Source organism: Apodemus sylvaticus, chromosome 9, assembly GCF_947179515.1.
Source record: "Apodemus sylvaticus chromosome 9, mApoSyl1.1, whole genome shotgun sequence".
Classification (NCBI taxonomy): domain Eukaryota; kingdom Metazoa; phylum Chordata; class Mammalia; order Rodentia; family Muridae; genus Apodemus; species Apodemus sylvaticus.
The window spans coordinates 65,770,917-65,843,005 of NC_067480.1; the positions used below are offsets into that span (position 1 = coordinate 65,770,917).

General features: G+C 41.3%; 1 protein-coding gene across 3 annotated transcripts; it reads right to left on the minus strand.

Annotated features, from left to right (window-relative positions):
• Window positions 1–3,189: 3,189 nt before the first annotated feature.
• Nab1 (NGFI-A binding protein 1) lies at window positions 3,190–41,225 on the minus strand. Of its 3 annotated transcripts, none has more exons than XM_052192378.1 (8): window positions 40,985–41,225; window positions 30,535–31,366; window positions 23,294–23,427; window positions 22,011–22,062; window positions 12,690–12,779; window positions 10,691–10,847; window positions 8,152–8,268; window positions 3,190–5,143 (listed from the first exon to the last, which is right to left on the minus strand). In XM_052192378.1, exons 2-8 carry the CDS (start codon window positions 31,345–31,347, stop codon window positions 5,055–5,057), a joined length of 1,452 nt encoding a protein of 483 aa, XP_052048338.1. In that variant the 5' UTR covers window positions 31,348–31,366; window positions 40,985–41,225; the 3' UTR covers window positions 3,190–5,054. The 3 variants fall into 3 exon arrangements, with proteins under 3 accessions (XP_052048338.1, XP_052048339.1, XP_052048337.1); XM_052192379.1 differs by having other exon boundaries at window positions 10,691–10,844; window positions 40,989–41,056; XM_052192377.1 differs by having other exon boundaries at window positions 40,989–41,056.
• Window positions 41,226–72,089: the final 30,864 nt, after the last annotated feature.

The following is a 72,089-nucleotide window of genomic DNA, read 5'->3' on the forward strand; positions in this document are numbered from 1 at the left end:
TGTGCCTCATGAAACAGAACTAGTCTTGTCTTTTAATAAGGAGCCAAAGAGAAAAGTGACCTTTTCCCACATAAACAAACTATCATACACAAACTTAGTCTCGGCAAAAGAAACCCTTTGTCCCTCCCATTTAAAACCTTGCAATATCATAGCTTTTCTTTGAAAAATTAGGTGGCCCCCATTCATTTCACCCTCAGTATTCATTCTCACTGGAAACTGTCGTTGACTACTCTAAGACCTTCAGTTTCAGTATCAGCTGTAGCTGCGACAGCCCAATCTCATCAAACACACTGCCTTGTGCCTTATCAATAAAGTCAAAGAACCTGTGCTAGCTGATTTATGTAAGATGGATTCATACCATGAACACACAGGCGCATTTTGATGACTGAAGACTGCCCGAAGGGGCAAGGATAGCCTTGTCAGCACCAGTTGTGGATGGGAAACTGCTCTGTTTGAGTCAGGACCTGAGAGTAGGAGGCATGCATGTCAGAGGGAGAGAAAACTCAGATGGTGAAATCCAGCAGAGCCTGTGTGTGAGAACATCTTTACAAAGAAATCTGGGTTTTTTTTTTTCTTTTCTTTTTTTTGGGGGGGGGGAGGGGGGCTGGGAAGGACCAGTACAGGTTCAGTGCTAGACCACAGGTGACATTTGATGATAGCATTTACCCTCAGAAAGTTACCAAGCTTATGCTGAGCCAGTTACTGGCAGGACTCCACCCACACACACTGCTTAAGTGGCTTCCTATGTACTTAGCCCAAGTGGCCTGCCAAGATAGGTGTCTGCAACAGTTAGAAGAGAAGCGCTTTTCTTGCTTGGATTACGTGCTAAACAAGGCACTTGAAACCTATATTTATGAGGTGCAAACTTTTAATACAAAGATGACTCACAAGGTTTCAGAATGTGTAAATATCAAGCAATGTCTAATTTATAATGTCATGGGTTCTTACCACAGCAATGCTTATGAAGTTGATTAGCAAATTTTTGGACTAGCGGGTAACTTGGAATTTGACACTCCTCGGTTAACAGAGTCCTGGGCCTCTTTTTAGCCTTTGTTGTTGCATTTCCATCTTGAACCAACGTTACATGCATAACCTACATTTTGAAGCATCTGGTTTTGATGGCAGCATCCACCATGACATTTCTTTGGAGTTGTGAAAAAAACAAGTTGATTCTTTGGAGAAGGCACAATGAGAAACTTAAATAGCAATTATAAAGATTTAAAAAGTAGGGACTGAAAACATAGCTTGGTGGTGGTGTTCAACTTGCTCGCACGAGGTGCTGGGTTCAACTCTAGAACCATAAAAGGTGGATTAAAGTTCTGGAACCTAGAGTAATATTTATGTTTTTCCCAGTAACAATGTATATCTTTGTCTTGTGATGCTGTGTAGAATTTAAAACACTCTACTGAGAGCTTAGCAAAGCAAACTGGAGAATGGTCAGTGCAGGCCAAGCACAGCCAGGGTCCACTTTCCCAGTGAGGTGTCTTAATTCGTCTGTGGCAATCAGGATGCATTGTGTATAGAAATGAAATAATCAGGGCTGTCAAGATGGCATGCAAGTCTAGTGGTTTGTTTCAATCCTGAGCCAGCTCTACCAAGCTATCCTCTGCTCCACCTGTATGCCACAGCACGTGTTACACACATGTCATGCACACTCAATAAACACATTTTCAAAACAGGTGGGTGATCCATGTTACACACTTGAATATATACAATTTTTATTTACCAATTAATGTTTTTCCTTTTGCAACTGATTCTTTCTGTGTAGGCCAAATTCAAATTCACAGGAGCCCCAACTCAACCTTCAAGGCCTATTTAAAAGTGGGCGTCATCATACTGGCCCAATTAACTGCTTTAAAAATAAAAAAAATAATATTTTAAAAATGAAATGAGAAAGCGAATGCTAAATAGCATTTCATGTGAATGCTAAGGAAAAAATAAGATTAGTGCTTGGTGAGTTATTTTAAATGCTTCTGTTCTAAACATCATATTGAATCACTACAAAAATATTAAACTTTTCTTTTGGATGAGGATGAACTGGCAAAAATGAGTCCTTTTACGTCTTACAAGTGAAATCTGGACATAAATGGAACTGTCAGAAAAACAATCTTAGAAATTATGACCAAAGAATCAGGCACTGCCAGGAGACCAGAATTCATAAAGAGATTGTTGTAATGCTCATGAATTTTGTGGCCTATCAGTAGCCTACTGGGATTTGAAAATATGAAAGAAGGAAGGAGTTTAAGAATTTATAACAAAACCAGCTATTATTTATCACTCTTTCTAAAGCTATGGTAAAAAACAGACAGAAAAATATATGTAAGTAGAACATAAAATCAATTTTAAAAAATTAAGAACTTAAATTCTGGTTCGTATTTTCTGCACAAGAACCAAATGATTGTTTTCTTCATTTCCATAAGTCAGTCAAAGCAGAATCCAGGAATGATCTGGAAGATTTAGCACACACATTCAGAAATGAAAACATTAGCACAGTGTCAGCTTCTGATCACTTAGGTGTCAGGAACATTTGTCTTGATGGTCACTATGAAAACAGTTATCAAAATTTTTGAGATTAATGTGTGTTTTCAATAACAGAGTCAGGACACTGAGTTATCCTTTGTTAACTTGAAGCCCACTGGAGAATGTCCTTCATGAGAATGACCAAAGAGAACAGCCGACACACCATCTTGGACTCCCAGAACCAACCCTCACGCAGACAGTGCTAGGTCAGAAGTGGGCTTTCATTAAATATTTGCTGTTGTATTTTCTTGAATTTATAAGAAACAGACTAGGGCTCCTGCTCTCCTTGGGTTGACAACCTGGTTGGTTTTCTTTTGAAGATTCAGAGCAGCATCAAAGCCACAAACAGTGTGGTTCTGTACTAGAAGTGCTCTGCCATTTCAAAAGTGAAATGTATGGACCACACACTAGGAGAAGTCTCCCCAGGTAACCACCACCTGTCTGGTCCACAGAGTGAGTTCAAGGCCAGCTGGGGGCAAGTTAGTAAACCTGTCTCAGAAGAAAAAAGTAATGTGAGTGCTGGGCCTCTGACTTAGTGGGAGAGTCTCTGGATTCAACCCTCAGTGCCACAGAAAGAAAAAAGGTAGAAGCTCATACCATCCCCTGACATGCTGTAAGGAAGCAGTATAGACAAACATCATGTGCTATGCAAAGGACTCTTAGTAAGAATTTTTGAGGCAGAGAAATCCTTTATTGCCACAGGAAGCAAGTGCACTCATGTCTTCAACAGTTTTAAGAATCACAGAAATGCAGAATCCACACAATAAAGACTAACACAGACTTAGGGAGAAATGGTCCCTTGGGTTATATTGGCTGTAATACTGAGGTAACCAATTGACCTTGTTCAGTGGAAATATCTTAAAAGAAATGAAAAAAAAAACCACTAGTTATAACATCTAATTTATATATCATTCAAATAAAAATATATTATTTGTTTAATGTATAGCAAGTTTAATACATTAGTGTTCACAAGATAAAAATTGTATTCTATTGAAAATTTGTGGTGTGTGTGTGTGTGTGTGCTTCTTTATCTCTAAGCTTGGAAGTCAGAAAAGTATGCTACTTAAGGAGACTTTCTTCTGGATTTAAAAATGCAGGTTCTAGGTCCAGGAGAGACAATTATCAGCTGGAAGACTACTGCATCTTTTAAGACTTGCACGTTAAAATCTACAAACTTGAACTGTAAGACATAGTTTCTTTTTCTTTTTCATTTTTTTTTTGTAAAAAAAAAAAAAGGACCACAAAATTTCTCAAAATAGATTGTGGAACACAGGAAATGGTTCATGAAAGTACAGGGATACTATCCAGTGCTGTGGCTAATAGTAAACAGAACATTCTATTTAAATGGTAATCGCACTAGCTCTACACACAGTGGACAGTGAGACCACAATAATCAACCTCACAGTAGCAACAGGGGCACATGGTCTCTAAGATACTCTTTAGTGGGCAAGATACTATGGTCCAGTAGAAACATTTAGGAAGGAAAAAGCCTTGTAATAGTAGAAAAGCTGTTTACTGGTGTTTCTACTGTAAAACTCTTCTACAGATCAAATTGAAAAGTGATTATCTATGTGACAGTGCTTAGAGCCTATGGTGCAGACATCTCACCTAACATCTGGCCAATAGATTTCAGTATAACAGATTAGGAACTCATATCTCCGACAGCATGACCTAAAGCAGAACTACACACAAGACATGCACTCTATGCCCGTTCACCCACATCATCATCTTTATCACATTTAGGGCTAAATTACTATGCCTTAATTTGTTTAACATATTCTGAAATATCAGTGTTGAAGTCAAGGCTTTTACACAATAACCCATTTATTCCAAGTCCTCTGTCCAACCTTTGTTACATCTTGAGCAGCTGCCATAAATGAGGCCTACCTCAACGTGGGAATGTTACTCCAATTTTTAATTTGTGCATTGATTAAACCAATGAAAGTGACATTATTTAGTGACAGCTACATATTTCCTATTAATCAAAATCAATGTTATCAAGTATTAAACACACAGTCTTCTCCTTGGTGTAATTGTGCATACATCTTCCATCTTTCTCCAGTCACCCTGCCAATAACTACATTGCCCAGGCTTTCTTTCTATGACTGCAAAAGTTCTAAATGCTGACGAGTAACATTTATGGTAAATACACCTAGAGTAGACAACAAAATTTCAAGTAAAATGAATGGTATCCACATCTATTAGACTGCAAGGTATCAACACCTAGACTTGTTTCTATAAATTACAAGGACACGTTGTACATTCTTAAATAGTGAATGCCTACGATATTTCCACACAAGCAACTTACACAGGAAGGTCACTGGCCAGTGCCTGTTACACTGCAATGCTCCCTTGATTCCCTCTTCTGTGGTTGTTGCTTTGTCCTGCTGTCCACAGACTACTGTGTGAGTTCTTAGGCTTTGGCTATGGTCTGTGAGCTGAATGAGGCAACACTGGTTATTAAGGCTTAATCTATGATGGAGCATTATCCTTGAATCTGGTGCCATTTCCAGAGAACAGTAGGAGAATTTCAGCTATCTTGAGTCTTCGGGTTCTGTTTTAATAACTTTCTTTTCCAAGGTGAATGCAGAGTGAGGATAGTCTTTTAAAATCCCAAGGTTCTCTGCATAAAACAAAACCAGAAAGAGTTTGGAATTTGAAATCAGTGGACTACAAACTCAAGTTATTAAACTCCAAATGTCCTAGCAAACATTAACTATTCACAATTATGAAGTTCCAGATGGAATTTTATAGTTGCTAAAAGTCTGGGTTCAGCCAGGTGGTGGTGACACATGCCTGTAATCCCAGCACTCTGGAAGGCAGAGGCAGGCAGATTTCTGAGTTCGAGGCCAGCCTGGTCTACAGAGAGAGTTCCAGGATAGCCAGAGCCATACAGAGAAAACCTGTCTTGAAAAAACCAAATCCAAAAAAACCAAAAAAAAAAAAAAGTCTGGATTCTGGCTGAACATGGTAGTGATGTGTTTCCAGGACTCAGGGAGGCTGAGGGAGGAGGACTGCTTCAAGTTTCTGGTCAATGTGGGCTATCTGCAGAGTACCCAGCCATCCAGGGTCACACAGCAAGAGCCCGTGTCATGAAAAACAAACAAAAATAAAGACAAACACAAACAAAAACAAAACAAAACCCAGTTTTATTTAGACTCCAACTGCACCAACTTCTAGGTAAGAACTAATTGGGTTAACTACACAGCTGAGCTTTGTGTCCCTACCTGTAAAATGAGGAGAGTATAGACATAGAATAGGATGAGTGACAAGGGCAAGACACACAGATATCGACAGACCTTTCTTAATTTATTTTATGTGAATTGGTATTTTGCCTGCATGAAGGTGTTGGAACCCTGGGGGCAGAATAACAAAGTGGTGAGCTGCCAGGCGGATATTGGGAATTGAACCCACATACTCTGGACCCTGAGTCAGTGCTCTTAATTACTGAGTCATCTCTCCAGCCTCCAGAGAGACCTTTCCAAAAATGCTTAGTTCACTGTGTTAAGCACATCGAATCAAACTGGTCACTTACATACAAACGTTAATAGCTAAAATATTTATCATTAAAATGAGACAGAAATACAACTTCAATTTAATTATAAAACCATTTCTAAAAGTTCCTCTAGCCATGGGATTAAAAATTAGGGTAAGTGGGAATGAATAATAGTTCCATGGAGTCTTATGGATAGTTCTTTCAACACTATACTTTAGATACATGCAAACATAGGGACATTACAACACACTCACACATAACACACAACCCACCCACAATACACACACAACCTTGAAAGGACTTTAGAAAGGGAACCAATGCTCCTACCTTGAATGTAGGTTGTTCAATATATGCAAGAACTCTCTCTATACAATAAGGGATTTAAAATTGCACTGAGGAGTAAGAAAACGGCCACAGTACTTTCTTACCAGTCATACAACGCATACCCTCTTGTTTACATAAGCCCTGTGAGGTATTCACTTTACAGGTGTATCTGTGAAAAGCAGGGATTTCTTGGTCAAGTGACCTGGCTCATGCTGCGTGGGAACTGTGTTATTTCTACTCATTTTTTAAAAAGAAAGCATTTCTCAGTGGACGGATACTGGGTACTTATCAACAGTGTCCAGGACAATGGTCTGGAGGCACTGACTAACTCGAATGGATTCCATGCAGTTTTTTGTTCTGTAGGTGGGGTCTGGGGGAATGCTTTCATTTTGCTTTCTTCTTCGTTTTTATTTTAAAGATGTACTTATTTTATATATGTAATCCCGCTGTTGCTATTAGTCGTGGGTCACCATGTGCTTGCTGAGAATTGAACTCAGGACCTCTGAAAGGGCATTTAGTGCTCTTAACTGCTGAGCCATCTCTCCAGACCTATTTATTCTTTTTTTTTTTTTTAAGAGAAGTTGGGTGAGTGAGTAATGAGGTTGGGGGAGCATCTGGGGGAGGCTGTGGGAGGAGAGAAATATGATCAAAGTATATTGTGTAAAACTCTCAAAAAAAACTAACTAAAATTAAATCTTAAAAAAAAAAAAAGTCAAGGGGCTGGAGAGATGGCTCAGTGGTTAAGAGCACTGACTGCTCTCCCAGTGGTCCTGAGTTCAAATCCCAGCAACCATGTGGTGGCTCACAACCATCTGCAATAGGATCTGATGCCCTCTTCTGGTGTGTCTGAAGATAGCAACAATGTACTCAGATATATAAAATACATAATTCTTTAAAAAAAAAAAAGCTGGGCGGTGAGTGGTGGTGCACACCTTTAATCCCAGCACCTGGGAGGCAGAGGCAGGTGGATTTCTGAGTTCGAGGCCAGCCTGGTCTACAGAGTGAGTTCCAGGACAGCCAGGGCTATAAAGAGAAACCCTGTCTCAGAAAACAAACAAACAAAAAAGTAAAAACTCTTCCTTAGGAATTATTTTGTTCTGTTCTATGTAAAATCTCAGCTTACAAATATGACCAATGTAATTGCACTATTTCTTTTACATAAGGTCTTCAAAGCAATCTGGGTTTGTAGGGAACATGTGAATTTGCTAAGAGCTTTTAGGAAGAGGCTGCCTTTTCATTTAATCCTCAATTGACCATCAGCTGTAAATACAGGTTCCTCCCAACTTAACATGCAAACCCAGTGAACTGTCCTATCTCAGCTTCCCCAGCTATAAAATCAGCAGCTGTGACTAAGTGATTCCTAAGTCACTATTCAAAGACTGAATGATACCAGATTCTCCTCACTGGTGTGGGCATCCACTATCTAATGCTATTTGATTCATTTAAAAAGAGTACACAAATGTGCTTATCATTTGAGATACCTGTCAACCTCACCCTAAAATGCATCTGCACAAAAAGTCAGGTGCTGGTACTCAAGGCTCTCTCAGACAAGGACCAATGCAGCTCATGCCTGCAACAGACCACAGCATGTTTACAAAGCAAAGCCAGTCAAATTGTCTTAACCTTTACAGCCCTTCCACATCATTCCTTATAATATTATAATTCTCAAAGAGGCTGGCTAGTATTTTGGCGATCTATAATTTCCAAAGGGAACCGACAAGTAACCCAGTTCAGTGGGGACAGAAGCAGGAGAGATCGAAGGGGAAGGGAATGCTGTTCAGGTTTTCTCTGGTGGCAGATTCCATTCTCACCTGATGAGTGGGACTTCGCCTCACTGGAGTAAAGCCTACTCAGCTCCCCATCCACCACAAAATGATGGGGCTGTCTGTTCTGCACACTAGGAATTCGGAGATTCAAAGGTCTTTCTCCTGATACAAGGAAAGAAAGAAAAAGAAAAAAACATGAAGTAACATTTTAAACAGTCACTGTGTTTTGTGTTGTTTGGTTTCTGTTTGATTTTTATAGATAAGCATTCACAAGTTGCCAGAACACACCTTACTGAAACCAAGAAGACTCAAGAGGCTCTGCAGCATTGGTAATAGCCAGGAAATTTAAAATAATAATTTAGGAGGAAAATGGCAAGTCATTAATTTTAGTGCCTGGTGCATACAAACTGTTGGGGTTTATAAGAGCTAAGATGAACCAAACAAGAGTGGACATTTCTAGAAATGTCCTCTAAGACTGAGTTAATCAGCTCCTCTGTAGGACATTTTCCTTAATAACCATATACCAGGGCATGCCATTAACTAACCACACATTTAATAGCAGAAAGGCAGAGAATGCTTTGGGCCAATTATAGTTTTGTTTTGTTTTGCTTTTTTTTTTTTTAAAAAACATAATCCATGAAAAAGTAATTAGTAAAAATACTGTAAAATGCTTTATACATTATATTATCTGTTGCAGCAAATTACACTCCCACAGTAAGTTATCCTAGTGTTATGAATTAATCACCATCAAATCGTTCATAATTGTCTTTGCTTATATGTCAATTCTTAGCTACTAAGAAGGGTCAGAGAAGCTAAAGAAGATCTTAGCTAAAACATTTCTGTCAAGTGTTAGAAAGGAAATCTTTGTTTTACTCTGGTGTTGTGGTGGAAGGTGACATTTCATTTCATGGCTAGAGAATGCTTACTAACAAGGTATTCTTATTTAGATTGGAAAAAAAATCTTTGCCAATACACGTCAGACGGGGTTAATATCCATGACATATAAAGGAGTGCAGAAATCAGTCACAAAAAACTAACCTTCCAATTGATAACTGAACTTATGAAATGGCAAGGTAATTCTGCAAAGAAGAAATATATACCACCCATGAATATCCAGAAAACGACTCAACATAATCAGCTATCATGTAAATGCAAATTAAAATTAAATTCTGCATCACTTGAGTTGGAGTGGCTAACACTGAGCAAGCATGTGTCAGAGAGGACAGAGGGCAAGGAATCCCTACTCACTGCTGGTGGCAGTGAATGCTGGTGCTGCGACCTTGGAAAGCAGTATGGAGGGGTCTCAAAAACCTAAAAACAACCTCCCTGTAGCCCAGCCCAGCCCTACCACACCTGAATACACGCCTGCAGTGTTCTGGAAACCCTACAACACAGATGTGCACACATCTGCTTATCACTGTACTCCTCAACAGCCAAGATCATCAGGCCCAGATGTCCCCCAGCAGAAGAATGGATAAGGAACTTGAGGCATAGCTGCACAGGGGAGTTTTATTCAGCCAGGGAGAAAAGTGAAATGATAAAGCTCACTGGGAAGCGCGTGAAGCAAGGGAAAATGGCCTGGGGATCAATTACATTAGGGGAAGTAAGCCAAACTGAGAGACAAACTCCATAGTTTCTTTGGTGTGTGTGTGTGTGTGTGTGTGTGTGTGTGTGTGATGAAACCAGAAATGGGATGATAGGCAGAAGGGGTTTTGGGGAGGGTGAAGGGAGAGAGGGTAGTATGGTATGTGTTACAAGAAAGGTGCTGTGAGAGGGAGGAAATACCACATCAAAGCCTGCTACTTTGTATGAACTTAAATCGTTTGAAAAAAGATGGTCTCTTACTTGGTAAAAGAAGTTATTAACACTACTAAGCACTTGCTAGAAAGTAAATAATATATAAAATAAGACAATATGAAACTACTGTTTTTCCTTCAGTATGCTATTTACTGCTATTTGAAGCTGCAGGTCCAAATTACAGGTTTACACACCATTTCTCTCTACCTGAAACTAAGCTGTGTGTAAGCAAGGTCATCTTTTGTACTGCTATGCCTTCTGGGCTTAGAGTCATGCTTGGTATACAGAAAACACTTCAAAAACAATCTTTTCAATGAGTGGATAACAAAGGCATGGGATTTTCTTCATGCTAAAGACATGAGAAAAGCCAAAAAATTTCAGAGTAGTAAAACACTCATGACTTGGCTTTCTAACACAGACTTGGAAGGCCAGAGGTTCAGTCCCAGCACTACAAGGAAACAGGTGCTATCAGCAAAGAAACAACTTCGATGGTATCTGTTTCTTTGGGGAAATGGGCTCTATACCCACATCCCTGTCCTGACCGACCCTCTACAAGACACATTTGCAAACTACAGAACAGGAATAATGACATTTAAGGATTTTTAGAAATTAAAATGTACAGGATGCAGGATGAATACTTCCCTTTGAAGATGGACTAGTGAAAATGGAGTTTCACAGATACAATCCTTTCAAAACATCAAGCTTTTAGCCCCTCCCACTCTCCCCCTTTCTCTTTGAAAGGCGCTCGCTCGCGTGGCTCTGAAGGCCAGTCCCCGCAGAGGCGCACCTTGTCCATCAGAGCTGTCAGAAGGCAGGCCGCCATCAGGGCTCTGCTCTCCAGAGCTCTGCCTGTAGAGCCCAGCCGTGAGTCTCCGCTCCTGCTGCAGCCTCTCGTAGCCGGCTTGGGCACACAGGAGCTCCATCTGCTTCGCCTTTTCAGCCTGCTAGTAAGTGAAGCAAAAATAAAGGCAGTGACTACAGCATTCTAGATTCCTTAACGGCCTAAAGGTGCCAATCTGAGACACCAGCAAATGCACTTAGTTTTATTAAACTGAGTTCACACTTCCTGTGGTATGATCGCCTCCATGAATATGAAGACATGTTTATTTATGTCATGTAAGATATCAGCTTTGTTCGAAAGGCTTCTTTTCAGTCCCATAAAGAGAAGTCTATGTAAACTCAAAGCCAATGTGACCTTCACTTTGTTTCCCAAGGTTCCGAGTCCTTTAAAGGATTTCCCCTTCTTTCTAAAAAACAAAAAGTAAGATCGTAGGAGCACCAGCAACATCTGCTGTCAACTGCTTTGAGCACGGGGTGAAATCCTGGCATCTTATTTTAGGATTTGGCATTACCCAGATTCTGCTAAGATGACAGCCTGCTTGGAGGAGAAAAGGTGTAAAATGCTTGTCTAGAAGAACAAGACAAACACACCTCCCACCAAAATTAAACAATGCAAATTATGCAGAGCTGCATCCCTGCCAGCAAGGATCTCTGCCTCCATCCCAGAGCGAAGCGGCAGTTGCCAAGCATAGACGGCTATGTTTAAAACAGAAGGCTGGTGTGTGACATGCGAAGTCACCTCTGCGTGTTTCAGAAGCTCCCTTCCTATGTTCTGCTCTAAATTACTTGCATGTGATATTCAAAGCAGTGTATCTATGACATTTGCCAATGAAGTAATAGTCAAAATGCAGATATGATTCATTATCATGTTATATAAAAGTACTATAAGAATGCCACTATATCAAATTGGTTACAAAAGTCATGATTCACAATTTTAAAAATCAATAGATGGAACACATAATGGATTAAAAAATAGAGAAAAGCCCTTACTACTTTTCTAAACATGTACAAACCAGGTCAAAGGTAACAATAACTTCATTTCAGCCAGTTAACTGAGGACATTTCAACAGGCCATTCTGGGAGGGAAAAACAGTAGCAAGGTTTGGCAATACTAGAAAGGCCCTGCAAACAGGTCTGCAGTTCTGTCTAAAAGAGACACTCACACACGGACTTTGGAAATGTCCATTTCTGAGCACATATAGTTAAAAATTTACTAAAATGTTGGGGTAGGAGGATGGCTATTGCAGCACACAGTACTGGCTGCATAAGCCTGAGAAACCAAGTTCAAACTCCTTCACCCACATGAAGAACTGAGCTGGGAGGTGTGTGCCGGGACCCCAGCAGCGGGGAGGCACATCCAGTCGGGTCCTGGGGGGCTCTGCAGCCAGCTAAGCAGAAGAAACAGGAACAAGGCCAATGAGAGCCCTGTCTCAAAACACCAAGGTGGGTGGATCTTCCACCTGGCCTCCACAAACAGGTGCACACAGGTGCACTCAGATCATTACCCTTGTGCACCCACACAAGCATCCACCCCCTCACATATACACAGAAATTAATAAAATTATCCAAACCTACACGATAATTGAACAAGTCTTCAGTAATGATTTAAATGGAGTAAGCGTTGCAATGTTGACAATGTTATTGAGATCTTGTGCTATTTTACCTAAGAGCTGTACCAAAATGGCTGTTTTCCCTGATACTCAAAGAACGTGTCACTTCCTACAGAATTACAGAGAATAAGTAGCATCTTATCAGATTTTGCTCATGAACCAAAAGGAACCAAGATGTCCCTGCTATCATGCAGATGAAGCTGAGGAGCAGAAGACATTTAAAAACAACCAGACACAAACGCAAGCCTCACAAACATCAAGCAGAAGCTCGCTGAAGCACCTGCCTACCCCCCAACCCTCAGCTATCCCCATGACAGTCCACAGCAGGGGCGTTACCTGGGAACCGAGGCCTGCAAGGTCTTCACTCTTGGCTCTGGCCTGCTGGAAGAGTGTGGGCACAGAGTCCTGGAAGTCCGGAAATCCATCCTGTGGGGCAGATCATAAGGACTGGATAGTCAGACTCTGTTACCACACAAAGCAAAAAAACTGTGCCCTCAGTGGCAAATAATCTAAGATCTTAGTGTAGAATATTGCATTTCATTCTTTTGAGCCACCATGCCTTATTTTCTACGGCGAAACTTCAAATGAACAAGATGCGGAATCCAATCATCTCCAGCACCAGCACTGGCAAGCCGACTTTGTGACCACAGAGACAAGAGTCCCAACCAGCACTGCCTCACACTGGCTCCCCTGCTCACATACACACACCAGACCTTCTGCTTCTAGTTTTATGAAAAGTGCTGAAGCATTTCCATGAAAGTAACATTTTTCTGTAGCTTTGACTATGCAGTACAAAAAACATCAAGAGGAAGAACCCTCCACCAGGAAGCCACCTTTGCTGTCTTCTAACATTGCTGCAGTGGTCCTCAACCTTCCTAATACTGCCACCTGAAAATACAGTTGCTCATGTCCTGGTGACCCTCAACCATACAATTCTGTTCTTGATATTTCACAACTGTAATTTTGCTACAGTTATAAATCCTAGAAAGCATGTGACATGTAGGATATCTGACCCCGGGAAAGGGTCACTTTACTCCAAAGGGTTCCTGACCAACAGGTTAGGATCCAGTGGTTAAAGGCCTCACTTGGATGGTATATGTGCTCTGCCCAGTGCAACTTTCCCTGCTGGGACTTGGAACTGTTGGGTTTTTAAAAATATTTTTTTGTTAATTATTTTTGTTTTGACATACGAAAGTTAATATATGACAGTTGCATAAGCTTGTGCAGTACCCTCTGTTTATATATGACAGTTGCATAAGCTTGTGTAGTACCATGATTTGTACTGCTCTAAAGTCCAAAGGGAGTTTGTTTTATAAATTCAGTAAATAGCCATATTGCCACATTTTTTTATCGTTTGTTTGTAATCTGTCTGGTAAAGACCTAAAGTAAAAGAGAAAACTAAACTGCCACCCAACTTGTATTTCCCAGTACCGTCCATGAGTCCCCTTTGTCAGGATGGGCCTACAATGACCTACCCTACTTGTCCTACCCAGTTAGTCTCTTTTGGGGGAAGGTAAAGACAAGAGAATGTTTCTGAGATGCTGAGAAGACCAACTGGGAAGAGATGATAAGATCATGGATTTATCACACGAAGGTTGCAAAATGAGAACAGTAATATATATGATATGTATGGGACACTATAATGGAGAACCTACCCACCATTAATTTTAAGTTCTTTTTGAACTGCCTGTTTGCTGTTATATAAAAGGCTGCTATCTATAAAGCTACGGGCAGCCATGATAGTTTTAGTAATGAGACCTTAAGGGAAGGCCGCTAGGGTCTCCTTACAGAAACCCTCATTACCAATGCAGCTTTCCCTCTGTGGAACAAGCTACATGCTTTTAACACAGGGTTAACAATTAAAAAACAAACCCATTACAGTAATCTAGTAGAAAAAGATGTGGTGATGTAATAAAATGTTTTTATTTTATTTTAGATATAAGATATTGGCTAGAAACAGTCTCCCATTACGGTCTTTACATGCCATGCTTTCCAATACTTGATCTACCAAATCAATTTCCTAACTAACATCGATTATCTATCTTTAATTAAAAATTTTGAAGTTTGAGATGGTCTTGTCTTAGAGCCCAGGCAAATCCAGGTTGTAGCTCAGCCTTGGCCTAGAACTCTCAACCTTGGCTCCTGAGGGCTGTAATTAAAGGCACCACAATCACAATGATCTGTTGTTTGAAGTCAGACATGAAACATGATGATTGGAAGTAAAAAGTAAATAACTCTGACCCTGTGAGATCACTCTGTCTACCTTCGTATCCAACTGTACTTTCTTAGTATTGCCGTCGCTTGCCTTTCTAGCTCCGACACTGCTGTATGGGAATGTATAAACTAATCAGGTAAAATAGAGTCAACTTTATAAAAGAGCATGAAAGTATACCATTCTCTTGGTTATTCCATTTTTCTTCTAAGAACTATTTTACTCCTACAACTCCAACCTCCACTTCAGCAAACCTTCCTCTAAGCTCAAACGAGTAGACTTGGATCAAGCCTCAAGGAGATTGCCCAACAACAGCTCTGCTGCCTTTCAGAAGCCCAGACTCTATAGGTTCCTATTTCACAGGCATTTTCTACTTAACCCTCATAAGCACTGCTCGTTTCCCCCTGTTCTGTAGCTCTAGACACCAGCTCCGAGTCTAAGCTCAATGCACACAGTCCTAACGTGAAGATATTTCTGAAACTTGACTATGAATAATAGCTATTTTTCATGAGAACTGACTGCAACTTCTCCCATTGTTGTCAAACCCAGTAATTTGTACTGGGTTTGAAATCTATTCCTATTGTTAATCCTGGGACGCAGAACAGACCCTTTTGTCCCTGGGTATATACTGTCCCATTTGTAAGAAGGACACTATAGCAGCCGTGAGGCTAATTTATTACAATCATTTTTAGGGAAACAAAAAAGTGCAATAAAAATACTTACCTCAGTGCTTGGTACATATGAATTACCCACAAAAAATATTTCTCCCATTTATAAAGTTCAGACCTGTACTGGCTGGTTTTGTGTGTCAACTTGACACAAGCTGGAGTTATCACAGAGAAAGGAGTTTCAGTTGAGGAAATACCTCCATGAAATCCAGCTGTAAGGCATTTTCTCAATTAGTGATGAAGGTGGGAGGGTCCCATTGTGGGTGGTGCCATCCCTGGGCTGGTAGTCCTCGGTTCTACAGGAAAGCAAGCTGAGCAAGCCAGGGGAAGCAAGCCAGTAAGTAACATCCCTCCATGGCCTCTGCATCAGCTCCTGCCTCCTGACCTGCTTGAGTTCCAGTCCTGACTTCCTTTGGTGATAAATAGCAACGTGGGATTAAGCTGAATAAACCTTTTCCTCCCCATCTTGTTTCTTGGTCATGATGTTTGTGCAGGAATAGAAACCCTGACTAAGACAAATTGGTACCAGCATAGTGGGATATCCCTGTGACAACCTGACCATGTTTTGGAGAAGATTGTGGAAGAACTTTGAAACTTTGAGCTAGAAGAGTCATTGGGTGTTAAGAGCTCTGTAGGATGTTCTGTGGGAGCTTGGAAGATAATGATGAGAACAGCGCAGAAGACGGAGGCCTGGCTTGTGAAATTTCAGAGGGAAGATTAAAGACTCTTATTAGGGCCCTTGCTGTTTTGATTGTGAAGATTCGGTGGTTTTGGTTAGCTGGGGCAGAAGAATTAGCTGTGATTAACAAGATACCAGAACTACTAAAACAAAAAGCCTTTGCATTACTAGGACTATTGATGCTGGTTAGCTGGAGGTAAGAAATTAGTGGTGATTAAGAAGAGACCAGCATCATTGAGGTACCATCTTCTAGGAAGTGTTTTCTGAGAGCACAATGAGGCTGTGTTCCAGAGATAGCCAAGGTTGTATCTTGTGCTGTGGCTGGACTTGGTACTGTGTAAGAATCACCCAGGTGGTACAGGTTTTGAAGGTATGAAGGGGTCCTGAGGAGCAGCTGAGGCTCGGCACTGTGAGAGGCCACAGAAGGCCATTGGTGAAGGTGCAGTCTCAGTTGCAATTGATGGCTCAGAGCTGAAGGGATCATGCAAAGTATTTGAGACTTGGCACCATGAAGAGAGCCTATGAGAGGCTATTGGTGAAACCTAGTTGCAGTGTTTTGGAGATGACAGTACCGTAAGATGACCACCAAGAACAGCAGCAGCAGTGGAGAAAAGGCAGCTGGAGCCTAGAAGACAAGGTGTGTGCTACAAAGGGCAAGGCTGGAAAAGTGATCCAGGCCCTTGGAGGAGCCCAGAAGTTCTTGAGTGGTTCCCAGACATTGGACAGTTGGAGTTTGATTTTGCTTCTGATTGTGACTGTGCCCTGATATTTCCCCCTATTGAAGGAAGAAAGTATTTTAGTGGAGCCCACAGTTAAGAAAAATTTAACTGTAAAAAGACTTTGGATATTTTAAAGGGATTGAAATTTTAATATGTAAGAATTTGCAAAGACTATGGGACGTTTTAAGTTTTTTAGACCTTAGGAGTGAATAAGAGAGGAAGGGTTGAGGCTTAATAGTGATGTGTCTCTGTGTCAAGTTGACAAGGGGTCAATTATACAAGCCCCAACACCACCAGGTTTAATTAACATAAAACAGACCAGTATAGATGACTTACCCATCTTTTTGCTATACAGAGGAAAAGAACATGTTTTAGGGATATATGCACAGTATAGCTCTCCAAGATGAGTGGGAGCTACATACTTAAAATTCTAACCAGCAGGAAAACGCTGGGAATACTGGTAGGGTAATATTTTGGTGAAAAGCACAGTGGGAATCTGAAAGCACTTGGGGACACAGCAGCTGTCAGGGAAGGCATGCTACTGTACCCTGCGGCCCACAAAGGCCATCCATCAGAGACCGGGAACACTGGGAAGGTTCTCAGAGAGAAGAAGCTGAAAAGATGGAAATGTAGATTAAGGCCTGAGTACAAAACCAGTGGGCTGTACATTGTATATCACAGCTACAGTGAGGAGAACCTGAAGGAAGTGTGCAGAGAACCTCGACAGGCACGCCCCAGATTCTGTGGGGCCTTATAGCCAATGCTACGAAATTTAAATCTTATTTTAAACAATGTAAATATCCCCTTTATTTAAATGGTAAAGAGAAGTCACGGATGCCCTCAGAGAAGGCTGCCAGGCCAGATTTTAGAAAGGCTACACCAGACACAGCTGATACTTGGTTAATGTCTGTGGTAAAGATAGAGAACGTAGCTTAGGAGTGTGTTGGAGATACTGCAATAAAGGCTACAGGGCTAGGCACAGATTACAAGGGGAACTAGAAAATGGACTGATGCTGGCAGAGACATCTTTTTCTAAGGGCTGCCATGACTTCCTTGTACATAAACCAGGTAGGTAGGTATAGTGACTTTGGACCAAAGAGTCAAGTCAGGGTTGGAGACTTACAGCAGACCAGGCATCAGCTCAACAGTGTGTTGTGGGTGGAGCTGCTGACAGAATCCCCAGATGTCCCAATATCTTAAACACTGCTTGAAGAGTATGGAGGAGGGAGGAGCTAGCCAGCCTTCTTGTGTTAGGACCAGATATGTGGTCTCTGCAAGTCAACAGCATGATTTACAGCATTCCCATGGAGACTGCAGCACCTGCTTTGCCTGCCCAGGGGAGATTTGTGGGTATTAAATGAACTATGCGGATGGCAAATGTGTCACGAGTGCCTTCTTGGTCAGCCATGAGAACACTGCAAAGCTGGGAAGGGGACCTTCAAACTTTGTACATGAAAGCTTGCTGGAAAACGGGCAGTTAGTGCTCCATTGCTTATAACGAGAAACAAGGTATCTGGAATATCCAACAGAGAAACAACAGGGAGATATCTCTAAGAGACCAGTATACTGGTAGAAGAATAGCTTGGTCTTTACTGTATTTGGTACAAGGCTTATTTTGGATCTCTGTAGCCTTCTTTCTGGCACCAGCTGTACCACGCTATGAGCGATTTATCTCCACACTGATGGCTGCTTGCATTAACCACAGCGTTCCCTTGGTGATGAGGATCTGGGTCTCAGCAATGAGAATGTAAGATGCATGTTTGACCTAATTAGTCTCACCCCTTTGGTCTCCTCTCTCTCTTCCCCACCAAGCGCCAGAAAGCTGCTCTAAAGCCGCTGCCCAGGTGTCCTGGAGCGATGCAGGGCGGCAGGTGTTCTTCACCCTAAGTGTGCGTTTTCCCCTTTCTCCATTCACGCTTTCAGTATGAATAGCAGGCTGCACTGTTTCTGCTTTTCTGATCCAGAGAGAAGAGCCTACTTCAGACTCCACCAGCTTTCCTTTCATGGGCTTAGTCACTGTGTAGGTGGATGCTGACCCTCCCCCTCACTCCCCGCTGCCCCGAGCAGCTGGCTGGCAGATGTTTCCTCTTTCTTGTTGAAACCCAGTTCTTAGACTTTTCCAATCTGTTAACAAAGAAGTTTCTTCCATCCAGCCATGTCTGTACTCTCTACTCCACAGGGACAGAGCAGTCAGTCACCCCTCATGTCTGTCCTGCTCTGTACTCTACTCCACAGGGACAGAGATGTCATCCCTCATATCTGTCCTCGTTCTAGCAATTCCAGCAAATTAGGACAACTAACAAGTAAAAGACACACAGCACACAGTCTCACACAGTCTATCTATGCAGTCAGTGGCCTTCACCAGTCTCCCCCTCTAAGAGGCTCCTTTGGACGCTGGAATTACTGGAGATAATGACAGTTTGTTCTTAAACCAAAAAGAAAGGTTACCAGCTGACTCTTCTTTTAACCAGCATTTTAAACCTTTAAGCAAAGACAATACAACCAGGGATCCTAGCTCTTAACCTTTCATGTTCATGATGAACAGTCAAGCCATCTTACCCTGTCATAGGAAGAATATAAATAAGTCAGACTAACTTCTATGGATATCTTTCCAACATACTCTTTATTCTCTTTCTAAACAGGAAGCTCTCTTTCATATTATTTTGCAGTTACACTGTTAAATTTTCTACTCAGAACTTACAGTTGTTTACCAGGCAGTTGTCCTTAGATTAGAAAATAGTAGCCACCATTGCCTTCCTGAAAGACCACCAGTGCTACACACACTTTTCCTTCACAACCACAGGGCAGAGACAAGGTTCTAAGTCCAACAGAACTGTTCTGTGCAGGCGAGCCAATCATATTGAACTACTTATCTTCAGAGAGAGATTTCAAGGAATTGAACATTTACAGCTAATGTAATAACCCAACACTCTCAAGTGGGATAAACTCAAACTGCTGCAGAAAGAAGTTGCTTAAGTTTCAGCTCAGGGCCACTGAGAGGTTTAAACAATGATTCATGCAGCCTAAAAGCACTAAAAGCAGCTCCAATCAGTCATGGCCATGTGCTTCAGTGTGAAGCAGTAGAGCTTACATGAAGAGCAGACCAAGTCATATCCACAGATTTAATTTAGACCACTTGTTTACATTAGAATCAGGCTACCCAGATAGAGAATAACAGAGCTCTTACCTGTGTGCCTCCTACCACATGATGTGTTTATAGCGTTGCTTTGCATTGAACAGGCATGAACAACAGCTGTTATTGGACCACTGAGATCCAATGCTGAAAAGAGCAGCAGCCATTGCCAGATCTGCATCTTATCTCCTTAAGTGCTTCAACAACACAGGCCACACAGTGTCTGTATTCACCTGTTTCATCTCAGTAGAGCCACAGTCAAATCTATAAGAACCTTCTTGCAGTTATCTTGGCCTGCAGTATGATTAAACTGCTTTACTACCTTTCACCATGGCCTGTTAGACAATGTCAACAAGCCTTCTGAACTGGGACTGACCATTGTGAACCGTTCTCCCTAGTGAACATCAAGACAATAGCCAGGTGTACCACATGCCTTTAGTCCAAGCACGCAGAAGGCAGAAGCAGGTGGGTTTCTGTGAGTTCAAGGGTAGCCTGTTCTGCAAAGCTAGTTCTATGACAGCCAGGGTTACACAGAGAAACACTGTCTTGAAAATCAGGGTTTTTGTCCCTCAGTAACTGACTTTTGGGGCCCTGGATAAATAAATTAAAAAACAAAAACATTAAAGGCAGACATGAGCACAACTTAAAAGAGAATTGTCCCTTAGGAACAAAATATTTATGTGAGAACCTAAGGACAAAGATTTTTGTTTGTCTGCTTGTTTTAAGAAGTAAAAGGTGAATCACAGTCATTCACTGTTTTATCTAAGAGCTGTTATTCATGCCTGTTCAATGCAAAGCCACACTATACACTCACCGTGTGGTAAGAGGCACACAGGTAAGAGCCCTATTCTTCTCTAGCACAGCAGACCAATTCTAGATTATACACGAGCATTCAGGAAGTCATAATCGTAAGTGCTATGAATCAAGCTGGACAACAGCCAGAGTGTGATTTGGGAGACACAAGCCACCTCCCCCCCACAAACTGTGGCCACCTAGGCTGGGGTTTGGTGGTGGATGCTAGGAACACTGAGCTTGACAGTCCCAGCCATGGGCTGGTGTTAGTCTGTGCAGCTGGAAGCAGAAACTGAATGTTAAACAGCAAAGACCAGAAGCAAGCAGGAGCCAGGCTGTGAGGGTCGCAGATACCTCCCACGTTAGGTTTCCTCACAGGGATGGAAAGCCACTGGGAGCAAAGCAAGAAAAAAGGTATGTTTTGATAAGATAATTCTGGCTTGGTACCAGAGAAGGACTCTGCCATACAGACGCTAAGAAAGGATCATGAGGTGATTGATTGCCAGGGTGGTCAGCCATGACTGAACTGCTAGAACCTGACATTAAATAATGGGGTAGACCAGAGAGCCCAAGTCCATAACTACACCCAAGAGGGAAGGAAGAGGGGGGCACTGTGATTAGAACTTCCATTCTGCTGTAAACTAGACTTAGGAAAGATGCAACCCAAACTGAGGAAGGGTAGTTCTGAAACCATCGGTACCTCAAGAACTCTTAAGAGATGCATGTTTTCTTGTTCAGTGTCCATCCTACCACTCCCAAGTTAAAACAGTCTCAACAGAGTCTCTTGAGAAATGTTTTAAGTACAGAAATGTTTCCACAACTATAGCTACTGAGCTGTTGGTTCCCAACGAAAACACAGAGCCCCAAAAGTCAGTTACTGAGGGACATGCCAGCTAATGATAGGAGAGGAAAAAGCTGTTTAAACAATGAGGATTTTCCAGTCTATAAGACATTAATGTGGAAATCAACTTTTGATAAACCAGGTATCAATCTAGTCAGTACAGGTTCCTTTAAGAATCTTCTGGGGGAAGAGATCAGAGAGATGGCTCTGTTGTTAAGTGCATTGGCTGCTCCTCCTGAGGACAGGGACACAGTGGCTCACAACCAGATACATCTCCAGCTCTAGGGAGTCTAACGCCCTCTTCTGGTGCACATGGACACTGTGTACATGTGGCACAGGACATGAATGCAGGCAAAACACCCACACACATAAAAATAAAAATAATGAAATCTCAAAAACACTAAAAAAAACTTCCTGGGTTTGTTCACTGAGATTACTACAAGTACTTCGGAATAACAAATTCTATATTGCTTTTAAGATGTAAAATTTTATTTACTGAATTATACAGTCATTCTTTTGTGTCTGAACTAGGAAACTTTAATATTACTTTGGTGATCTTATTATAAATGAAGCAAAACTTATTAACATACCAATGTATTACATATATCCATACCTCTATTTTAATTCTCTTTGGAGATAATTCATCTCTTTCACCACATTTTAACCTAAAGGGAAGGGAGAAAGAAAAAGTTTGAGAAGATAGCTAATTGTATTACTGAATGATTTTAGTCTGTAACATTCCCTCAGAATATGAGATTCTGAAACCATAACATGAAAAATGACTTAAGTATCCATTTACATAATGTCCTGTTATTTCCAAGCTAATATTAAGGGATTAATACCATTACATGCTGTAGAAAGCCTCTGACCTGAGAACTTGACCAGAGAAAGTGCTACTTCACAACAATCTAATAACAACAACGTTATCAAGGAATGCCTCCTTAGAATTAAGCGGGAACCATTTAAAACATAATGATAAAAATGGTCATTTGAAATTAATGCATCAGACTGTATGAAATAAGACCACTTTCTTACCTGCCTTGGAAGTCTCCCTTCTGGGGACTATCTCAGAATTGCTATACCTATGACACGCACCACCAGTGCTAGGATACCCCATTCTTTGAGGCAACACCTTGATATGCATATATAGTTGTATATATTCTTTCCAACTAAACCATAAGAATTCAAACTTATAAAGACACTAAAATATAAACAGTGTATCTTGGAATAGGCAAAAGGCAATTTTATTTATTATGGTATTATTTCCAATAACAGAAGACTGCACACATAACTAAGAAAGGAAGCATTTTTCTCCCAGTCATCACCAAGTCTGGCTGTTAATGGGTGTATCACTGTGTCTGAAGGGCTGTGAGACCACATCATCATGCCCAGGTCTATAGCATAGAATGTCTACACCATGGCAAGAGCTCTACAGTTCTGGAGACTATAACTTTCAAAGGAAGTGGTATAGGAGGATTAAGCAAAAACCAGAGGCTGCTTTAAGATCAGAATCTCTAGTGGCCACAGAGTAGTGGGCTGCTGCAGACAAATTACATATAGTTTAATTATTTCCAAGTCCAGAGAAAGGTTCTGGGATGTCTTCAGCAAGAACACGTAATAAATGTTTGAGCAGGTAGATTTAGCAACTGAATTCAACATCATACTATTCAACATCATCTATTCAAATAGCAAATGGTACCCATTAATACAAACATTTTTTTATGTTTTTATTTCCAGTTTAAAGTAATTTAATTAAAAAGATGTCTTTGAAACAATGTTTTTGAAAGATCTACATGAGTCATAATCTTAACTTTCTCAGAAATATTCACATTCTATCTATGAGGAATGTTTCAAACTGCCTCTACCCACTGTGCAAATGGCCGGCTCTCGCCTTACCTGGTGGTCCTGTACGTGTACTTGTAGGTAACTTCTCGAGAAACCTGCCTGGCCAGGGCAAAAAGCTCATCTCTTCTTGTCAGCAGGGCATTGTCCTTCACACAGAGCTGAGCGGCTGCCTCATTAACAGTAAGCTCAACATGCAAAAGAAAAGTTTTCAAAAGTATAAGGATCTCTTCTTCATTAGATAACAAAAAAGCTCACGTCTTTACAGGAAGAAATAATGCATAAAATCCCCCCTTATTCTTGTATCAGCCTTCAGAAGAGAGAGCTGACTTTCAGTCTTCTAGAGCCAAAACAATCTGAATAAAGCATACTTTTACCACCTGTATTTATTTATTCTATATTTTTGACTAGGTTGGGGACTTTATGAATGATAAGTATTTTGTATCACATTTCTCTTCTAAAAAAACAAAACTGATTTTTGAAATGGTAACAATCTTTCTTTAGCTAACCCTGTATACACAGAGCCTAGCAGCATTTCTCATGTGCACTGACACAAAAGTTTCTGATGCAACACTAATCAGATCACTTAAACAGCAAAGCTGTGACAAGTCAGACTGGCACTGGAAAAGCGATGACTCAGACTTTTTTATATTTACTTAATACCTGCTAAAATATTGCTGCTGGCTGATCAAACACCTATACTAAAACTTACAATAGGAAATATTATGGTAAACATGAAAGTTCTAACTTGTTAACATGCTCATATGTTCCCCGTAGCTGAGTCAAGTAGATGCAGGGGACTGTTGGCAGATAAGCCACACTTCTTTATAAAGCAAGAAATGTCCTCAGTCAGTGTGGGCAATGGCTTCCAGGGGCTTCTAAGCCTTTTGAGAAATGTGAGTTCAGTCAAAGAAATTAGTCATGAGAAGCAAGGCCAATGAGACGGTCCAGTGGGTAACGGAGCTTGTCCATTGTCACCAAGCCTTCTCGCCTACGTTCATTCTCCAGGACCAGCATGTTAAAGAGAAGCAATTATCTTGTAATTCACTTAAAAATCATTAGAAAAAAATAGCAGGGGTAAGGGAGATTCACTCACAAGAGTCAGAAATCATAAAATAAAAAATAAAATATCAAAACTTTAAGAATAGTGAATCCTTGCACAGTGAATACTCAAGAGCTACAACTGTTTAAATCAGAAATATAAGAATAACAGAATATTAATGAACCCAACACCCAATTTAATTTAGAAGAGACCACAGACACATGGTAGCTTAAAGACAACTGCAGACACAACACTGTAGCTTAAAGACAATCAGACACAACACGCAAAAGCATGGCTGTTTCCATAGTTTATTCACAAAAAACATGAGGCAGTTCTAGTGGTTTGAATAGGAACGGCCCCCATAGACATAGGTGGTTTGGATGCTTGGTCCACAGGAAGTGGCACTATTAGGAGGTGTGGGCTTACTGGACTAGCTGTGAGCTTACTGGATGAAGTGTATTGCCGTGGGGTTGGACTTTGAGGTCTCATATGCTCAACCTAGGTCTAGTGTGGCACACAATCCCCCTCTGCTGCTTGTAGATCAAAAGGTAGAACCCCTGGCCCCTTCTCCCAGCACCATGTCTGCATGAATGCTGCCAGGCTTCCCACCATGAAAATGGGCTAAACCTCTGAAACCGTAAGCCAGCCCCAATTAAATGATGTCCTTTCTAAGAGTTGCTGTGGTCATAGTGTCTCTTTGCAGCAATAGAAACAGAAGGCCAAACGGGGCTCATTTTGTGGTTCTCAGAGAAAAACTGCTGACAAATTTCTGGGCAAATGTAATGGTTGGGTGAAAGACCAAAGCGACTAGGTTAGGTCACAAAAACTATAAATAACTCTGCACTGGTGTTTGAAGATGAATGAGAAATCAATGTGTTTAGAAAATGTAAACTTGCTAAGTGATTCAAGAAGAAAAGTTCTACAATGTATTTCTTGAAGTCATCCTAGGAAAACCTAACACCTTTTTTCAGGTATTAAGGTGCTGAGAACTGTCAGGCTGAGAGCGGAGTAAAAGCATCATTATCTATGCAGATGTGTGCTCATGTGAGCATCCCAGATGCAGTCCCTTTTCTCAAAACTGTAACTTCTGGATCTTCTGAAACGCCTTAACTTTGGCCTCTCACCCCTGCACTGGCAGCTGACCTCTCACCCTGCTGACCTCTCACCTCTGTACTGGCAGCTGACCTCTCACCCTACTGACCTCTCACCTCTGTACTGGCAGCTGACCTCTGTACTGGCAGCTGACCTCTGCACTGGCAGCTGACCTCTCACCCTGCTGACCCCTCACCCTGCTGACCTCTCACCCTGCTGACCTCTCACCTCTGTACTGGCAGCTGACCTGTCACATTTGGCATCACTGCATCATGGGCCTAAGGTTTTATCTTGTTAAATATTTTTAATGGATATTTTATTTATTTTCATTTCAAATGTTATCCCCTTTCCTGATTCCCCACCCCAGAAACCCCCTATCTCATTCCCATTCCTCCTGCTTCTATAAGGGTGTGCCACCACCCACCAACTCCTGCCTCCTCAAGCTTGAATTCCCCTACACTAGGGCATCGAGTCTTCATGGGACCAAGGGCCTCTTCTCCCATTGATGCTGAACGAGGCCATCCTCTCCTACATATACAGCTGAAGCCATGGGTCCCACCATGTGTACTTCTTGGTTGGTGGTTTAGACCCTGGGAGCTCTGGTTGGTTGATATTGTTGTTCTTCCTATGGGATTGTAAACCCCTTCATTTCCTTCAAGTCCTTTCTCTAGTTCCTCCATTGAAGACCCTGTACTCAGTCCAATGGTTGGCTGCAAACATCTGCCTCTGTATTTCCCAGGCTCTGGCAGAGCCTCTCAGGAAACAGCTATATCAGGCTCATGTCAGCAAGTACTTCTTAGCATGTACAACAGTGTCTGCATTTGGTGACTGTATATGGAATGAATCCCCAGATGGGGCATTCTCTGGATGGCCTTTCCTTCAGTCTCTGCTCCACACTCTATCTCCGTATTTGCTCCCATGGGCATTTTGTTCCCCCTTCTGAGAAGGACCAAAGCATCCACTCTTTGGTCTTCCTTGTTCTTGAGCTTCATGTGGTCTGTGAATTGTATCTTGGGTATTCCTAGCTTTTGAGCTAATATCCGCTCAGCAGTGAGTGCACACCATGCATGCTCCTTTGTGCCTGGGTTACCTCACTCAGGATGATGTTGCAATGGAATTATCATTTACTTGCTGACTACTCTCCTTTGCTTTTCTTTCTTGAAGCTTCAGAGTCTTTTGATCAGAAGATGCTCTCTGCAGCTAACACCATGCACTGCCAACTACAGACATACTCATGTTTCTGCACACTCTCTGCGACACTGCTGTTTCCAGTTTTCACTTTATTTCTCATCCATTGACTCGAGATCCAAAGCACACTGCCTGCCCACTTTACCACCCCATCTCCAACTGTACCTCTGGATACCTGAAATCATCTACGTGCTGAAATTCCTAGTAGCACATCTGCAGCTGTCCCTTGTCCCTCAGCACCAGCCCTATACCAAGGGTATGTATGTTTCTAACTTTTGACATTGCACAGGAGTATGTGTATGTCAATGACCTATTCTTAACTTTAAAGCAAAGTGTAGAACAATGTCCTATCGTATAATTCTTTACCATAGAGGATACAATGCTTTGGGGGACAAATACAAAAATGTTTATTAGAAAAAGAATCCTACAGACTCGGCTAGAGATGATTTTTTTTCGGGGTGTCAGAGGTGCTGGTAACCACTAGGAACTACAGAAAACACTTAGCTCTGAAAGATTTGAAGAAAAGTGCCCAGGGTTTTTATAAAGAAAATTCTCTGAACAGTTAGCTGGAGCCAAGGAAGTTACATATTCCCTTATTTGGAAACTGAAAAACTGGTAACTTTTTTTTTTAATGTTACATATTTAGAAATACTAAAATGTTTTTCTCTGACTTAAGCAGTTAATATTTTCATGATTCCTGAAAGGTCATGATAGCACTACTTTTTCTCCTCAAATAATTTCAGACTTCCAGTGTTCTCCAAGGTCTGAGAGAGGCTGAGAGCTGAAGAGAAATGGATTCTATAACTTGTACCTTCACCCACATTATTGGATGACATGCACACCCTGGGACCACAGTGAATAAGAGCTGTGCGTCCAAGGTGAAGTTCAGAAGCAAGGCAACTTTCCCAGAGCTCCACCCCAACCTCTCGGCACCTAGCGCTCATCTGGAGAACACCTCAGAGACACCACCCAAACCTACTTAGCTAATGAAGAAAAGGGCTCTATAGTGAAAGCATAGTATTAAAAGGATTCTTTTGGGGCCAGAGAGATGGCTCAGAGGTTAAGAGCACTGGCTGCTCTTCCAGAGGTACCGAGTTCAATTCGTAGCACCCACACGGTGGCTCACAACCATCTGTAATGAGATTTGATGCCCTCTTCTGGCCTGCAGGCAGACTTGCAGAAGAACACTGTATACATAATAAGTAAATAAATGAATGTTTAAAAAGAATAATAATTCTTTTGAGTTGTTCAATATAAGGAAGGATTTTTTCAGGGTGAAAATGATTAGGGTTATTAAAGTAATCTTTGCAAAACATTACTTTTAATTTGATAAAAGTATAAGTTTTCCACTCAACTTTGTGTTTCATCTGAAAAACTTAAAAGTTACATTAAAAAATAGATTAGGGCATGAAACTAAAATCCCCAACACATGTTACCCTCTTCCTACTAATTACAGCTTTTCAGCTGGATACCTTTATTGTTTATAGGTAATAAAAATAAAAGCACAAAAGAGCATTGGAATCCTCTGGCTCACTGGCCCCTGTGAAGCCGGAAACTTGATGAGACCCAATCACTGTGTAAAGTAATTCCAAAAGAGACCAAATCACAGATTAGATGTGATTGCAGTCACTCTTGCTAATCAATTCTGTAATCATGAACTTCAGCCTTCATATTCAAAACCATTTATTTTAAACGACCAGATGGTAAAATTGCTGAAAACAATATTAACATACAAAATTCAGCCAGTGATACATTAAAAATATAGTGAGGAAAAAAAAATCTCATTTAAATCAACCTGAAAAATTAAATATATGTAATACAGACATTCAACATATAAGAATTTGGCCAAATAAGAAATATGCAAAATACAAAATTAATTACTAATATAATTAGGTAACTAAAAGAAATATGAAATTAATTACTCATGTAATTAGTAAGAAATCTAAATAGGAAAAAACATACACCATACTCACCTATAGGTCCCATTACTATAAACATGCTGACTATTACCAAGTTAACTTACACGTAAAACTTTTCTAATCAAAATGACGCTTTTTTTTTTAGAAACTTAATAACTGTATCTAGAATTTTGTTTGGAAGGAAAATGTATAAGATTAACAAAACCATAAAAAAAGAAAGCCAAAACAAAGAAAAAAAGAAAAGCAAGAGTAATGAAGAAGTGTGTGTGTTTCCATGCAGCAGACTGCACTGGCCGGTAAAGGCGCTCAGTTGAAGAGCGTCTGCCCGAGGGAGGAATGTAAGGATCAGCTGAGCCACAGGATCAGATCAACAGCTAAGACCGAGTAAACCCAAACTCACATGTGATAAACCAGTCAAGTGACAAAGGAAGGACAACCACTCGGGAAACAGTAGTCTCTAAGTCAAAGGACTCGTGTATACAATAGAAGTTCTCCTTTTGTTTTTGGCTTTTGGTTTGTTGTTGTTTTGTTTCCTTTCATTTGAGACAGACAGGGTCTCACTATGTAGCCTTGGAAGTCACTAAGACAGACCATGCTGGTCTCAACCTCACAGATATCTGCCTGCCTCTGCCACCTGTGCGCTGGGAACCAGTCAAGTTTTTAAAAGACAACTGAACTACTGTTGGGAACAACCTAAGGGCATTGGGAAGGGAAGAGTTACAGTGAGTAACGCCAATAAGGCAGTGCACAGATGAACCAGGCAGGTTCCGTGGCAGCATGGAGTTTCACCACCGACAAAGGGATCTGGAGAACAGTTTGTGAAACATGAACTCAGGTCTGAACAAGTAAAGATAAGTCTGTGAAAGTTTAAAAGTCAGTAACTTACATCTTTTTATATCAGAATACCTTCACAGGAAATATATGTTCCTTTCCATATTAAAGTATAAGACTGGGGAGAAAAACATGTTGAATGAAATACTATAGTCAACCTAATTTTTTTCTGAAGGTTTACTCCTTTATTCTAGAGGGTATGTGGTTATTTTAAAAATTTCATTATGAAAGTCTTTTTTCACTTCTGAAAATGAATCAGTTTCTAAGCACTCACTGGACACATTAGACTCCAGGAAAAAAAAAAGACAAAAAAAGACATTATCCAGCAAATGACAGACCAGGATACAATACATTACAACAAAGCGTTCCAGAGCTCCTGAGCCAGGAGGAGATACAGGACGAAAAGGACAACGGAAACAGATGTGACATCGTCCTACACAGCAAAGACAAGCTTACATCTGCACTGAATAATCAAGACAGGAGCTGGACAGATGAACAAGAAAGTATAAGGAGGTATGTACACACTTAAATGAGGTGTGCTTATGGGGATGTACGTGTGTGTGTGTGTGTGTGTGTGTGTGTATGTGTGTATGAAACAATGAGACCTTTGTATGCTAACCATCTAACTAAATCAAGAGCCAAAGCTACACTCTCAATTCCAACCTTCATCTAACACAACTTTGTTTTCCACACTAGCTGGAAATTGCCTTATGTTCTGGTCATTTTATGGTTTGCTATTTTTAAATAAATAAATAAATAAATAAATAAATGTTAATAAAAATGGTTTATAAACGAAGATCCGCTTTTAAAATCCTTTTATTTCTTAACTAAGAAACAAATCACATTGCAAACACAAAATGTATGCTTCACTGCTTGAATTCTGACATTTTTCTAAAATCTACCTTATACTGTAGTTTTAAAACTCGAATGTGTTTGAGGTCAACAGAAGGCAGCCCTAGGGCAATAAACAGCCTCTGCTCAGAACAGAGATGTCCATTCAGCATTCTCAGGGCTGCTCCAGTAGTGTCCCTACCTGTAACCCATCAACCAGCGCCCTGCAAACACAACCGGGCACCTCCCAACACCATACAAACACTACCCCCCATCCCTGACCACACCTCTCTCCCTCCCTCTCCCTCTCCTCCTCCCTTCTTCCCTCTACTCCCCAACCTCACACACACACACACACACACACACACCAGAACACACACCAGGCTCCTTACCTCATGCAAAGTAAGGTGTTTACCATCCTTTCTTTTGGAGTCAAATCGCCCATAGATGGCGCTGTACTTTCTAATCTCCTCCTCTTTGTGCGGGTCTTCATCGCTCATTTCAAAGATGTGACCGATCATTTTGGCCAGCTTCTTGTTGTTCTTCAGCAGCTCTTTCACTTCATTCAAGTCACTTTTGGGCAGCGTGGGGGCCATCCGCTCCACACACTCGGCCACAGAGAGGGCAGCAGCAGCATCCAGGGCTTCACTGCTTTCCTTTGGAGAGGCTGGGGAGCCGAGGTCTGCGGGGGAGAGACTGTGCTCGCTTTCAGTGGCATGGTGTCCTGGCCAGAGTCTGGATTCGCTGACGCTCTGCAGTGCTAAACTCCCCACCTCTGATTTGCCCTGACCCAAGCTCTGCACACAAGTGGTAGCGGCACACTTGGGGATTTTTAAATGTGGCTCTCGTGAGCTGCTCCTTTCGTAACTATTGCAGGATATTCCCAGCCATGTTGGTGATCCCTCGGGTAATTTATAGATGGGTATGCTACTGACGGGAAGGGAGGTTAAGGGCTGGTTGAAAAGGCCAGGGTTTGTAACCCAGTCTCTCAGAGCCTTCTGAAGCCTTCTGACGTGAAGGGGCTTGCTTGCCATGCCCACGAGGGCCATTATTTCCAAAAATTCCTCTTCTCCAGCTTCACACAGTTGCTGGACATCATCACCACCTTGTTGGATAAAGGCATCAAAGTAAGAAAGCAGATTGGCTTTCTGCAATATTCGATAGAGCTGCAGCTCCCCCAGGGTCCTAGGTAAGGCTGTGGCCATTACTGTGGATGGGCTTAACCTAGAAAAGAAGGAAAGAAAGTCTCATCACTTTTTAAATGGCTTGCAACATTGTATTATTTAAATAGCAACATCACATTATTTAGAAAGCAACATGGGCAAAACAAGACGCACCCCTAACACTCATACTTTATCCAGCTCTATTCTTCACAACTCAGAAAGTCAGTTGCTAAACTGACCTACATTTCAAAGGAAAACAGCCATTAAACCCGAACTAGGAACTCAGACCAAAGCTCAAAAAGGACTGATTTCAGCTTTGCATTTTATTCCCGTCATGGTGTGGACATGGTGGTGAAGATGAAGTAAGACACCTTCACATCACTATTCACTGAACTGCTATTTTGTGCCAGGCAACATGATGAACACTATTAATATGCCTAATCTTCATGTAAACCCTCCAAGACAGAGTTATTTATAAACCTAGCCAGTAAAAGAGAGATTTCAATGTGAAGTGAAGATAAGAAAATGTGTTATTAGAGATGGACGGGTGAAGGAATGAGGGAGAAACCATGATCACTTAGGCATGCGGGATACAGAAGAGGTAGAGTTATCACTTAATCAACACTTCCTATGAGCTCAGCAATGAAGGATGGCCAAGTACTTCCATTAAGCAAAGCAACCTTGTAAGCAACACACCCATGGATTAAAATGAGACAACCACAGAAGCCCAACGGAAGACCAACTCTGCTGGTGTGGAGGAAGTTGACTGGAGACAACAGAAGCAGAGATGCTAGGAGCACTGGAAAACAGAAAGTCATCATGCCTGGACCTGTTTTCAAAAGCCACCACTACAATGGTACAAAAATTGCAATCTCAGCCACTCCAAGAAAGAGTCTATCACTCTAAGCACTACTTATGCAGTTCTATTTCCCAAGACCTTTGAATTATTCACATTTTGATCAACAATTAACCTCCTCCAACTTCCAGTAGAGGCAATGGCTCTCTATTTACATGGATTAGTACAGGCACAGCCTCAATAAATTTCCTGCAGATTAAAAATATAGAGTGTCCAATTGCTTCTGCTAACACCTAGGGAAAAAAACCATCTAGTGTACTTTTGAAAACCATTTTCCTTAGACCCTCTGTTCTGTTGTGTGAGATTCTGGATTTGGCAACTGAGGCAAAATGTAAAAGAAGATTCTCACTTTATGCATCCATGCAACAAAACCTGCATGTTCTGCGAGCACCTCAGCACTTCAGGTCTACTGACACAGTCACTCCATCTCAGTCCGTGTAGTAAATACCTCTTCTAAATCACCTCAGTGAGGACCTATCTAGGTTCCATCTATTACCTAATCGGATGTTAGGCCCCAAAACACAGCCTTGAGGAGTAGATCAAGTTTAACTGTATATTAAACTACACTATCCATCAGAAGGGCTTCTGAATGGATAGAAGCAAGGAAACTTTCTCGTCATTCGCCTGTGTAGCTGCTCTACATACTATCACACTAGAACAGAAAAAAAAAATCCACACACGTGAAAGCACATGTATGCACAGTCCTTTCCATAAGAGAACAGTGGACTTACAAAGTTTACTGAGTGATAAACTAATTCACTGTATTTGTTTCCCAGATCATGGAATAGAGGAAACAGTTCATGACTTAGATTAACAGAATCTTTCAGTCATTTTATATCAATGGGACAAAAAAAAAAGAGTATTTACTAGACATATAAAACATATAAAATGATCTTAAGACTCTAAAGACTCAAACTTAGAATGTAGTCTTCTTAGGTAAAATAATGGGCTTAGAAACCAGCAGTTTCCAAGTCTTCTCCTTTCTCAGGTACTTTAACCAAACCTTCTAGTTCTTGCGAGAGACCTCATGGACTGGTAAAGCAGCTAACAATGTAAAGAATGAAGGGTACATTTCCAAAGTCAGAACAGCACATGAAAATCTAGCACACTGGAACCCAAGAGCCTTTCTCAAGATTCCCCTCACAGCTGGGCAAGGTTTCTCCCCAAGCATTCCCCCTAGAAGACTGTGTCAGCTTCCTTCAAATCCTGCTGGGATAATTTTAACACCCACCACTTCATCCGTTAACTCTATTTGATTTAAAACGTCTATGAGATTTTTCCTTTTCCACAAATCTGTAACTATTCACGCTTCAATATGAGGGTCAAATTAGCCGGCAACAACCTCTGCCTGAATGTCTCTGAACTGGGAATCAAGAGACCCCGATACACCACCGCGGTCCAGTAACTGATGATACACTAAGTCCACTCAGCTGACAGCTGCTGCACCTGGCCGTTCCAGGATCCAGAGGATGTTCCAGCATCACCGCCACTCTGACCTCTTCATAAAACCCATTATTTAAAGAAGCCACTGCCTCATTCACTTTTCCTAAAGATAGCCCAGTTCTGCTACCCCTGCGAAGCATATAATCCCGTCAGTGAGAAGGACCACAGAATCAGAAAGACGAATTTTGAAAGCAGGAAAAAAAAATCCATCCAGAATTTGTTTCAGACTGCTGGCGGCTCACTAAATGGTGACACTGAGTTCCTAAACCTTGCATGCTTCTCCCTGGTGGTCACCTGCCTAGATCAGCCTGTGCTATGTGAAACTGAGCAAAATCGGTCACTGCTCAATTCTTACTTTGCTAGTGAATAGAATTTTCCAGGCCTGGGGCTGAAGATTCAGGGTGACAGAGCCTTTCATGGTCTCCAAGAAAAAGAGGAGCCTTTCCATCAAGCCTGCTGTGTCCGAACCACTGGGATATTCAAAATCTCAAGGGACTACTGAGTTTTCACCAGGGTATCCCAGCAATCTCTCTGTCACTCTCCCAAGTATTTTCTCTGATTTTCCCCCAAGTATTTGACTCTGATATTGGCACACTGATTTCCCTCCCCTGACTTCCCCTACTATATTCCAAGTTTGAAGATGTTGGAGCACAGGACACACAGCTTCTGTGGTACTTTTAAGGCCTGACCAACATTTTTATTCTGTAATTGTCCGAGCTGAGTATGATGCGTCACATAAGTATGTAGAACAAAATGGAAGCAGTGTATTTAGAGCCATTTCAGAAAATCTGTCCCAATCTTAAGTCAAAATGTATTTAATAAATTTGTGTTTATGAAACTTGTCAGCAACTCAAACAGCAATTTTTAAACTCAAACATCCTAACATAATATAATCCACGGATATGCTAATTAGATACTAGACTGATACAAAATGATGGCAGAAAAATATTGCCTTGGTTTCCTGCAATTAAACTATTAGTTTCTATAAAAAGTAGAGAGCTTTAGTTGTACAGTAAATATACATTCATAGCCTACCCACAGTCTGGAATGTGAGTGAACAGGTTTCTAGTTGCATTTGGGGTTACCCCGCAGTGAAGACTGTGCCCTGCATGTTGTGTGTTCTTAACCAAGGCTTCAGTGTAGATGCAGGAGGCAGTATGGGCCACTCTGCCAGAAACACCTCAGCCTCTCTACACATTTAATTCTACATCTTTATTTATTTGCTCGGAAACCTTTTACTATTGCTAAAATCTTCACCATCCCACACACTGAATTACATGACCCCACATGGGGTCAAAACCCATACTTTAAAGAACCCATGGCTTGTCTAAATTGATCAGGGACCACGAACAGAAACTCATGCTTCACCAAAGAAAAATATCTTAAACATCGAGAAATTTAAACATTATGAAAAAAATTGCAAAATATAAACATAATTAAAAAAGAAAAGGAAACTTTGCAAATGCCAGGTCCAACAAACGGTACTAGCCCTGGACTACTTGATTTAAAACAACAAAAAATAAATAAATAAATAAACCCCAAAATAGCAAAATATAAAAACAAGTGTTTTATAAACCTTGGGAAAAGAATTTTTCAGCAAAAATACAGAAATTTAAAGTATTCCTTTCTATAATTGTGTAATTCTTTACTCTAGAACAGCTTGGGATGTCAGGTCTGTTTTAAGGGGCAGAACTGATGACTGAGCAAGGAAACGTGATTTGGATTATAAAATTCTTGCTTTAATAAAAATTCCTTAAACAGTTATAAAAAAAGAAACAAAGAAATAAAAAAGAAAGGAAGGAAGGAAGGAAGGAAGGAAGGAAGGAAGGAAGGAAGGAAGGAAGGAAGAAAGAGAGAAAGAAGGAAAAAGAACCTGTGGCTTGCTTCCGGGGGCTGGAGGACGGCTCAGTGGTTAAGAGCATTGGCTGCTCTACCAGAGGAGCCATGTTCATTTTCAGCACCCACATGGCAGCTCATGACTGTCTGTAACTCCAGTTCCAAAGGATCTGGCACCCTTCTACAGACATGCAGAACACTAGTGCACATAAAAATAAATAAATAAACAAATAAATAAAAGAGCCCGTGGCTTAGTGGGATAACTCATAAGCGGATGATGGAGTCACTACAAAGAGATCTCAAAGTAAAATTGGGCTTTTCATAAAAATGAAAGTAAATGAACAAACACTTCCCTGATTTCACATGGTACAGACTAATTTAAAGTGTAACTGAATTTGTTACTTTGAGAATGTCCAATGTTTTCTCTATGAGCAAAGCTAAAAGTAAAATAATCTTGAGTATTTGCAGGATTTTATTTCAGAAGTAGTTCTCATCCCTGAAATATTTGAGAATGATGAGCCTGAACTGTTCTGGGCTGTGATTTGGCAGCCCACCCCCCCCCCCACTCCCCACCCCCAGGACTGACAGAGCCTAGCTGGGGCTGCCCGGGATGGAGGGCGTGGCTTCCTCTGCACGGAGGGCGTGGCTTCCTCTGCTCGTTGACTTCGGCATTCTCTGCAGCCCTCAGTCCTTTCCATTGCACTACCCTCCCTGCTTCCCTGGACCACATCATCAGCATCAGCCTGTTTCTTTCTGTTCCCAAAGCACTCAATCCGGTTTCCATTGCTTTTTGCTCCCCCTTCAATGAGGAATGACTGTTTCCTCTTCTCTGCAAGTTTACCACATCTTAACACAAGCAATCTATGAATGTAGGTAACTCCCTCCCCCACCCCAACCCCGCAAGCTACCTTTCAACCTTTCTCTCAGGGCCTTGTCCTGGGCATTGCTCCATAGCCTTTCCCATAAAACCTTTCACACTCAGCCAGGCTATAGATTTTCTCTTGGCTTTCAGACTGCCCACAGTAATGTTTTCCTTTCTTTCCGTCCAACACCCTCCCCAGGTTTGGTTTTTTTTTTTTTTTTTTGTTTTTGTTTTACTTATTCCAGTATTTGAAGCCCTGAGCCAGTTCTGAGGACCAGGAGGAAAGACTGTCCTTCATGAAGATCACTTAAGCAGAAGCACATGTTTAAGTACTGTGATAAATAGGATGCAAAGTGCTTCACAAAAGGAGTTTCAGAACAAAGGGCTTTGCCTCCCTCTGAAGACAAGGCACTGTTTGGTTATAGGCACCCTGATGATAGGAATTAGGTCTCATTAATCTTTTATTCACCTTCATTCTCAGCAAAGTGTTCTGTGTTGAATACTATTTCTACAAGGATGGCTATATAATGAAAGCTAATATTTGAGTCAAAATCTCACCAGCAGCCTCTTTTTCCATTTCAAGGGCGCCCTCTCCTCTCCGTAACCTGGTGGCCCCCAAACTGCCAATCAGGTAGCAGCACATTCCTTTACATCCATCCTTTCCCTCCCTCATCCTTTCGCAGAGGGCTAGGTTGCGGACTCTCACAGCAGGGCTATTTACCTAGGAGAGCAAAGACTGAAATCCAAGGGCAGGAGTTGCACGTGGTCAGAACTGTGATGTTCATTGTGTGTGAACCCAGCCCCCACATCAGCATTTTCAACAAAGAAATCTGAGTTCAAACATGAGAGACCCAGGGTCATGCTTGTCTGTGTTCCTAAAAGTCCAATGCAGTGTGTTTCAAATAAATAGCAAGCATCTTATAAATTGAACAGATCCGCGTCTATTCTTAAATATTTTCCTGCAATACTGAAAGAATGATTGCCGCTTACATATTTAGCACCTCTGAATATCTATTCAGTACACTCTCAAGAGGTCCAGGACAGTTCAGAAGACCTTTCAGGGGCTAACAAGAAACCAAGAGCAGCATCTCCCATGAGGCCTGACTAATCTATGTAACAGAGCCCAAACTTTCAACTTTGGGGGCTTTTGGGTTAATAGTAACCTCTTAGAAAGCATTGTGTAAAATTCACGGAAGATCTCATGCATCATTTACAGATGAAGGGGGATTAATTCCACTAGATGGTTTTTCTCTTAACATCTAAGTGATGTCTGCTGCCCTAACAAGTGAACTTCTAAAGATAAAGAGGACATTGGCCTTAAAGCCTCTCAGATACCAGAAAGTTTCAGAGTGTAGCTTGAAGCAGAGAGGCTTGGGAAAAGGGAGCAGTCACCACAGAAAAAGGATGTGTCTAGAGGAGGATCCTGGAGGACATAGAGATTTCTCACTTCCAATACTAGAATCCAGAACTCAAAGCTAGAAAATGTTTCCATGTGCTTCAGTTGCATTTTATAGGTTAGGTAAGACTACAGCCTTCCTTGGATACTCATCCAGTTCTAAAACAGCATCCTTAGACACACTCACTCAGACGCACTGGTGATATCTGGGCTTTTGTTGGCACTGGGGGATCAGCCAAGCAGAAGCATGCTGGGCACACTCTACCATGAGCTACACACTCTAGCCCACAGTGATAAATCTTAAGTCAAGACAATTCAGGACTTATCGCTCACAAAGCTATGAATTATATATACCCTTAGCTTCTAATGAATTTATGCTAATTTGGGATAAAGTATTCTTTCCTATGGATTCTTCCTAAAATTCTGGAATAAAACTGGGAACAGTTTTTTTTTTTTAAAGAGACTCCTTTAAAATTCAGTCCAAACAATAAAAGGTAGGTTTAAAACATGTTTACTAAAATTAAGAAAAGGTAAATTGGACTTACTTGTCTATTAAACAACTACATATTAATACCAACAGATAAACACTAACAACTCATGGCAGATGGGAATGTTCAGCCAATAGAAAAGGCATTTGGCAAGCATTAAGGCCATCTAGGTAGACTGCAGGCAGCATGTATACATATATAAATCTCACGGGCTTCAGAAGTTCCTCTGTAAAAAGTACTGACATGCCATGTAAATTAACATACAGCTTCTGAATATAATGTGCTGAGAAATGACACATTATTTGAAAGCTTAATGATATGTTTTAGCTGTGAGAATTCTCAAGATGAAGAGTGATGCATTTTTCCCAGCATCAACTTCTAAATTTCCCTCTTGTTCCATTATTAAGATGAGAGTATATTCTACTACTGTATGAGCTATTGAGCATATCAGATCAGAAAGGAAAGGTGCACTTACTATAATAACCACACAACTTTTCTTTCCGCCACTCAAGGATTAAAAGAAGCAGGTGAGAGAAAAGTGAGACTCCAGCAAAGGAGCTGGTATTCTTATACTATACTCCAGTGGCTGCTTTTTATTCTTTAATATGTTTGATAAGATCCACAGAGAAAATATGAACATGTAAAGGAGTCGCACATTAGCACCATCTGAAACTAATAAGATAGTCAGTTTCATAAAAGCAACACAAATATATGATGGCCCTGGGGTATACAGAGCACATTCACATTATGTCAAAAATTTAGAGTTCCTTTAAAAAAATGAAACAAAACCAGGTTTATTATAATAGCCAAGGCCTAACTCTAGGACAGATTCTAAGTCACTAGACACAAAACTCTAACACACTTGTTTTCATCCACCCATTTTTTACTCTTAAAATCTAGAATTCATTGAACAAATTCTTCAAAGGTCTGTCCCATTTCATAATTTCTTCTTTCAAAGCATCTACTGTACAAAGATCAATAAACCATAAGCTGAAGTAAAAGAGATACGAAATTGTTTAAATAATGAAGAGGAGGCAATACTAGGTTTTCTATAGGGCATGGTTGTTATTAACCAGTAACAAAAGAAACACTTTTAGTTTAGGTATGATTATGCGATTACAATCACTTACTTATTTGATGAAATTTATTAGACTTAATAGCTCATTAAAATCTTCTGTATCATCTATATGGAGCTTAAGAATTTGCCATCTGAAATATATTCACATCTAAGGGACAGAATGAAGTAAAATATCCACTGCCTCATGTATATGTTTCTTACAGCTGTCGCTAATACAGTCCCACATAACAGGAGACTGGGCCTCTGGAGAAAAAGTATGCTCAGTAGTGGAATGGCAGGTTAAGCAAAAGATGGTCAATATCTCCTTGAAATTATTTTCTTTCACGATGTTATGTTCCAATATCTAAACTGGAAACAGTTTAAGAAGGCCGACCATGCTGCACATCTACAAATTCTTACCAGCATACTTATTAATCTGCTTGAGTTCAATGAAAGAACAGAATTAAATGTCTCAAAAGATGAAAGCTGGAATAAGAAACCTTCAATCGCAGTCACTTGTACTGGCACAGAGGCTGGGTGTGAAGCAGCTCTTTCTTTTTTTTTTTTTTTTTTTTTTTTTGTCTTTTTTTTTATTTGATATAATTTATTTACATTTCAAATGATTTCCCCTTTTCTAGCCCCCCCCCACTCCCCGAAAGTCCCGTAAGCCCCCTTCTCTTCCCCTGTCCTCCCTCCCACCCCTTCCCTGTTCCCCGTTCTGGTTTTGCCAAATACTGTTTCACTGAGTCTTTCCAGAACCAGGGACCACTCCGAAGCAGCTCTTTCAATCTCAGGAAGATAGATAGCTTCCACCGGGTGGGCTATGCGATACAATGGACCCTATACATCCTCTCTCCAATCTCTAGTCTTAAAACCGGCAGATGAATTATAAATGTCATAACATTTATTGTACAAAAAAAGAATTTTCAAAAAGTGAATATTTTAAAAGGGTAATTTGCTGGGTGTACAAAACAGCAAACCATTTCGGATGTGACTAATCTATTTTAAATTCGGTTCCTCTGCTCCTATGCAATCTAATACTAACTATTAAAACTGCCAAAATATTTTTAAATGAGATCCTAGACTCTCCTTAGAGATTCTGATCTTTGCACTCCGTAAAGTTGGCAGGCTTGTCATTGGCAAACCAATCGGTAGTGACAACTTACTCCAAACCAGCTCTTTCAGATCAAATTGTAAATTAGCAGGCAATCCAAAATTTCCCAAACCTCCCTGAGCCAGGGCACGGTTCCTGCTGGTCGCCTGCTGCTGCAAAAACTTGGGTCAGCTCAACCTACAGACGCAAATTCCAGCTCTGCCCGGGAGACTTCTTGCAGATCTCCCGGGTTGACCTTACTTCGGTGTCTGTCCCCATAAGGTCACACTCCTGCATCCAAAGCTTCTCTGTCCTACACGTGTCTACACATTCCCCACTCAGTCTCAGAGGCTCGGCGACTCCCGCTTCCCTGCACCTGGGTGCCAAGTTTCTGAAAGCCACTTCCAAGCAAAACTCTCCTTCCGCTTTGAAAACACAACTACAGTAGGAAGGGGCGGATAACAGGAAGAAAACGGAGACTCAGCGGCACTTTTGGGAAGTCCCTGGTCGCCGCGGAGCTGGCACCCCCACGCGGGCCCGCGAGCGCATCCTCCCCGCCCAGCCCGCGCCCCCAGCCCGGTCGGACGCTGCGGCCCCGCCGAGCCACGCGTCCGCGCCCCCCGCTCCGTCTCGAGGCCCTCCCGGTACCTACGCGGCCCGCGGCTGCGGCGCGCTCCGCGACGACGGCTCTGCCGGGCTCCTGCGGCGGCTGCGGCGGCCGGGACGCCCCCGCACCCATCGAGGGGGGCAGGGACGCGGTGGGCGCGCGCTCCGTCCCCCGCCCGCCCCGACGGCGCTCGCTTGGCCGCGCGGGCGGAGGCTCGGGCGGAGGCGGGCGGCGAAGGCGGTGGCGGTGGCGGCGGCGGCCCGGGGCGCCCTCCCTCGGCCTCTCCCGCCGCCCCTCCCTCGGCCTCTCCCTCTCCCTCCCCCGCCACCTCCGCCGCCCCCGCCCCGCCCCGCGCCGCGCGCTGTCACATCGGGAGATTCCGCTCTTGCTCCATTCGCCGCTCCGGCTCCCGCCCACGCGCGGCCGAGTGACGCAGATCCCGGCGTGGGCGGCCGCGGGGCGGGGGTGGGGGCCGGCGGGGCTGAGGCTCGGCGCGGTCCGGGGGGCGGCCCATTCCCACGGCAGCAGGGAGCACGCGGGTGGGGGCGCGCTCGCGGGTCGGAGGAGGTGGAGGCTCCCGTTGAGCCAGGACCGTGCTGCCTGCCAAGCCCAGGGCCCGCCCAGGGGGGGGGGTCACGGAACCGCAGGTGTGGCGCTGTCCCACCTCGCCCACCCGACCCTGTCCCCACCCTAGCCCGGGCCTGGTTTGAGGAGGGAGGAAAAGGAAACCTCTGGCCTGGTAACTTAATGCCACCCTTTTTACTTTTGGAAACCTTGTGTTACTTTACGGGCTATTCTCTGTTGTCTTCCTGTAGGCAAATGACACCACTGGTGCTGTCCTGAGTGTGTCAAAATAGAGTTCTTAAGGCAAGGTGTAGAAATTTTGAGCTTGGTTTGCATAAACTTTTCTAGCCAAAGAAAGTGTTAAAGCATCTCCAAAACTGAAGCTATTGCCAAAATTTTAGAAAAAAATTAAATCTAGCTTTGCCGCCTTTGGGGAGGGGGTGGGTTCAAAGAAAAGAATTCGAGTTTTAATGGTGTGCTCTTACTGCAATACAGGTAGAATCCTGTTTTAATGTATACATAAAAATCCAGTTTTATATAGGAGGCCCTTCCCACTTCCTGGCTGGCCTCCCAGAGTGTGCCTACTTGGTTGAAGGGGATACAAGGCATTCTTTGAGAAGAAAAATTCTTCAAACCACATCTTTATGTTGCAACAATGGATGGGATGATAATATTGAAAGAAAAAGGCCTTATTAAATAAACCCTTTTTTCCTTTTTGTAAAAACATGTTCTACAAATGAGTGATGTCAATGGAATAGATATGTACTTAACTAGCTAAATAGATAGTTATAGGCTTAGATATATAGTTAAGCTGAAATAGCTTATCTTCCCTGTTAGTAACAAGCCTGTCTAGAATAGTTGGTATTTTAAATAAATATGCTTAGTTCCTCAAATTCTTCAGAAGAAATCACTGCTAGAAGTGTCTCCCTGCCACTCCAGTTCAGTGTTTATGCCCCTGCTCAGTGAAGAGAAACTGAATTTGGGTGGTTGTAGTACAGTCAGGGCTACTGAGACAATTTCTTGACTGGTGTGGAAAGGTAGAGATTAATGGGTAGTTGAGAAATGACATCCACAAAAATTCTAATCCCTCACTGGGAAGTCTGATGGTCTGCAAACATCGTTGGTTCTGAAAAGCTTAGGGGGAGGGGCTCGTGTATCTTTATGCAACGAAGTTAGTGATTCATGAAGTTGGTGAGCTCACCTGCACTGCCTCCTCTGGAATCGAGTCCAATTGGAATAGCTAGCATGCTGTGTTCTGGTAGGGCGTGCATCTGCCGCGCTGAAGGCTGTAAGGACAAGGAAATGCGTCTGGAGCTGATCATCTCTACAACTAACCACTCAAGTCCTTCCTTGTTTATTTTCTGGGCACATTAGACAGTGTGTTCTTCCCACATTGAGAATGGCATTCTGGGCCCACTTTGCTTTGCTTAAATGCCCTATGGTTGCTGGGGAGGCAGTGGGAGGAAAGGAAATGAAAGAAAACATTTTAAGCTTTTAGGCATCAGGTTCTTTATACAGGGCACACTGTAGTCGATGTGACTGTGGGACAGGCCTGAGGTATTCACCTGTGTGAGAGACAAGCTGGAAGGGACAGCCCTGATGCTGGAGCATGCCTTCCCCCACCCCCATCGCTAAACTCCACCTCCCTGTTCTCAGTGCAGGGTCTTCTACATCCCTGGTGCCTTAGTAGGAGGAGAAGGGACACATTCTGTAAGGTAACAATTATGCAGTGGGGTTGTTCTTTGAAGGCCCTCTGGGAGAGATTAGACAGTTTTAGAATTTCTTGGAGGCAGTCCCAGGCAGTTCTAAGAGAACATGGCAACACAAATGGTTCTTCTTGAGACCATTTGGATATCTTTTGTTAAAAAGAACCCTGCAGTAGCTTTGTTTCTTCTAGTTTGATTTTTTACCATAAATACCTGTATGCTGAAGTTACTCATTTTCTCCAGTACGTCTTGTTAAGTGTTAATTAAATACCAAAGTTAAGTTCTGAAGACACAAATAACCATGGCTAAGCCACAGTTTAAACCACGGTTCTGTTCCCAGAACTTTTCTATAAAACAGCAAAAATGAGGAGATCAAAAGGCAGCCTAAAAGCTGAGGAACATGAGCTGCTTCTCTTCAGTTCTTTATTTCTTGTATTAACAGAGTCATGGGCTAGCAACACAGCTATCTACTTGGCACTCGCTTGAATCCATGTCACAGTGAGACAAACCTAAAATTTTTTAAAATGGGAGGATCCTGTCTCATCTCACATTCCAGAAAGAGCCTTAAGGATACCTGAATATAGTTTCTAATCTATAGAGGTTTTTTTGTTTGTTTGTTTGTTTTTTGTCTTGGTATTTTGTTTACAACTCTGTCTCTCTGTGCTCGCATGTGCGTGTTTGTGTGTGTGTATGTGTGTGTGTGTGTGTTGCACATGCATTTCCCTTTTTTTGCTTTTGCTGTGTGAGATTATAAATTTTCTGTGTTTTCACGAGTATAGCCATCCTCTTTGGGATGCAATATTCTGCATAGTGTCTTCTGCAGGCCTAGATTTGTGAATAGGTATTATTTAAGAATTTATTTTTGTCATGGGATAATGTGGTGGTTTGAATATGCTTGGCCCAGGGAGTGTTACTATTAAGAGGTATGGCCTTATTGGAGTAGGTGTGGCCTTGTTGGAGGAAGTGTGTCACTGTGGGAGTAGGCTTTCAGATGCTCACCCTAGCTTTCTAGAAGCCAGTTTTCTCCTAGAAGCCTTCAGATGAAGAGATGGAAGAATTCTCAGCTCCTCCTGCACCACGCCTGCTTGGATAGCACCATGCTCCCTCCTTGATCATCTAAGCCAGCCCCATTTAAATGTTGTCCTTATAAGAGTTGCTTTGGTCATGGTGTCTTCACAGCAGTAAAACCCTAAGACAGATATTTTGTTTTCCCAATGAAGGTGATTGAAAGTTTGGATGAATATAGTAGTCTGGGTTGGCATTTGTGGCCTCTTAGAGTCTGTAACATCTGTCCAAGCCATTCTGGCTTTTAAAGACTCTGTTGAGTTGTGTGTGGTGCAGAACAATGGCTGACGCACACTAGTCAGTATATATTTGTTGAATAACTGAATGAAATAGAAACTTATTAGCATGTGACTTCTTGTATGCTTTGTAGACTTTTATCAAAATTTTTATTAGTTATTTTTATACACTCCATATTTTATTCTCCGCCCCACCAACCCCTGTCCACCCTCCAACTGCTCTACATCCCATACCTCCTCCCCTCCCCAATCTCCACGTAGATGTCCCTACCCTCCACCCCATGTGACCTCTAAACTCCCTGGGGCCTCCAATCTCTTAAGGGTTAGGTGCATCATCTCCAAATGGACACAGACCCGGCAGTCCTCTACTGTTTGTGTGTTGGGAGCCTCATATCAGCTGCTGTATGCTGCCTGTTTGGTGGTCCAGTGTTTGAGAGATCTCAGGAGTCCAGATTAATTGAGACTGCTGGTCCTCCTACAGGGTGGCTCTTCTCCTCAGCTTCTTTCAGCCTTCCCTAATTCAACAGCAGGGGTCAGCTGCTTCTGTACATTGGTTGGGTGCAAATATCTGCATCTGAATCTTCAGTTGCTTGTTGGGTCTTCTGGAGTGTGGTCATGCTAGCTCCCTTTTTGTGAGCACACCACAGCCTTGAGAACTCCCCTTGAGCAGGATCCCGCTGTGGTCCTGTCACTGGACTTTCCTTTCCTCAGGTTCCTCTCCGTTTCCATCCCTGTAGTTCTTTCAGACAGGAACAATTATGAGTAGAGTTGTGACTGTGGGATGACACCCCTCCCACATTTGATGCCCTCTCTTCCTGCTGGAGGTGGGCTCTATATGTCCCCTCTCCCTACTGTCTGGCATTTCATGTAAGGTCCCTCCCTTTGAGTCCTGAGAGTCTCTTACCTCCCAGGTGTCTGGTGCATTCTGGAGGGTCCCCCCAACCTATCTCCCAAGGTTGTCTGTTTCCATTCTTTCGGCTGGCCCTCAGGGCTTCAGTCCTTTTCCCTCACACAAGAACAGATCAGGTTCCCCTCTCCACCCTACTCCCCCCCCCCCATCTACTTCCCTCCCAGGTCCCTCCCTGCCTGATTGCTTTCTTCTCCCTCCCAAGTGGGACTGAGCCATCCTCACTTGGGCAGTTCATCTTGTTGATCTTTTTGAGTTCTGTGGACTATATCTTGGGTACTCTGTACTTCTCTCTCTCTCTCTCTCTCTCTCTCTCTCTCTCTCTCCCTTTCCTTTGTTCATTTCTTCTTCTTCTTCTTCTTCTTCTTCTTCTTCTTCTTCTTCTTCTTCTTCTTCTTCTTCTTCTTCTTCTTCTTCTTCTTCTTCTTGTTCTTCTCCTTCTTCTCCTTCTTCTCCTTCTTCTCCTCCTCCTCCTCTTCCTCCTCCTCCTCTTCCTCCTCCTCCTCTTCCTCCTCCTCCTCCTCCTCCTCTTCCTCCTCCTCCTCTTCCTCCTCCTCCTCTTCCTCCTCCTCCTCCTCTTTCTCCTCCTCCTCTTCCTCCTCCTCTTTCTTCTCCTCCTCCTTCTTTTTAGGCTAACATCTACTTATTAGTGAGTACATACCATGCATGTCCTTTTGGGTCTGAGTTACTTCACTCAGGATGATATTTTCTAGTTCTATCCATTTGTCTACAAACAATGTCCTCATTCTTAATAACTGAGTAGTATTTCATTGTATAAATAAACCACATTTTCTGTATCCATTCTTCTGTAGTGGGACATCTGGGTTGTTTCCAGCTTCTGGCTATCACAAATAAGGCTGCTATGAACACGTGTCCCTGTGGCATGGTAGGACATCTGTTGGATATATTCTCAAAATTGGTATAGCTGGGTCTTCAGGTAGATCTATTTCCAATTTTCTATGGAACATCCAGATTGATTTCCAGAGTGGTTGTACCAGCTTGCAATCCCACCAGCAATGGCGGAGTGTTCCTTTTCTCTACATTCTCTCCAACATGTGTTGTCACCTGAGGTTTTGATCTTAGCCATTCTGATTGTTGTAAAGTGGAATCTCAGAGTTGTTTTGATTTGCATTTCCTTGATCACTAAAGACTTTGAACATTTCCCAGCCATTCAAGATTCCTCAGTTGTGAAATCATGGTTTAGTTCTATATTCCATTTTTTGATTGGGTTGTTTGATTGCTTTGTGATTAGTTTCTTAAGTTCTTTATATATTTTGGATATTAGCCCTCTATTAGATGTGGGGGTACTGAAGATTTTCCCCCAATCTTTAACCTGTCAGTTTGTCTTATTGAGTATGCCCTTTGTCTTACAGAAGCTTTCCAGTTTTATGAGGTCCCATTTATCAATTCTTGATTGTAGAGCATGAGACATTGGAGTTCTGTTTAGGAAATTCTTCCCTGTACCAATGAGTTCAAGACTCTTTCCCACTTTCTCTTCTACCAGATTCAGCATATCTGGTTTTATGTTGAGGTTCTTAATCCACTTAGACTTGATCTTTGTGCAAGTGACAAATATAGATCTGTGTTCATTTTTCTACATACTGACAGCCCATTAGACAAGCACCATTTATTGACGATGCTTTCTTTTTTCCATTGTATATTTTTGGCTTCTTTGTCAAAGATTAAGTGTCCATAAGTGTGTGGTTATATTTCTGGGTCTTCAATTCTATTCCATTAATCAATGTGTCTGTTTCTGTACTAATACCATGCAGTTTTTAATCACTATTTCTATGTAGTAAAGCTTGAAGTCAGGGATGGTGATTCTCCCAGCCTTTCTTTTATTGTTAAGAATTGTTTTTGCTATTCTGGGTTTTTTGCCTTTCCAGATGAATTTAAGAAATGCGCTTTCCATGTCTATGAAGAATTGTGTTGGGATTTTGATGGGGATTGCACTCAGTCTATAGATTGCCTTTGGTAGGATGGCCATTTTTACTATGTTAATTCTGCCAATCAACGAACAAGGGAGATCTCTCCATTTACTGAGATCTTCTTCGATTTCTTTCTTGAGAGACTTGAAGTTCTTGTCATACAGATCATTCACTTGTTTGGTTAGAGTTACCCAAGATATTTTATATTATCTGTGGCTATCATGGAGGGAGTTGTTTCCCTAATTTCTTTCTCAGACTGTTTCTCATTTGTATAAAGGAAGGCTACTGATTTATTTGAGTCAATTTTATATCCGGCCACTTTGCTGAAGTTGTTTATCAGCTGTAGAAGTCCTCTGGTAGAATTTTTGGGGTCGCTTATGTATTCTATCATCTGCAAATAGTGATAACTTTATTTCTTCTTTGCCAGATTTCATCCCCCTTGATCTCTTTTTGTTATCTTATTGTTCTAGCTAGCACTTCGAGTACTATATTGAATATATATGGGGAGAGTGGGCATCCTTGACTTGTCCCCAATTTCAGCAGAATTGCTACAAGTATGTCTCCATTTAATTTGATATTGGGTGTTGGTTTGCAGTAAATTGCTTTTATTATGTGTAGGTATGAGCCTTGAATTCCTGATCTCTCCAACACTTTTAACATGAAGGGGTGCTGTATTTTGTCAAATGCTTTTTCTACATCTAAGGAGATGATAATGTGATTTTAGTGGGTTACATTTATGGATTTTCATATATTAAACCAACCCTGCAACCCTGCAACCCTGGGATGAAGCCTACTTAATCGTGGTGAATGATAGTTTTGATTTGTTCTTGGATTTGTTTGCAAGAATTTTATTGAGTATTTTTGCATTGATATTCATAAGCGAGACTGGTCTGAAGTTCTCTTTTTTGTTGGATCCTTGTGTGGTTTAGTAATTGTGGCTTCACAGAATGAAGTGTTCCTTCTCTTTCTATTTTATGGAATAGTTCGAGGAAAATTGCTATCAGGTCTTTGAAGGTCTGGTAGAATTTTGCACTAAATCCATCTCCTGTTTTTTTGTTTTTTTGTTTTTTTTTTTTTTTTTTTTTTTTTGGTTGGGAGGTTTTTAATGACTTCTATGTCCTTGTGAGAGATATGGGCCTGTTTAGATGGTTTACCTGCTCTTGATTTAATTTTGGTATGTGGCATCTGTTTAGAAAATCATTCATTTCTTCTAGATTTTCCAGTTTTGTTGAGTTTAGGCTTTTATACTAGGATCTGATGATTTTTTGAATTTCCTCTGATTCTGTTATTACATCTTCCTTTTCATTTCTGATTTTGTTAATTTGGATACTGTCTCTTGGTCCTTTAGTTAGTTTGGAGAGGGGTTTATCTCTCTTGTTGATTCTCTCAAAGAACCAGCCTCTGGTTTTGTTGATTCTTTGTATTGTTTTCTTTGTTTCTATTTGTTTAATTTGGCCCTGAGTTTGACTATTTCCTGCCTTCTTCCAGCCTTAGACCACGGTGATCTGATAGGATGTATGGTATATTTTAATCTTCTTATATTGGTTGAAGGTAGTTTTGTGACCAATTATATGGCCAGTTTTGGAGAAGGTACCAGGGAGTGCTTAGAAGAAAGTGTATTCTTTTGTTTTAGGGTAAAATGTTCTGTAGATATGTTAAATACATTTGGTTCATAACCTTTCTTAGTTTCACTGTGTCTCTGTTTAGTTTATATTTCAACGACCTGTCCATTGGTGAGTGTGGGATGTTGAAGTCTCCCACTATTATTGTGCAGGTTTCAATGTGTTTTTTGAGCTTTAGTAAACTTTCTTTTATGAATGTGGGTATTCTTGCATTTGAGCCATAGATGTTTAGAATTGAGACTTTCTCTTGGTGGATTTTCCCCTGATGAATACGAAGTGTCCTTCTTTGTCACATTTGATAACTTTTGGTTGAAAGTCTATTTTGTTGGATATTAGGATGGCAACTTCTGCTTGTTTCCTGGGACCATTTGCTTGGAAGACCTTTTTCTATCCTTTTACTCTGAGATAGTGTCTCTCTTTGTTATTGAGGTGTGTTTCTTGTATGCAGAAAAATGTTGGATCTTGTTTGCATATCCAGTCTGTTAGTTTATGTCTTTTATAGGTGAGTTGAGTCTATTAATATTGAGAGATATTAAAGAGAGATGACTGTTGGTTCCTGATATGTTTGTTTTTGTAGGTGGCTTTATGTGCTTGTGGTTCTCTCTTTTTGGCTTTGTTGTGAGATGCTTAGAATCTTGTTCTTTCTTTGGTGCAGGTACCTTCCTTGTGTTGGAGTTTTCCTTCTAGGATCCTCTGTAGGGCTGGATTGATATATACATACTGCTTGAATTTCATTTTGTCCTGGAATATTTTGCTTTCTCCATCTATGTTGATTGAGAGTTTTGCTGGGTATAGTAGCCTGGGCTGGCATTTGTGTTCTCTTAGCATGTGCATGACCTCTGACCAGGCTCTTCTGGTTTTCATAGTCTCTTTTGAAAAGTCTGGTGTAATTCTTGTAGGTCTACCTTTGTATGTTACTTGACCCTTTTCCCTTGCAGCTTTTAATATTCTTTCTTTGTTCTGTGTGTTTAGTGTTTTGATTATTATGTCACAAGAGGATTTTCTTTTCTGTTCCCATTTGTTTGGTGTTCTATAGGCTTCTTGTACCTTGATGGCCATTTCTTTCTTTAGGTTGGGGAAGTTTTCTTCTATGATTTTTTTGAAGACATTTTCAGGTCCTTTGAGCTGGGAATCTTCATTCTCTATTCCAATTATTCTTAGATTTGGTGTTTTCATTGTGTCATGAATTTCTTGGATGCTTTGGGTTAGGAGTTGTTTATGTTTTGAATTTTCGTTAACAGTTGTGTCAAAGTCTTCTACATTATCTTCTACACCTGAAATTCTCTCTTCTATCTCTTGTAATTTGTTGGTGATACTTACATCTGTAATTCCTGGCCTCTCTAGGTTTTTCATTTCCAGGTTTGCCTCCATTTGCGTTTTCTTTATTGTTTTTACTTCCACTCTAGGTCTTGGATTGCTTTAGTCAATTCCTTCACCTGTTTGCCTGTGCTTTCTTATATTTCTTTCAGTGGGTTATTGGTATCCTCCTTAAAGGACTCTATCATCTTCATGACATAGGATTTTAGGTCAGCTTCCTGATTTTCAGGTGTGTTGGTGCATTCAGGACTTGCTGTGGTGGGAGAACTGGGTTCTGATGATGCCCACGTATATTGGCTTCTGTTGCTTATAGTCTTGCACTTGCCTTTTGCCATCTGGATATCCCTGGTTTTTGTAGGTCTGGGTGACTACAGATCTGTAAAACCTACAAAAAGAGGGTAATCTGCCTCTTTTGTCCCCAGGTTGCTTCAGGTCTCCTGGTAGACCTGCAGTCCTGACTGTAGCAGACCACCTGTGGGACTTTCCAACTAGGGGCTCTTCACAGGGGCAGAGAAGCTGTTGTTCTATTTGCCTGGATGCAGTAGATCTCCTTGTAGGTCTTCAGACTCTTGAGTCTTCAGTGGAGCAGTCAAGATGTTGTCCTACTGCTCTAAGTGCAGCTGATTCTCAACTACTTTGAGTGCAATGGATCCTCAACTAATTTGAGTGCAGCAGGTCCTCAACTGCTCTTAGTGCTGCCGGTTCTCTAGGATGGATCAGGATATCGTGTCTTCACTGGAGCAGATCAGCCAAGAGTCTGCTCCAGCAGAAAAGCCTGGGCAGTGAAAGGGACAGAAGGGGCAAAAGGAATAGAAAGGGAGGGGCAGAAGGGATGGAGGGGGAGTGATATTCAGGAAGGCTGAGGTTTTGGTGGGTGATAGGTCTGAGTCCACTGGGCTCCCAGCAGCAGCTCTTGGACTCCAGAGGGTGGGCAGTTCTTATCAAACTGCTTTGAGTCCAGTGGGTTCTCTAGCATGAATCAGGATATGGTATCTTCACTGAAGCAGACCAGCCAAGAGTCAGCAGAAAGGACTGGACGGCAGAAGGCTATTTTCTGGTTTTAGACCCTGAACTATACAAAATGGAGGAGGTGAGATGGGCAGACCATTCATTGTTTTCTGCCTTCTGATTGTGGAAGTGATGTGACCAACTGTTTCAGAAGCTTTGACTTCCCAGCAACAAGGGACTACTCTACCCTTGAACTGTGAGCCAGAAAACAACAGCAACACACTTTCTCCACTAAGTTGCCTTTGTCAGGGTATTTTGTCACAGCTATGGGAAAAGAAAAGTGTAAACACAGCAAATACTTTACACATTAAGCCACCTCTTCAGGCCCTACAGTATGTTTTAAAGTCCCTCGCATACACACTATGAGATGGCCATACCTATTACTTAGCAGTTATCACTTTTGTGAAAACATTTTCAAGATTATATTACATTGCTAATTCTCTTTCCAAGTACTACAGTCAATATTCCAGACTTACTCCTTATTCTCAACTAAAGTCTGATATCCTTTAGCCAATCTCTCTTCACTCACCATCTGTGATGGCTATTCCTTGTTGTCAACATGGTTACATCTAGAATGAACAACAATCTAGAAACAAAGGGCACACCTGTATCTTGAGGCTGGAAGACAGCCTGGATCTTGACATGGAGATCTTGGGGGCATAGTGGCTATGAAAATCTTAGGCCCAGGCAAAGTAGTACATGCCTTTAATTCCAGGAGACTGAGGCAAGAAGACCTCTGAGTTCAAGGTCAGCCTGAGACAATGCAAGTTTTAGATCTAGGCATGGTGGTATACAGCTTTAATCTGAGTCACACTTTCTGCAGGAGGCCTACATAAGGACACTGAAAGAAGGAAAACTCATTCTTCTTCACCTGCTTGCACTTACTTGCCAGAACATCTGTTGGAATCAACTTCTACCAAAAACCAGCTCAAACAACTAGCCTCCTGGGACTGAGCAACTACTAAATCCTTTTACTACCCATTTACAGGTGCCCATTGTTAGGTTAGTTGGACTACAGACTATAAGTCATTACAATAAATTCCCTTAATATATAGAGGCACTCAATGAGTTCTGTGACCCTAGAAAACCCTAAGACACCATACCAGCTCCTATTCACCATCATTATCCTCCTCATTCTCTGGGCTCTGCTTCCCTAAATTTCACATGCATGAGTTCATGACTTATTTGTCTTTCTGTGCCTCGCTTATTTTGTTCAAGGTTCAAGGTTTGTGCATGTTGTTGAAAATGACAGGACTTTGTGTCCTTTGAAGACTAAATAGTATTGTGCACATACCATATTTTCTTTGCTTATCTACTGATAAAACACTTGCTGATAGCATAGCTCAGCTTTTGAAGATGGTATTGAAATATACATCTCTGACATTGATTTCCTGTCTTTCAGTTAATATCTAGTAATATTTATTGATTATTGCTGTATTATTTGGCAATTCTATTTTGAATTTTAAGATTTTATATTGCTTTTCATAATTACAAATTTCACAATTTATATTCCTACCCTAGCAGTTTTCTTTTATACATTTGGGTTTATTTTACTTAAAGACATCTATTTAAAAGACATTTTGATATTCTTTTTTTTTTGTAACACCCATGTTAATTGTGATTTACATAAATTGTCCTTTTTAATTTTCTATATTCTTTGTTTACATTTCAAATGATTTTCCCTTTCCCAGTTCCCCCCTCCCCATAAGTCCCATAAGCCCTCTTCCCTTCCCCAATCAACCCCTTCCCACTTCTCTGTCCTGGTAATCACCTACAATGCTGCATCAAGCCTTTCCAGGACCCACTTGCCTCAGTAGAGAACAAACTTAAAAGGGAAACCATGTTTTCAAATTCTAGCTACAGACTTAAGGCCTGCCAGAAGCTCTGAAGTAAACCTGGTCTCTCTCTCTCTCTCTCTCTCTCTCTCTCTCTCTCTCTCTCTCTCTCTCTCTCCTCTCCCTCTCCCTCTCCCTCTCCCTCTCCCTCTCTCCCTCTCTCTCTCTTCCTCCCTCCCTCTCTCCCTCTCTCCCCCCCCCCCTCTCTCTTAAAGCAGAATTTAGTAAGTATAAGAGGATTAGAGGCAGATTGGCACCAACTTGGATTTCTCCCTTCAGAGGACATAAGGAGAAATGCAAGGGGAATAATTTTCTCAGCATAATTTGCTGCTATCTGATGCCACCACCCACTGCAATCTTGATTCTTCTGGACCAGCTTCCCGTGCTCCCGAAGCCATTAGAAGACAGGGAAGGGGCAACACGCCTTTGCTACAGGCTAGTCTGCTACAGACCAGTCTGCTTTTTATAGGTGTGCTGTATGCACTGATTGTGCCTTTTTGATGGCATACATTTTATGTATGTATGTGTGTATATATGTATGTATGTATGTACATACATGCATATATGATCATTTTGAACCTGCATCCAAAAACTCTACAAAAATTATAATTTCTAAGCCCAGAAGTGAAAATTTGGTGTTCTTACCAAGTAAATATTAGATTTGAATATATGCTATGACATATTTCACATTGGTTAAAATTAGCAGTAGAGGAAAAAAAGCTTCTCCTGAATCCAGCTTTATCAGGGAATGATGAGAGCTAAGACAATACCCTAGGAGAGGGCTTTGAGATTTCTTTTAAAAAGTGTTTGCAGAACTTAGAACATTCTGGATGTAACTTGTGAGAAATAGCCCTGTAGAATCCTTGCCTTTGGAGATAAGTCTGAGATATGTGCAGATGGTGTTCCCAAGGATAAACACAAGTTAATAAGGGCGGAGGGACAATACTTCCTAGGCTACTTTCCAAATGAACTCAGCTCAGAACTTGGTGTATTTAGCAACCTTTGCAATTTGTCTTAAAAAAAGAAATTTGTGCCTGAAACTGTAATATGAATTGGTTCAATAATCAGGCATTATTTTGTAACTTATATTGCAACTTACACAGCATCGTAACCATATTATTACTCTCAATATTTTATTGGAGGTATTACACATTTGCTCAGAAGTGGATATACATTTTAGATTAGGAATACAATTCATAGTAAAGCCATCTATTTAACAGATATCTATAGAACATTTCACCCTAAAACAAAAGAATACACCTTTTTCTCAGCACCTCATGGTACCTTCTCCAAAATCGATCATATAATTGTTCACAAAACAACCCTCAACTGATACAAGAAGATTGAAATAATAACATGGGTCCTATCAGATCACTATGGACTAAGGCTGATCTTCAAGAATAGCAAAAACTACAGAAAGCCCACATACACATGGAAACTGGACAATTCTTTACTCAATGATAACTTGGTCAGGGATGAAAGAAAGAGAGAAAGAAATGAAAGATTTCCTGGAATTTACTGAAATATAATAAAGCAGTGCTAAGAGGAAAGTTCATAGCACTAAGTGCCCTGGTAAAGAATCTGGAGAAATCTTACACTAACAACTTAACAGCACACCTGAGAGCTCTAGGACAAAAAAGAAGCAAACTCACCCAAGAGGAGTAGAAGGCAACAATGATTTCAGCCACCCAGACACCCCAAGACTCCCAGGAACTGAACCATCAACCAAGGGGCACACATGGTTCCAGTCAAAAATGTGGCAGAAGAAGGTCTTATTGGGCATCAGTGGGAGGAGTGGTCCTTGGTCAGGTAAAGCCTCAATAGAGGCCCCAACAAAAAACCGAGGGGGAAGGGAGGAAGTGTGTTGAGTGGAGAGGCATATAGAGGCAAGGGGAAGGAAGAAGGGGAGGGGTTGGGGGTCTTAGTGGAGGGGAGATATTGGGAAAGGTTTTACCATTGGCAATGTAAATGAAGAGGATATTCAATAAAAAAAATTAAGAAAAAAAGAAGGCAGGAAATAGTCAAACTCAGGGCCAAAATCAACCACATAGAAACAAAGAAAACAATGCAAAGAATCACACATACAGTAGAGGACTGCTGGGTCTGTGTTCATTCAGAGATGATGAACCTAACCCTCAAGAGATTGGAGGCCCCAGGGGTTTAGAAGTCAGTTGGGGTGGGGGTTGGGGACATCCACGTGGAGACAGGGGCATGGGGAGGAGGTATGGGATGTGGAACAGTTGGAGGGTCGTGGGGGGATGGATAAAATATGGAGTGTAAAAAACTTAATTAATTAATTAATTAAAAAACAGAATATGGTGTCATCCACTTTTAGGATAGCCCTTCTTATATCAGTTAACCTAATCAAGAGAATCCTTCCAGGCAAACCTGGACGGTAACCTAGGTATCCCTCACAGGTGGGTCTAAAGACTTATCCAACATAATTCTAGACCATGTCAACTTGATTAACACCAGCTACCACACTGGGAAAATTTGAGGACCTTGATTTCAACACCAAGATTCCACATAAAAGCTAGGAACTGTAGCACTCATTGATAGATCCGGTGTTCCTCCAGCAAGGCGGGAAGCAGGGACTAAATAATCTGGATGGACATTCATGGGCTCACTAAGCTGCATTTGTAAACAGATGGACAGACAGACAAACAGACAAGAGATTCTTCCTCAAACTAGGTGGAAGGGGAGGACTAATTGTTGTGGATTACTGTTTGTATTTTGATTCTAATTCTGCTTCCTCAAGAGAGGGTGCCCGGACAAAGAGTAGATCACATACTCAGGTGATTTCAGGTGAACCTTCTCCCATTTTAACTGCTTACATAAAGGCTAGAGCCTGTGATTGGGCAGAGGAAGGAAAAGGTGGGATTGGGAGTTTTAGAGAAGGGGAGAGAAGAAAGAGGAGGAGAGATGAAGAGACTGGGGAGAGAAAGGATGACAGAAAAGGAAGAAATGGAAGGAAGATATAACAGTACCACATGGCCTGGAAGAACTGCAGGTAGCAAGGGATTTCATAGTTGGAGAATAGAGTGGCATAGTGATATATCTGCCTAATCTAGGCAAGCCATTTATAAATATTAAAATTGAGTTGTGTGTTCTTTGCACAGGTTATTTGGGTTTAGAGATTATCACAGCTAATACCTGAGGTTTTTCTTGGACTTTCACTAGCACACTGTAGAATGTGCATGTTTGTGTGTGTGTGTGTGTGTGTGTGTGTTTGTGTGTGTGTGTGTTCACATGTGTGTTTGTGTGTGTACATGTGTGTGTATATATGTGTGTGTGTGTGTTAAATATGTGTATGTGCTTGAGACTATGTATCAATTTAAAAGTAAGTTTAGTAAGTACTGTTTTAGTGATGCAAGAAAATAAATATTGATCACTGTCTTAGGGTTTTATTGCTGTGAAAAGACACCATGACCTAGGCAACTCTTATGAAAGAAAACATTTCATTGGGACTGGCTTACAGTCTTAGAAGTTTAGTCCATTATCATTATGATGGGAACCATGGCAGCATTCCAGGCAGAGAGTGATGGAAGGAGGAGCTGAGAGTTCTCCATCTTGATCCATAGCAGCAGAAGGGGATTGTGTGTCACATTGAGCCTGGCTTGAGCGTAGGAGACCTCACAGCCCATCCCCACAGTGATACACTTCCTCCAACAAGGTTGTGCCACTTTTTATGGGCTAATCACGAAAGTCTATGGGGGCATTCCTAATCAAACCACACAGTCACACACTGTTATACTTTATAAGCATGAATTCCTTTTAAATTTGTTTGCACTAGGGACCACATATTGCTATTCTCACTGTCATCTATTGTAATCAAGAGGAAATTGGGGCTGCAGAGATGGCTTAGTTGGTAATGTGTTTACACAAGGACCCAAGTTTGATCCCCCAAACCCCTCATCTTAAAAAGCAAGGCCCAGAGTACACGCTGATGATCCCATTGCTGGGTTGATAGAGATAGGAAAATTTCTGGCATTTACTGACCAGCTGGATGAGCTAAATGTAAGAGGTCAGGTTTTATAGCAAGAGACTATCTCAAAAATAAGGTGGAGATGTGTAAGGAAAAAAATTCCAACTTTGAACTCTGACCTCTACACACACACACACACACACACACACAAGAAAATCAAAATGCTAAGTCCTAAAGCACTAAGTCCCATAGGATTTCCCAGAGCCCATGTCTTTGCTATTATACCACGAGGCCCTGAAATGTCAAGTCATTGACAAAGATTTCAGAAATGCCAAGTTTACATGTTTCTGCTCTCCTCACAGGTCAAGATGCACCACTCATAACTAGCACAGTCCATAACAGCTTCTGCATCCCTATACGCCCATTGCACTTGGATGTGTGTCACATAGAAGTCTCTCAGTTATTTATGCATCTTAAGTCCCTGCGTTAGTGCTCAGCTTCCTAAAAGATAAACCCTGGGAAGCAGACCTGTGCTGTGCTTTCTACTGTGCAACTCCATAAATACACAGCTAACAATTTGATTTTAAATTATTAAAATGCTTTGGTTATTAGTGCATTTTCAAAACCAAGGAAGTACTGACAAAAAAAAATCAGGGTTGGAGGGGATAGCTCAGCAGTTAAGAACACTGGCTGCTTGTGGTGGTTTGAATATGCTTGGCCCATGGGAAGTGACACTACTAGGAGGCAAGGCCATATTGGAGGAGGTGTAGTCTTGTTAAAGGAAGTGTGTCACTGTGAAGGCAGGGCTTTGAGGACTTATATATGCTCAATTCAGGCCAGTGTGATAGAGAGCCTCCTCCTGGATGCCAACAGAACACAGTCTCCTCTTTGTGGCCTATGGATCAAGATGTAGAACTCTCAGCTCCTCCAGCACCATGTTTGTCTGCATGCTGCCATGCCTCCCACCATGATGTTAATGGATTCTGTAGCCAACAAGATTTATTGGCTATGCTTAGCTGAAATGGAGACATTTTTATGTTTTAGCCAGTCTCAGAGCTGATTCCATGCAGAGGGATCAGCAATTCAGCTTACCTCTTTTGTTAGTTTTAGTTTCTTGCTTCATGGATGTAGCCTTGTTTCAGGGGGCTTCCCCTGTTGAATCTGATTGTTGTCAATTTGGAAGAAATCCACAGCTTTTGTTTTCCCCTGGAAACAAATATGAGACATCTTTCCTAGTATAACATAGCCCAGCTCTCCATTCTGAAGTTAAGAAATCCTTAATATAAACGGACCAGTTTAGTTCAGCAGCTTTTTCACAATCCAATGTCTGTCAGCAGGTGTTAGTTTTGTTCATTAGCATTTTTAAAAGTTCAAGTTAATAAAGCACTGTGTAATGTATCTCTGGGGGGGAATCTATTACCCCTTTTTGTTTGTTAAGCATCTCCTTTAAAGTATGATTAGCTCTCTACAACTGCTTATCCTGTAGGATTATGTGGTATACCTGTAATATGCTTTGTATTATAATATGCAAAAGAGTTTCATTTTTCTAGAGACATATGCTGAAACATTGCCAGTATTAATTTGTACAGGTATTCCCATAATTGGCATAACTTCTAATAAATGTGTAATTATACACCAGTCCTTTCAGAACTTAAAGCAGTTGCCTGTTGAAATCCTGTGTCTATGTTACAATGTACATATTTTAATTTTTTTAAACTCTGAAAAATCAAACGCATCCATTTTCCAAATTTCATTTCTTTGGGTACCTTTTGCATTATTTCCTGCAGATAATGGAGTTAATATACCAAGAACAGGTTGGATATAGCCTTATAATTGCTTTGGTTTGTTGCCAAGTATAAAAAAAAACATTCTTCAAACTTTTGTTGTTAACATGATATTTTAATGAACTTCTGAAGTTCCTAGCACATGTACTATTAATAGCTAATCAATTTCATCATTACCTTGTGCTAGCCATTACCTGGCTGCTTGTGGTAGAGGACCTGGTAGACTTTTATGGGATCTCATATGTGTTATATAAAATAAATGATTTCTATTTCTGATTACTTGTTATAGTTGAAAAATAGTGAAGTTAATTCTGAATCATCCTGAATAAGTTCAGTAGTTTCTATATATGAAACAACTCTTTCTGTATATTGAGTCAATAGCTCTATTAAATGATTTTGGAAAATCTAATAATACCATAAGAATGACATACAGCTCTTATTTTTTAAACTGAATTATAAAGGTTCTGAATTATTTATACTTTCTGATTTACAATCTGCCTTTCCTGACTTATTTGCATCAGCATAGAATGTAAGGGCTCCAGAAATTGGTATCCCTCTTATTATATGGTAGAGAATCCAATTAGTTATTTTTATAAACTGAAGTTGCTTGTTAATACCCCCCCAAAATTACTACAAGCCCTTTGCCAATGTTATTTTTTCTGTTCATAATGAGGCATTTTATGCATTAGTAAAAGGTACCACAATGTCTGTTGGATCTATTTTTGCTAACTGATGAAGTATAATTTCTTCATTTCAGAATCCATACAGAAAGCTTTTCTATATAGGTCTTTAATTTTTCACTCTATTTGTGTGCTATCCATTCTAAGATATAATCTCTCAGCATCAGAATTCCTGTGGGAGAATGAATAGAAGCAAAATAACTAAAATACAAGCTATCTTTGGTTCTAAACGATCTATATATGTTTTGTTTAATTTCTTTCCTACCAGAGCCAATTGTTTTTCAGTCTCAGCTGATAATTTTCTTGGCATATTTAAGTTTTTATCACCTTGTATGGCTTAAAATAAATCCATTTGTGGACCTTAGTCAATTAATGTCTCCTGAAAATTTTTAAAAATCAAGAGTTCTTAGTTGGCCTCTCGTGCTTTGTACCTTATGTGATCAAATATTTTGTAAATCCATAGTATATCTTAGATAATTAATAGAATCTCCTTTTTGCATTTTTCAGGAACAATTTGTAATCCCCAGCAAAATTCTCTTCATCAGACATTTTCCTCCTAAGGAATTTGTATCTGAAACAGCCAATAAGATATCTTCCATATAATGGTAAATTATGGATTAAGGAAACTGCTTCTTATTTATAATGACTGTTGTACAATATTGGCATAAGGTAGGACTATTCAACATTCCTCGTGGCAAGACTCTCCAATGATATCTTTTCATTGGACTACTTCTATTAAAAGTAGGCACTGAGAAAGCAAGCCTTTTTCTATCATGTTCATGTAAAAGGAGTGTGAAAATGCGTTTCTTTTAGATCAACCCCTATAATAGGCCATGCCCTAGGTAACAAGGAAGGCAATGGGATTCCAGGTCGTAAAGAGCCCATTAGCAGAATGATTTTGTTAATTTCTCTCAGATTTATCAATATCCTCTATTTGCCAGATTTCTTTTAAGGACTGGTTGAGCCTAAGCTGCTCTTGGAATAGCTATTCTAGTACCTATAACTTTTCTTTTGCCATAGGCCATTGTTCTGTCCAAACAGGTTTGTAAGTTTTCCAAGTTAGTGATAGGGCAGCTGGAGATAGGGCAGCTGTGGCTCCCCCATATAAAATTGAAGAGTCAGCCTGTGCTGTTAACTACTTATGGTCAGTCTGTAACTGTCTTTGATAAAAATTTAAAACTTCTTTATTAGGAATATTTCTTCTCTTACAGCTTGTCTCTAAAGTTGGAGGAATGCTAATCTGTGCTTCCCACTGTTGCATTACATATCTTCCCCACAGATTTATAGATATATTAGCCATGTATGGCCTTAACTTTCCTATTTGAAATTCTGGTCCTATGCTATTAATCAGATTTTGTTTTACCTGAGACAATGCCTTAATTCCTAGGAGCTATGTAGATACCTTTGCAGTGGCCAAGCTGGAGTCCAGGAATCTTGTAATATTATAGTTATTTCTGTATCTGCTAAGCCTTTACTCTCAATTCCATCTAACTGTAATTTTGACTTTGGGCTCTTATCATTTATAGCAGTTTGTCAAATATCTGGGTTTTGGTATCCTTAGAATCTCTTGTTTTTATCCATAGGAGATGCTCTATCTCTGCTAATGCTTTATTTATGTTTGGAGCAGCTCTATTTGTCCTATCAGGCATTGATTTTTTTTTTAGTTGTTTTTCATAATAGTCTTTCCTTAGTGGACCAGAAACCAATGGCTCATGGGCCTTGAGCAAAGCCCCTTAGTTAGTTTTCCAACATTAAGGAATTGTCTCGATTATCTTTGGATGACCTACATTTGTGAACCTTACATCCATTCCTTACACATCTACATTTCACAGGAATCTTTCTTCATGAATTATGATTAGAGAAGAATTTATCTTTAGGAACTGTCTACAGTCCTTTAGGGAATGACCTGATCTTTCACAGCCACAGCAATGGGCATTTTATATTTTTATGTCTTCAGTAATTTTCCAACCACATCTGAATAAGCTCTATATCCATAGTAGTTTTGATCCATTTATAAAGAAAGAGGTGTGAGGGTCTAATAGTAATTTTGCAATCAGCATTACAATTTTTTAAAAAAAGCTAAAGACTCAATTAAAATTTCTCTAGCATTTTGGTCTAATATTGTTCTATTTAGAGCTCTAGGTAGTTTTTGTAAAAAGCTGGAGAAAGATTCATTTGAACCCTGGCTCATCTTTGTAAATGAGTCATCTCATCCCTGTTGTTCAACTTTGTCCCAATCATTTAAGGCTATTGTATGACATTGTTCTAGAACAGCATCATCAAGAGTGATGTACTCTTAATTTAGAATACAGGCCTTCACCTAGAACTGATCCTTGGCAATATCAATGCCTCTAGTCCTATCTTTTTGCTCCATAATTGAAGCCTCATCTTTCTACCACATTAGCCATTGAAATTGAGGGTCAGGTTCTAAGATAGCTGTCATCAAATGTCCCCAATCTTTTGGAGTTATACATTTTTGCATGGCCTGGTAATTATCTGTTTTACATGTATGAAATGTAAGGCATAGGCTATTATTGCCTCTTTCAATCTTTTTAAATCTTGTGCCTTTTTAAATCTGTGGGCTGCCATTCAAATTCTTGATTACCATGCTTATCTGGTTGTAAATGCCTTATCAAGGCTGAAAAAAATCATTTTAGTTTTTTTTTTGTTTGTTTCCTTTAAAAAAAAACAGATATAGACTGCCATTTTGCAGTCTTGTTACAAGATAGTGCTATAGCATTTAGATTGGATTCAGCTGAAATGTCTTCATAAGTTAAAGAACTGTACATTTTGTTCTATTATTTGTAACTTAGCAAGTATTTTTCAGTCCTTTCCTTATCCAAGTCTGCTTTTTTCTGATCTTTTTTTAAATTCAATATATTTTTATTTACATTTCAAACGACTTCCCTTTTTCTGGCCTCCCCACTCCCTGAAAGTCCCATAAGCCCCCTTCTGTCCCCCTGTTCTCCCACCCACCCCTTCCCACTTCCCTATTCTGGTTTTGCCCTATACTGCTACACTGAGTATTTCCAGAACAAGGGGCTACTCCTCTGTTCTTCTTGTACCTCATTTGATGTGTGGATTATGTTTTGGGTATTCCAGTTTTCTAGGTTAATATCCACTTATTAGTGAGTGCATACCATGATTGATTTTTTGAGACTGGGTTACTTCACTTAGTATGATGTTCTCCAGCTCCATCCATTTGCCTAAGAATTTCATGAATTCATTGTTTCTAATGGCTGAATCGTACTCCATTGTGTATATATACCACATTTTTTGCATCCATTCTTCTGTTGAGGGATGCCTGGGTTCTTTCCAGCATCTGGCTATTATAAATAGGGTTGCTATGAACATAGTGGAGCATATATCCTTATTACATGGTGGGGAATCCTCTGGGTATATGCCCAGGAGTGGTATAGCAGGATCTTCTAGAAGTGAGGTGCCCAGTTTTCTGAGTAACTGCCAGACTGATTTCCAGAGTGGTTGTACCAATTTGCAACCCCACCAGCAGTGGAAGAGTGTTCCTCTTTCTCCACATCCTCTCCAACACCTGCTGTCTCCTGAATTTTTAATCTTAGCCATTCTGACTGGTGTAAGGTGAAATCTCAGGGTTGTTTTGATTTGCATTTCCCTAATGACTAATGAAGTTGAGCATTTTTTAAGATGCTTCTCCGCCATCCAAAGTTCTTCAGGTGAAAATTCTTTGTTTAACTCTGTACCCCATCCAATGGAAAAAAGATAGCCTTTTCATCAAATGGTGCTGGTTCAACTGGAGGTCAGCATGCAGAAGAATAAGAATTGATCCATCCTTGTCTCCTTGTACTAAGCTCAACTCCAAATGGATCAAGGACCTACACATAAAGCCAGACACGCTGAAGCTAATAGAAAAGAAACTGGGGAAGACCCTTGAGGACATTGGTACAGGGGAAAAGTTCCTGAACGAAACACCAATAGCTTATGCTCTAAGATCAAGAATTGACAAATGGGACCACATAAAATTACAAAGATTCTGTAAGGCAAAGGACACCATCAAAAGGACAAATCGGCAACCAACAAGTTGGGAAAAGATCTTCACCAACCTTACATCAGATAGAGGGCTAATATCCAATATATACAAAGAACTCAAGAAGTTAGACCCCAGAAAAGCAAATAATCCTATTTAAAAAGGGGTACAGAGTTTTTCTGATCTTTTAAAAAGGATATATAATATTATAGTCATTACTGAAAAAATAATTATTTGTATACTGATAAGTGAAACAAAATCAGGATCCAGCTGCCCTCTCTCATGGCCTTTTCCTCCATTTTTAAAACCATTATTAAAAATATTTTAAAAAGAAAATATTTTTAATGTCTAACTCTCCTTATGAACTTCACTTTCTTATTTTAAAACTAAATATTTCTTCCTATGATTTTTATACCCAGTTTCTCTTCTCTTTTCTTGTTTTTAAGCGTAATGCCTTAACAGTTCAGAAGTTTGGGGCTTTTCAGTCCCACTACACCTCCAGGAAAAGGTTCCCTTGTCCTTCTGTGCACCTGCAGGCTCCTCAGGCCAGCACATGTCTATGTGACTAACTCCTCCCTCTCAGCTCAGTAGAGCAAGCTGCCCTTGCTAGTTCACTAAAGCTCTGGCTCAACAGAAAGGGCAATGCAGTTGCAGCACCTGAGTTCCTCATGGGCCTCTGCCTGCTCCAGCAGGCACCGTGGGATATAAGGGGCCTGCACTTCTACAGTAGATCTCTCTGTGGTTTCCTGCCTCTACCGTTTGTGCAGCCAGCCAGAATTCAGCTGCCCTCCTCACAGCACAGCCTGCCCACTGCCCCAGAGCAGAGTACTAAACCATCGTTCCTAGTGGCTTCTCAGGCTCTAAGCCTGGATTCTTGCCCCTGGTTGGGCACCATTACTATCTGCCTGCTTTTTCACTCATGACCCAGTTCCTGAAATAACAACTGTAAGACTTATCATCTATGAATATATGCCTAGGCATATGCTAGGAATTTTTCTCTGGCCAGCTTGTAACATAATTAACCTGTTTATTCTTATTCTGTGAGTGCCACATGGCTGGTACCTCTTCTCAGTTTCATGCACCAGTCTCCTCAGACTTCCAAGTGAAGCTCTTCCCATGTTCAACTCTATCCCAGAATTCCTCTCTTTCCCTACTGGAACTCTCTCTTTCTACTTCCTGTCTAAGCTAATAGGCCATCAGCTTTTTGTTGACAAGTACGCAAGAGATTCTCTCTACACTAAACCTCTGGAACTGTAAGCAAGCTCCAACTAAATGTTTGCATTTGTGAGAGTTGCCTTGGTCATGGTGTCTCTTCACAGCAATAAAACCCTCAGCAAGACACTCCTTCTGGGCACCCTCAAAGTAGTTTACAACTGCCTGTAACTCCATTTCTGGGGGATCCAACACCCTCACACAAGGATATATGTAGGCAAAACAATAATGCACATAAAATAAAATGAAATTTAAAAATCTATACACAAAGCTAAAATAGTTTTTAATAAAAAAATCTGGAAGGTGTTACCTCTGAAGTTTGAGTGAAAGAGCAGTAATTTATTAGTTTTAGAAAGATTTCTTTAAAATGCTTCAGTGACTCAAAACAAAAGATAAAAGAAAGCATAACAGATGTTGAACATACTTGAAGGAGAGAAAGTTGCATTATTATGATAACCCATAAGATCTAAAGTCAGTATAAGTCTATTGTTATCCATTACTGTCTCATAACAGCTTCATACTTGATACATTTTCCACACATTCTCTGTGTGGTGCTGATCCAGCAATTTTCTGAGTCATATTCAGCATTCATATGTCTAGAAATGTAATTCTAATTTTCCTTACTTTGCAATACAAAATTTGAAACCTTAAAAGTATATTGAAGATTAAAATAGATTTTGAAAAGTTAAGACCCTTTCAAGTATATGGAGGAAATAGTTTCTTAAAAGATCAATTACGAAGTTTACTATCTTTAATAAATCAAAGATAAATATAATAAATGATTAATTTAAGAGTTATGAATTCATAAATAGCTTCTTTGCTAAACAAAACCAAACAAATTAGCATGCATTGCATTTTATTAAAGGTGCTATAGAATTTTAAGGAGTAAAGGATTATAATGGCCCCCTACTTTTCTCCTTTGAATATTCAAAGTATATTTAAATACCTTGCAGAACGTATGTATTTATGTAATTTCGTCTCCCTGTAGTTTCTTTGTAAATTGGTAATATTGAACTTGTAATGCAATGCCTGGTGCAGTATAAACAAACAAGTAAATTGATCCTCCGGACAGAGTACAAATGCTTATGACATGCATGGAAACTCATTCTGTTATAGTGGTTTGAAGAACTAAATAGGATCTTAGAAGTCATGCAATCGCTGTAGCTAAGGAAATGTATACTGTATACTGCTAATGTGAAGAACTGAAACCATGATATTAGGCTGTAACTGCAACCAAATGTTTACCTGAACAAATCTAGCCTCTGAGGTTTCTTTAAGCATCTTTCTCTTTCCTTCAGTCTCTGGCCCCTTCTCCTCACTGTCCAGGTTGCTTTCTTTGCCTGCTTTGCTGAGATTAGCATCCTCTGCCTACTTTCCCAGATGGAAAAGTGGCATCATCAGGAGCTTGGCGCTCAGCAGGGTAGGACACAGCTGGAGTACCCCACAAAGCATTCCACCTAAGAGTAGGTAGAAAATTGTGTCTCTTTTCTTGACAAAAGCTGTGTGACTCAGCAGTCAAAATAAAGCCCTTTTCTTTTCCTGCCTCATAAAAGGAACAGAGAAACATGGGAGAGGACAGAATTGAAGAGAGGCTTTTAGGAAGTAAATGGGCAAGAGTTGGAGAAAGATGGGGAGAGGCAGAGACAAAGGTGCCTGTGAACTTAGGAGCTGCCTGCAGCACACTAGGAGAGGTAAAAACCACAGAAAAGTACTAAGTACAGTATTCTCTTGACAAAGACTTTAGAAAAGACTGAGACTAAACCCTGCTAATATGGATTCCCTCTGAGAGAGACTCAGAGCTGTGCTCCTGTCCCGGGCAGAGATGGGATGGAGCCTAGACAGTGACTAATAAAGGATGACTAACCTAATGGTGTGTGAGACACACAAAGGGAGGGATCTCAATGTTTCGCTGAACTGGGAGAGGTAGTATATCCAGTGCACGTGTGTAACAAGCAAGGGAAGAGCAGAGCATCTCTTGGCACCTAAGGTTAAAAAAAAAAGTTAAATAAACTTTGGTAGTGAAGGTGTCCTTGTTTTACATGGCAGCATTTCTTAGGCAAGAAGGTATATCCAGACTGGCTGAAGCACATGAGCACAAAGACAGGACAGGATGTAAAACATCAGAACAGTCCAGGCTTCTTCCCACACAGCACAGGAGTCTGCAAGTGAGAGTCCTGTCTGGGTGAGAAGGCAGAGCATAAAGCTGCCAGGACACTCCCACTGGTCCTTCCTCACGGGGCTCTAAGAAACATCAACAACTCCCTTGCTTTAAGCCCTTCACTAGCTTCTTCCTTCCTCTCAGGCACCTGTGTGCTCCTGATGTCTCAAGTTTGACAAGGAAGAACATGATCAGAATTAAACAAACCTGGAGGTGTTAAGGTTGCTGTGTGCTGTTACACAAAGATGTCTCTACCTGGAGATTATTCACTTGGTCAGCACCAGAGGTACATACTTAGCCTGTGTGTATAAAAGAACAACAAATAAATAAACAACACGCTTCCATAATTCCTGGTCTAGAAAGGGGAATTGATAACCAAATAAACAGTTGCATGTATCAAAAAGTGATGGTTCTGACCTGGGTGTGGCAGAGTGCTGAATGTCATCCAAGTCTTACAGGAGAGTCACAGTTAGATAGGCTTGGAGGATGGACTAACACAGGAAGTGCCCATGTTCCTCAGCAGCTATAGAAGCAGAGGCAGGGGAGTGATCCAAGTACAATTATTAGGGAGATAATTGCAAAATGAAGCACACCTTGTGCTTAAAGGACTTCATAATGGGATGTAAAGAAGGTAGAAGATAAGGTTGCCAGACCAGATTCTGATTGGCCTCATTTGACTCAGGGTGTAGTGCAGTCTTTGTGTTGTGGCTGTATTCTCGTGTATTTTGCATGCAAGAAGTCCTGAGGTATATCACAGACCAGGTCAGCAGATAGCAAAGGAGGAGGTAAATAAATGGAATGATGTCTAGGAAGCATCGAGAATGCTGGTGAGACTCCTGGCTGGTCTGTGTTTCAGTCTACTTGCTTTGTAATCATGTAGTAGAACTGTACACTCCTGCTTTGTGTGTCTCTTATTGTGTTATATACATCTTAATAGTTAAGAACTCTGGAGCCTCACTAACAGACACTGATGGAGCATCTGTAGCCTAGAGCTGAGAAATCTATCTTTTTTCTTTCACACCATGTTGACCAAGTTGATCTAGAACTTGAGGGCCCTAGGACAGTGGGTGTGTGCTGCCTTATTTGTGGAATCTGAATTATTTTTAAATAGTAGCCTTAGACTAGTGGTTCTCAACCCCTTTGGCAAATCTCTACCTCCAAATTATTTACATTATGATTCATAACAGAAGCAAATTTACAGTTACAAAATAGCAACAAAATGATTTTTATGGGGGAGTGGGCTACCACAGCATGGGAAATTGTATTAAAGGGTTGCAGCATAAGTAAGGTTGAGAAATACTGCTCTAGAGGATCTAACCTAAGGGATCTCCTGGCCTACACTGTGAGAACACTCCTAGGGATGTTGTGAGGCACCAAAAATGTGCATGCATGATATTAAGAACAAAGATTTGCCTGTTCTGTGCAGATTAGAGGAGCAGAGGCCATGATCTCATACCCTGTTAGAACCATTAGTTTTTGTCCCATTTCCTTTGTATTTCTGAAGTAGATGAGACAAATGTATTGCTAATGACTTATAAATACTGAATGTATTTTTTTAAGCTGGAATTTGGGATTTTAAACCTGAAACTATTTTACCCAACCCATTAATGTCCAGTGACTGAATTTAGGCCAAAAACAAGCCCCTCATGTGTAGTATTGCTTTTCTTTGAATTACAGCATTAAAAATAGGCAGGGGAAACCATACTTGGCCTTAAATAACAAGAAAGCCTAAAACTCTAATGGAAAACGTGTACAGATTTTTCCTTATAAGTGAAGTACAAAAGAAATGCCATGAGATTTTTCAGTTGTCACATTACAACTTTTTGTGTGAGCAAAGTACATCCATTCAGAACATCAGCAAAATCAGTACTTATAAACCAAACCATTGTTAGGAGAAAAATAAAAACAGGTACTATAAACCCCCTATAAGCGTAAGTTTAAGAGCAATGCTTTGGCATACAATCTGCCATTATTTAGTCAAGTTAACTTTTTCTATAATTTCTTTGATCCAGAAATTGTACTCATGAGTTTGCATTTTAAGAGGGCTTCCTTGACTCGTGTCTAGGGAGCATGTACCGGAATATTGACAGCAGCACTGAGCATTGCCATGGTAGCCTGTAATACACAAACAAGTAAGCTGCTATTCAATAATAGATCACAGAAGAGAAACACTCGTGAACCAAAACAAAATATTCAAAGCACATGCCTATTAAGTCAATTAAAGCCTGCCACAGGACCCTATTGAGTAAGTTAACACAGTTAAGATTCTATTGGCAGAATGGACAAGTAACTCATCTATCAACCCTGGATTCTGTCTCTATCGGTCTTCCTCACTGAGGGTGTACTCAAGAATTAGAGCTGAATAAGTATCTCTGCAGACTGAGATTCCTAGAGTCAAAACCTACATTTGCTCCAAAGTCTTAGTGTCAGTGCACTTGGTCGACAGAGCTTCCCAATCAGCCTTATGAACAACTATGATTATTTACATGCCCATGCAGAGTGTCTTAGTTAGGGTTTTACTACTGTGAACAGACACTATGACCAAGGCAACTCTTATAAGGACATTTAATTGGGGTTGACTTACAGGTTCAGAGGTTCAGTCCATTATCATCAAGGTGGGAGTATGGCAGTGTCCACACAGGCATGGTACAGGAGGTGCTGAGAGTTCTCCCTCTTCATCTGAAGGCTGCAAGGAGAAGATTTGACTCCCATGTGGTTAGGAGGAGGGTCTTATTACCCATCACCACAATGACACATGTCCTCCAACAAGTCCACACCTACTCCAACAAGGCCACACCTCCTAAAATTGCATTCCCTGGGCCAAACATATTCAAACCACCACATTCCACTCCCTGGCCCACATGAGTCTATGGGTGCCACACCTACTCATATTATAATAAAAAAAATACATGTAGCCCAACTTACAAAGTCTCCATAGTCTAGAAGTCTCAACTGCTAAAAGTTAAAAGTTCAAATTTCAAAGTCTCTTCTGAAGTTTATCTAGTCACTTAACTGTAATTCCTAAAGCAAGACAGAAAACTAGCTGGGCAAACTTCAAACTGCATCTCCATGTCTGATGGCAAAGTGGCCTTCAGATCTTCAACTCCTTTTTCATCTTTCTTGACTGCAACAAACTTTTTTCCCTTGGGCTGCTTCCACTTCCTGCTGGCCGCTTTCATTGGCAGACATCCCATGGCTCTGGCATCTCGAACATCTTGGGGTCTCTAAGGCAACTTCAATGTTACAGCTTCTTGTTTCGATGTCTGGGATCCACACAGGATCTTCTGGGCTCCTCCAAGGAGCTCAGGTCACATCTTTAGCTCAGCCCTCTGTAGCACTCTATAACAAGAAAGTCTAAAACTCTAATGGAAAATGCGTACAGATTTGTATTTCCTTATAAGCGAAGTACAAAAGAAGTGCCATGAGATTTTTCAGTTGTCACATTGCAACTTTTTGTGTGAGTAAAGTACATCCATTCAGAACATCAGCAAACTACAGACTTATAAAAATGTTCTTGGTGATCATCCTATGGTACTGGAATCTCCAATATCCTGGGGTCTTCTGGGGTCTTCTGTTGTAGCTAGGCTTGATCAGGCTTTATAGGCTCTCGTCGTGGTGCCAAGCCTCAGTTTCTTTGCACGACCTCTTCAGTCCTGGGCCATCAACTGCAACTTTTACGGAAGTCCTTCCTTCACCTTTCATAGTGCCAAGCCTCAGTGATCTCCATGACACCTTTGTGCCTTCAAAACCAGTACCACCTGGGTGATTCTTAGACATGACCAAGTCTAGCTCAGAATGAGGTAAAACCTTGGCTCCCTCTGGAATACAGCTTCTTTGTGATATCAGAAAACACTTCCCAGAAGATTTGACATCAGTCATGCTAGTCTCTTCTTAATCACCGCTAATTTCTTAGCGCCAACTAACTGGTATCAGTTGTCCCAGTAGTCCCTTCTATTTTTCACTCTAAAGCCAGAGCCGTAAGGACAAAACTGCCAAGTTCTTCTGTTTGCTTGGGCTGGAATATGGTTCCCTTATTCTATTACCAGCTTTCTGCTTTCCAACTTCCTCACTGCCTAAGCCTGGCTGTGTTCAAGCCCTGGAACTTGCTCTGTAGATTGACTGATAACTTAAATCTTTGCATGGCTTTGTCCCCTGAATTCTGGGATTAAAGGCATCTGCCACCAGGCCTGTCCTTAAGCTTTTCTTCACCTAGAGTTTATTCTGTCACAAACTGGCCTTGAACTCAGAGATCTTCTTGGCTTTGTCTCCTGGGATTAAAAGTGTGTACCACCGAGGTGGTGCTCCCGGGCAGCCAGCGGGAGAGGTCAGTGTGCTCTGGTGAATCCAGCGGGCCCCAGCGGGAGCCTTCAGGCGCCTGCTTTGGGTTCCGAACAGCCTGGGCCGCAGCGCTCGGTCTCCAGGAGGTGCGGGGGACCTGGTGTGCGCCCAGAGGCAGTCTGGGAGCTCACAGCACAGCTCGTTCCAGCTTGGGCTTCGGTCCTGAGGCCTCTGGTGGTAGCCCTCCGACCACTCCACTTCCGGATCCAGATCGGCCTGAGGAGCAGTGCCACATCTCCAGGTCCTGAAGGAGGCAGGTGGTGCTTCCGGGCGGCCAGCTGGAGAGGTCAGTGTGCTCCGGTGATTCCAGCAGGCCCCAGCGGGAGCCTTCAGGCACCTGCTTTGGGATCTGAACAGCCTGGGCCGCAGCGCTCGGTCTCCAGGAGGTGCGGGGGACCCGGTGTGCGCCCAGAGGCAGTCTGGGAGCTCACAGCACAGCTCGTTCTAGCTTGGGCTTCTGTCCTGAGGCCTCTGGTGGTAGCCCTCCGACTTCTCCTCTTCCGGATCCAGATCGGCCTGAGCAGCAGTGCCACATCTCCAGGTCCTGAAGGAGGCAGGTGGTGCTTCCGGGCGGCCAGCGGGAGAGAGCCTAGATTTCGGTCCTGAGGCCTCTGGCAGTAGCCTCTACGCTTCCGGATCCAGATCAGCCTGAGCGGCAACACCACATCTCCTAAGTCCTGAAAGAGGCAGGTGGGACTTCCAGGCGGCCAGCAGGGAGAAGTTGGTGTGCTCCAGTGAATCCAGCAGGCCCCAGCAGGAGCCTTCAGGTGTCTGCTTCGGGGTCTAAACAGCCTGGACAGCAACACCCTGCTCCAGGCAGTGCAGGAGGTAAGCTGTGCACCAGAGACCACCTGGGAA

Excerpts from the sequence above, each read along its gene's own strand:
- Nab1 (XM_052192378.1), bottom strand. The coding sequence starts at position 31,347 with ATGGCCACAGCCTTACCTAGGACCCTGGGGGAGCTGCAGCTCTATCGA. Across the intron at positions 10,848-12,689 it reads TTGCAGGCCTCGGTTCCCAG|CAGGCTGAAAAGGCGAAGCA; the intron begins GTAACGCCCCTG and ends TTCACTTACTAG. Across the intron at positions 8,269-10,690 it reads TGACAGCTCTGATGGACAAG|GAGAAAGACCTTTGAATCTC; the intron begins GTGCGCCTCTGC and ends TCCTTGTATCAG.